This window comes from Euphorbia lathyris, chromosome 2 (assembly GCF_963576675.1).
Source record: "Euphorbia lathyris chromosome 2, ddEupLath1.1, whole genome shotgun sequence".
Lineage (NCBI taxonomy): Eukaryota > Viridiplantae > Streptophyta > Magnoliopsida > Malpighiales > Euphorbiaceae > Euphorbia > Euphorbia lathyris.
In genome coordinates, this window is record NC_088911.1 from 37,287,233 (window position 1) to 37,353,551 (window position 66,319).

A 66,319-nucleotide genomic window follows, 5' to 3' on the forward strand; every position below is an offset into this window, starting at 1 on the left:
TCATAGATCTACTATAATAATATATTCTGTTTTGGTTTCCTAATTACTAGTAGTAGTACGCATAATTGACCAAATCTAAACTAAGAATATTTTTCCAATCTCAAACTCCATGTACATCGACACAATCCATATCCATCATCAGATCTAATTGTAAATCTAATAATAATATTTTTGTTTACTGAGAAATTGTGTAGTATCAAACTTAAGAAAAAGAAGTTCACCTTAGTAAGAGGCTCCAGCCGTCGAGGGTGGTTCTGCTCCGAAGGAATTTGCAAATTGGTGTTATTCCATTCTCTCTTCTCTCTATTATCTCCTTCCTTTTTCTACACCGAATATATGTATCCTCTTTCTTCTGTTGTTTTTCTGCGACGCCATTTGAGAAACTCTCCCTTTGTTTTTCCTTAAATTCTGGATTCCCTTTCCCTTGTTCCTTTAGATAGGGCAGTGGGATGCATTTGGGTTTGGGAGTTATGTCAGATTAGTTTCATTTGGGTTTCGCTTTTTGGGATTTCAAGAGATAAAAGTTAGGCGAAATGAGAGGTGCCAAAATGACACACTATACAATTACACAATCCGAACATGACACGGATTTATAGTGTTAGTGTTGAGTTTAATAGGTAATGAGTCATTTTTTAGTTGACACGAAACTGACACGCTAATTTTTGGGTTGGGTTAGTGTTGATATGTGAACCCGAAAATGACATGAAATGACACGGATATTGAAAATTATTATTATATTCTCTCGTGTTTTTTTGTGTCACTTTATTAATAAAGATAATAAAATTATAATTATTAATTGTAAATATTGATTTGAATTTCCTAAATTGTTATAAACACATTACATGACCCTCTAACATGATATTATCGAACTTTTCGATAATTATTGTTAACATACTAATCTAAAAATGATATAAAATGTTTAAAACAGTACCATACCTTCTTATATTTTTAAGAGTTATTATTAATATATATGCATAACAAAATTACATGTAACCCGAAAACACGACATCAAATCGACACTAACTCGAACAGGTTAACACGACTTTGACAGGAAAGTTTTTGGGTTGGGTTTGGGTTTACTCTTTTTGACACGAACCCGAAATGACACGTCACGAACACGACTCGAACACGATAATTGTCAGGTCTAGGCGAAATCCATGTATTACCTCTCCTACTTTTTATTTTTATTTAATTGTATATAATAAATTTTTAGTATTATCGGATTGTATTTACTAATTTCAAATTTTCATGGGTTAAGATGCAAAAATACCCTTAGTGTTTTTTTATCAGAAGCAATTTTACCTCTAACGTCTAAAATTGTACAATTTTACTCATAACGTTGGAAGCCAATAGCAATTTTACTTATAACGTTAATAATTTGGGTCAATTTGAGAAATAATTCATCAAACTGTCTTCTCGGTCATGAATCTTGTCATCTACACTTCACACGTGCGTCATTTTATCAGTAACAAATCACAAACATAGGTTGAAATGTGAAAAAAAAAATATTGTCTTTCGTACGAATTGGACAAAAAAAATTCAAAAAATTCATCGAATTTATAAATATTACTCTCTCCATTTCTATTATTAAATTATAAAAAACATGAAATATTTTTTTAGAACTAACTGATATGCAATTGGTGCAGAATAAGAAACAAAATATACGTGTTTTATAATAGTGTCTGAAATTGACTCAAATTATCAACGTTAGGTGTAAAATTGCTTTTGACTACCAATGTTAAGAGTAAAATTGCACCATTTTAGACGTTAATAACTCTCTATTTTTATTTGAATCATCTATACAATAAGCATTTGTTCAATTATTTTTTGACACATAAAACTCTGTAATCTCTTAAATCCTTTTTAAGCTACCAACTAACGATTTACTTATTACGGTGTAATTGGGAATTGAATTAAAGAATGAGATTGGCTACGGAAAAAGCGAATAGCTCTTCTTCATACTTCTTTCGGTAGTTACGGTTTACTAACTGAGGTTCACTCGATTTGATTACCTAGAGTCAAGACTCTTGGACAAACCTTACACCGAGTAAGGATATGAAAGAAACTATATATATATAGTCAGTTTCTGTATAATAGTTCGAAGCTGGACACCATCTTTAAGTAAGAACTTTCAATTTTGTTACATGGACCTTTCTTTCTCTTATAAGAGTTCTCTTAGATAGAAAATGAAAATGATTAGCCCCACACTAGATTTGTGAATTACTGTATGCCTCATTCCTTTCCTTTCTCATTTCAGTGTTCGACGTGTATTCGAGAGTTTATAATTGGAGCACGATCCTAGACTACATGAATAGGTAAACCCCATCTTTCCAGTCATCGAGGAAGTTCGTTCACGCCAAGATAGCACATGGCTGATCTCCACCCATTTCCACTCGACCTTCGTTCTGTGTTGCTGAGACATGTGCCTAAGGAGAAAGTTTTTGTCGCGCTGGTTGTCCTAGTGATAGAGAATCGTGTGAAAGAACCACCCACTTGGTAGTGCAAACTCGATCATTAAACATAAGCGGAAGTATGTAATAGATCGACCTTGAGGGCCTTACCTAGAGTTTTACCCCAATCCTTTACCCTAATCAACCAATTCAAGGTAAAAAAAAAAACCTATTCCGGCGATAGGAGCCCTCGACTTGCGGTGCGGGTCTTCTAAATAAATGTTCTACTTTAAACTTCCGAGTGCTTGATCCATCCATTTCCTCCACTTTGCCGCTCGATGCCTATTCTCTTCCCATTCCCCCCCCCCCCCCCCTTCTCTTTCCAACTTGAGTAAGAGAATCGAGACGGGTAAGTTATAGTTTGTTCGTGAGAGAAAGCTAAAAGAGATTAACCTTTCTTTCATTGCCTACTCACTTCGCATCCTTCTTTGATGTGTTTGGTGTTAGCTAGGGTTTGCTGAAGATGGTGGGACCATGTATCGGTCGGTCTTACCCTGTAAGAAGTGGTTGTAGAAGGAATTTTTGTGACCTTATTTATAAGAGCACCACTAATGCATCTCACTCTCTTGTTACTTTCTGTATATTAGTAACAACGAAAAGCATGATGGAGCTTATAACCAAATTTTGTTTGTTAATAAATTTGGTTACATCCTCATTTTTATACTAAAAAGCAAGAAAGAGAGGAAGGTGTGAGGAAGGTCCGGTGCCTCAAAATTCCCATTCCAGTATTTTATAGCAAATCTTATATCCAGTGCCTCAAAATATTTTGTTCATGCAATCTGGACTATTTGCTTGATAAAATTGTTACTTTTTGGTGCTAGACTAAACTTAAGTCAAGAGTTTTTGAGGTAGCCAAAGAGGACGATGTTGTTGGACTGTCCCTCTCTGGGTAATTTTTTTACTTGGTCTAATGGTAGGGTTGGCTCTGCTAGAGTGGAGTCTCGTCTGGATAGGGTTTTAGTCTTGTCTGATTTCTCAGATTTTTGGAATTCGGTTAGTTGCATGACTTTGTTGAGGCATCATTCTGATCATTGCCCTTTGTTGTTTATTTTTTCTAGCGGGCCGCAGAAGTTTTCTCGCTTTCGTTTTCAAGCGATGTGGGTTCTTCATCCGGGTCTTAGGGATGTGGTTATGGATTATTGGAATGGTTCTCATCCTAATTTACCTCATATGCAAGGTTTGTGTGACAAGCTTAGGCGTCTTAGCCCGATTCTTAGAAATTGGAACATGGATGTTTTTGGTAATGTTGACATTGCTATATCTGAGTCTGAGGAGAAGTTGGCTAAAGTTCAGAATGATATCTTATTGTTTCATTTTTCTGATTCTCTTTATCTTGAGGAGATTGAGGTGCATTCTAATTTGGATACGGCTCTTCGTAGGAAAGAAGTTTTTTTACGTGAGAAGAGCAGGGTGGAATGGTTAAAAGATGGGGATAGGAATTCGGCATTCTTTTATGGAATGGCTTCTAATCGGGCTACTATGTCTGGTATTTCGGCTCTTAGGATTGATGATCAATTGATTACTAATACTTTGCTGATTAACTCTCATATTGAGGATTTTTACTCGAATTTGTTTAAAAATGATTTGGGTGGCCCTGGTAATTTTGATTTGGTTTATGAGGTAGTGTCGAGATTGGTTTCTGATGCTGAGAATGAATTGCTTACTCTTTGTCCGGATTTCTCTGAGGTTAGAAAGGCTGTTTTTGAAATGGATGGTTCTAGCTCTCCTGGTCCTGATGGGTTCACTGCGATTTTTTTTCAACATTTTTGGGATGTTGTTGGCAAGGATGTTTATGATGTCGTGAGGTCTTTTTTTATGAATGGGATGGTTTTGCCTGGATTATGTTCTAGTATTATGGCCTTAATTTCAAAAGTTGATGGTGCTATTACTCTTGATCAGTATAGGCCGATTGCTATGAGCTCTTTTTGTTATAAATTAATCTCCAAGATCTTGGCTGATAGGCTTGGTTTGATGCTTCCAATATTGTTTTTGTTAACCAGTTTGGCTATATTCCTAAACGTAGTATTCATCACTGCATTGCTATGGTTTCGGAGGGCACTAATATGCTTCGGAAAAAGTGTTTTGGAGGTAATATGGCTTTAAAGGTGGATATTAAGAAGGCGTTTGACACTTTGGATTGGAATTTCCTATTAGTGGGGTTGGATGCTTTTGGATTCTATTTTCAATTTCGAGATTGGATTTTGAATATTTTGTCTGCTTCTAGAATTTCTATTCTGAATAATGGAGTAATTAGTGGTTATTTTAAATGTTCAAGAGGGGTTAGGCAGGGAGATCCTCTTTCTCCTATTTTGTTTGGGATTGCTGAAGACTTTCTTAGTCGTTGGTTGCTTTATCTCAGGGATTCGGGGAGATTAGCTCCAATTCAATACACAGGTTTAAAGGCATTTCCTACTCATTTATTGTATGCAGATGATATCTTGCTTTTTTGTAAAGCTTTGTCTGTGAATTTGGAGTTGATTAGGGATGTTTTTATACGTATGGTTCTTTGTCGGGTCAAAGAGTTGATTAGAATAAGTCGGAGTTATTTTTGTGTAGCTCGATTGCATATCGACGTGGTATTCGCTTGGCGGCAATTATTGGTATTAGGTTTGGGGAGGTCCCTTTCCGTTATTTGGGTGTTCCTCTTTTCTTCAGGGCTCCTCGTAAACAGGTTTTGAAAAGTTTGAAGGATAAGGTTTTGGCTAGATTCTCCAAATGGAAGGGCCATTGTTTGTCTATGGTTGGTCGGGTGGCTTTGGTTAACTATGTTATTATTGGAAGTTTCATTCATTCATTTATTGTTTACAAATGGCCTATTTCTTTGCTTAGGAGTATGATGGGTTGTATGAGAAATTTGTTTGGTCTGGGTCGATTGACAATTAGAAATTAGTTTCAGTCACTTGGAAATTGTGTTGTGGTTCGATTGACTTTGGGGGGCTTAGGGTGAAGAATTTGATTTTTCTTAATCAAGCTTGTTGTGTAAGATGGCTTGGGGTTTGATTAAAGAGAAGTCATTATGTTTTGATTTACTTAGATCCTGTTTTCTTTCTAAGTCGGGTCAGTATAGGCCTTGGCTTCTCAATTCGTCCATCTGGGGTTCGGTTAGAGGGGTGTATTCTTTGGTTTTAGATAATTGTTGTTGGTGGATTGGGCGGAGATCTGATCTAAATTTTTTGGAATGGTAGATGGATTCGGCCAACTGTTGCTTTACAATTGGGTTTATCGATCGTGCAGCAAAGGCATGGCTTGGATATGGTGGATGATTTCTTGATCAATAATGATTGGGTTGGTTTGCCGATTATGCCGGTTGAGGTGGAAGAGGCTATCAAGCGGGTTTGTAGAAGTTGTGAAATAGAGGATTTGTGTATTTGGGAGCCTGAGACTAGTGGTATTTTTACTGTAAAATTGTTTTATGATGGGATGCGGTCTCTTAGGTTGAAATTGGATTGGTGTGGTTTTCTTTAGCGTCGGTTTATTCCTCCTACACATTCATTTATTTGTTGGAGGGTTTTTTGTGTGTTATCTTCCTACTCACGAGAATTTGAAGAGGCGTGGTTGCTTGATTATTTCTAGATGTCCGTTGTGTCTTTTTCATGAGGAGACGGCAGATCATATTTTGCTAACGTGTGTTTTTTTGCAGGAGGTTTGGCGAGAAGTTTCTGCTTTGTTTGGGAGGCATCTGGTTTTGGACAGTGATTTCCAAACTCTGATTTTGGAAGCTGTTAAACAGAGATTTAGTTCTCAAATTGCTGAACTTTGGTCTGTGGCAATTGTTAGCACTGTGTGGGCTCTTTGGTTAGTGAGGAACAATCAAATTTTTAACGATAAAAAACCGGTTATCTCTTCGACTTTTAGGCGTATTTGGAGCGCTATTCGTGAAGCGGCAAATCAGGGTCGTGGTTTCACATCACATTATGTCACCTTACATTATGTTACATTACGTTATGTCACGTTATGTCATGTCATGTCACGTTACGTCACGTCACGTTACGTTATGTTACTATTAGCATGAACTTTTTCGACCCTCGTGATGAAATTATAGTTATCTTTGCTCAACATATTACAGGTGGGGCCCACGTCTCGTCGTATGGGATCACGGTTTGGAACACGATGAGAAAAGCTAGAAACGGCTCCTGTCTCAGTAGTCTAAAAATGTGAAAAAACCGAACAAAGAAAACATACCGGTTTCAGACTCTCGTGAATTCAAAACACAAGCTCTTGATATCTATCATTTTTTTTATTAGCGTTTTCATGATTTACATCGTTTTTTTATATTATTATTATTATTATTAGTTTTTAGTTTACGTAATTCCATTACACTTATTATTACTTAGTTTTAAGTTAAAACAAGAAAATCAATAAAAGACAAAAATATGGAAGAAAGAGATGAGAGGACTTGAAAAGAGAAAAGGTAGAGACAAGAGATGAAAGTAATAAATACAGGGGGCAACACCATTAATTAGAAGACCAAAATCTCAAAAAAAAAAAGGTAAGAGATAGGGATGTGGAAAAAATGGGTATGATTTGTGAAGATAATAAACAAAAAAAAAAGAAAAAATTAAAAGAGGGATTGGATTAAATAAAATAAAAGAGATGTAGGACTTAAGGGGGGGATCTAGAGGAGAAGAAAACGGAAAAGGAAGAGAGGGTCTGAAAAAGAAAAAAATGAGCTAGTGAAGAAAAATAAATAAGAGAAAGAGGTAGAGTGATGATGTTTAAGAGAGGAAATTAGAAAAAAAGAAAAGAAAAAAGAGTTGAATGGAAAAAAAAAAGATAGAAAAATAGAGATAACCCCTATATAAATAATATTGTATTTGATTGTCATAAATAATGTTGTACATTTCCAATGTCAAGCTTTTCATGTTCCCAATTAATAAACATTTATTAAGAGAAATATATTTAATGCGTATAACATTGATTAGACGGATATAAAATTACTCAAAAAAAGACGTCTTCTTATGCAAAATAAAAACATCCGAAGAAAAAAAAATTATTTCTTGAAAGTTGGTTATATCTTGGGGAAAAAGAAAACGTTTTTAAAGCACAATATTCTAAGTTACAACTGACATGTCATCAGGTAAAACCCATTTTAATATTAAATCACAACTTAAATTATGGATCATTGGATTTTGATCTAATGACTATTAAACACTCACCATATATGAAGATAATTTAGTGCTTACCATTGAGAACAACCCCATATATATATAATTATAATTATTACTATATAGAGGCATAGTTTCTGATTCGGATTACCCCACTAAGGCCCAAAGGCGGCCCATCATGCGACCAAGTGGCAGATGGCCCCCAGGCCCAGGACTGTCCGATATAAATAACCCATTCAAGGAGGAAGGGGCGGGTAACTCTTTCTTACTTTCTCTACTTCATTCACACTAGCCTAGAAAGCTCTCTAAGAATAACTAACTGTCTTAATCTTCGGAGTATCCGCAGGGACCGATCCCCGCGCAGAGCCGGCCCACGAGAAGGCAATATCTCCCTAACGGAGCCCCGGATCACTATTCCGCATTCCCAGATTATTTGGTACGGTGAGCGTGGAATACAAGTGACTTCGGAGCTTCAAACAGAATGCAGACCCCCACTGAATCGGCCCCGACGATAGTACCCGAAACGGGAGCAACTAGCTCCATGACGCACGCCGAGCGTTCGACCCCGAACATTCCAATTTCCCCCAGAAACCTAGGACCGCTGATGGAGGAGGTGAGCCCTGAAGAAGAGGAGACCTACAACACCACTCAACTCCTCAGTGCAATCCAAGGTTTTCAGACGACCTAGGCGATACATACGGCGGCCCAGATGAAGATCATAGATCAACAAAGGAGTTTGCAGGAGGAAAACGCCAAAATCTGGCAATACCTCAAAGAGGCGGTGGAATTACAAAAAGAAGGAGCTCCGCCAGTGGAGGCCGCGGTGCCGTTGATCATCGCGGGAAGCGGAGCCGGGCCGGAGAAGGTAGAGCGTAGCGCGAGGAAACCTCAGCCGCGAGTAGCGAAGATTTGTTGGAGCTGAAAATCCAGCGCTTCCTTGTTAAAAGGGCCCTCGGGGGCATAATGGGAGGGAGCATCACGTCCAGCAAAACGCCGCTGGTGCAGAGGATCATCGAGATGAGGTTCTCGAGCCACTGGAAGGCTCCCCGACTGTCCCAATACACAGGGACCGAGGATCCAAACGATCACGTGGCCTCATTCATGAGCACCATCAACTTATACTCGAAGGACGAGGACATCATGTGCAAGGTCTTTCCGACCACGCTTTCGTCCAGTGCGCAAGAGTGGTATCGAGGACTTGCTCCAGAATCAATTGACTCTTTTGATCTCTTAAAAGATCTTTTCCTCTCCCGTTTTGCCGCGGCGGCAAAAGTTAGGAAGATCAGTTCAGACCTCAACGGGCTCAAGCAGCGAGCGACTGAGCCTCTGCGCAACTTCCTCTCGAGGTTTCACCATATGGCCTCGCAGGTTAAGGGCCTCAACCTGGAGGTGGCTCACGACGCCTTGGCAAAGGGGACCTCATGTGAGCCTCTGAAGCAAAAATGTTTCCGGAAGATGCCAAGATCATTCGAGGAGCTCATGACCATGGCACAGACTTTTGTTAGGTATGATGACTGCGACCGTCCTGCCGGGTACGAGGAGTCGGACAGAGACAAGGCCAGGGGAGACGCACCCAAGCAGGATAAGGGCAGACCGATTCCAGAGGTACGAGAGGACGCCAGAGCTCGCAAGGAAGCCCCAATGCCCTTTTCGGCCCGCGCCGAGTGGGCAAACTTAGAGCGAAGGGGAGATCGATCCCGCGGCAAGGAGGTGCATTACGCAGCTCAGAACCAGCCTCGCCGATTCACACAGTAAATCCCTTCCAGCGACAAGGTCAAGTCTCGAACGGAAAAAGAATACTGCAAATATCACAAATCCTCCGGACATTCCACGGAAAACTGCTATCAGCTGCAAAAGGAGATCGAGCGGATCACAGAGCAGGGCGCACCACCAAAAATGATCAGACAGAGGGAGTAGAGCCCGAAGCAGCGAGAAGCGGGCCGAGCAGAGGAGCCCAAGCGACCAAGGTACCATGGGGAGATACACGTCATAAGAGAAGGGGCACCAGCGCTCTCCGCACCGTTGGAGAGCTCCCGTAAGAGGAAGGCAGTCGGGCAGACCTTAACGGTACAGCCACCCCTCCGGACCAGCCATTCAGAAGCTCTGGTCGTAACCATCAACATCGCTGGTTTCAAAATGCACCGGGTGCTGGTTGACACGGGAAGTTCGGTGAACTTGCTCACATGGATGGCACTCCGCGCAATGAAGAGTACTCATACTGCCCTAAGAGCCGGATCTTTCCCTCTGGTCATCCTGTTGGAGATCGAAGTCCCGGTCAAGGGAGTTATCACATTGCCTACTATTTTCGCCGAAGGAGTCGAGGAAGCAGAGGAGACCGCTGAATGGGTGGTGGTCGATATTCCACTAGCCTACAACGCCATCATCGGGAGGCCCCTGCTGGCTGCCCTGAGAGCCACGATTGACATCTCCAGTTTATGCTTGACCTTGCCAAGTCAACACGGAAGGATCGCCATCTAGGGAGATCGCATGTTGGCTAAAAGATTGCAGTGGGAGGCAACTCAGCCCCGGACAGCGCTCTACCTAGAGGACGGTCTGATGGACATGAGAGGGTACAATCCCATGCCTATCGAGCCGGTCGACGACTGCGTCCTCGGGGAAAATCGGACTATAAAGATCGGGACCAGGCTCGCGTCCCTTTTGGCCAACGAAATCGGAGCTGTCCTATCGGAACACTCAGATGTGTTCGCTTGGTGCACTGAGGACATCACGGGGGTCTCACCTGATCAAGCAGTGCACAAGCTAAGCATCGACCCCTCCGTCGAACCCTTAAAGCAGAGGATGCGAGTGCAGGCAAGGGACAAGCAGGTCGCAGTAAAGGCAGAGATTGACAAACTCCTAGCTGTAAAATTTATTCGCGAAGTTAACTACCCGGACTGGCTTTCTAACGTTGTACTTGTAAAGAAAGCCAGCGGGAAGTACCGCATGTGTGTAGATTTTACGAATGTTAATAAAGCTTGCCCCAAGGATTCTTACCCGCTGCCTAATATAGATCAGCTCCTTGATCAGACTGCTGGTCGCAAGATTTTGTCTCAGTTCGATGCTATCGCTGGTTTCCAACAGATCCCTCTGGACCCTGCCGACGCCGAAAAAACCTCCTTCATTACGCATGAAGGCACGTATTGCTACAATGTCATACCATTTGGGTTAAAGAATACGGGAGCCACGTACCAGTGTTTGGTAGACAAGATGTTCGCACATCTCATTGGCAAGACTGTACAAGTGTATATCGATGACATGGTGGTTCTTAGCACCGAGGAAGGTGACCATCCGCAAGATTTGGCAGAGGTGTTTAAGATTTTCAGAGCCTATAACCTTAAGTTGAACCCGGAAAAATGTTTCTTCGGAATTCGTAGCGGTAAGTTCCTGGGCTGCGTGGTGTCGGAGAAGGGTATCGAGCCTAACCCCGCGAAGATCGAAGCGGTTTTGGCAATGGAGCCACCGCGTGACCTGTAGGGGGTTCAAAGACTAAACGGAAGGATCATCGCCTTGGGGCATTTTGTCTCTTGCTCGGCATAGCGGTGTTTGCCCTTTTACAAAGCAATCAAAAAGGAGCATCCCTTTAAGTGGTCGACGGACTGCCAGACTGCGTTCAGCGCTATCAAAAGTTTCCTCACCACACCTCCACTACTGTCGGTGCCAGTACCAAAGCGGGATATTCACCTATACTTCACCATCGTCGATGAAACGATAGGAGTCGTTTTAACCCAAGAACAGGGGACGGAGCTTTACCCAATCTATTTTCTAAGCAAAGTATTGAAGGGGGCCGAGGTCCGATACTCTGAGGTCGAAAAGGCTCTGTTTGCTATAACTCAAGCGTCAGAGCGTTTGAGACCGTACTTCCAAGCACATACGGTTGTTGTCAGAACCAATTACCCACTGAAAAAGGCCGTCCAGAAACCAGAGGTCTCCGAACGAATCACCAACTGGTCAGTTCGGCTATCCCAATTCGACGTACGTTTTGAGCCTCGCACGACGATCAAAGCTCAGGTACTATCCGACTTCATCGTCGAGTTCACCGGCTCATCGACCACCAACCCCAAGACAGCAACGGCTCGCACCAGCGACATCTGGACTATGAGCATAGATGGGTCCTGCGCTCCAAGACGGGCAGGCGCTGGCATAGCCATTCAAGGACCAAACAATCTCTGCATGTGGTATGTCGTCCGGCTCAATTTCCCAACCACAAATAATCAGGCAGAGTATGAGGCCTTGATCGCAGCTCTTAGATTATCAACAACCATAGTGAGAGGACAGCTGACAATATACTCGGACTCAAAGCTCGTCGTTAGCCACGTCAGCGGCACCTACAAGGCAAAAGATCTGACAATGTGCCAATACTTGGCCCTCGCCACATCCTTGATCAACGAACTCAAAATAAAAGGGATAACCCTCGACCTCATACTGGTACCCCCGTGAGGAGAACGAGGAAGCGGACGCTATCGCCGCTCTTGCAGTGGGCGAACAGACTAATGACCCGACCACCCTGATCGAGGTCGCTGGGGCCCCGGCTATTCGCGTAAAAAGCTCGCTACAGATCAACCCGGCTGATGCCGCGGCAGGGGGATGGAGAAGCCCAATCATCAGATATCTTCAGGACGGAACACTCCCCGAGGACCGGACGCAGGCGTCCCTCGTGGTTCGATGTTCGTGGCGTTATGCGCTGCATGATGACCTGCTTTATCAGAAATCTGCCACGCATCCCTGGTTGCGCTGTATATCTGAGGAGGAGGGCGATCACTGTCTGAAAGAAATTCACCAGGGCGTCTGTAGCTCGCATCAGGGCACCCGAACAATTGCAAAGAAGGCTCGGCTTCAGGGGCTCTACTGGCAAACCATGGATTCCGACGCAACACGTCTAGTTCGCAGTTGTCAGGCGTGTCAGCTACAGGCCAACACTCATCACGCCCCGGCGGCTCCATTCAAGGGCATTATCACACCTTGGCCATTCGCAGTATGGGGCATTGACCTGCTCGGCCCTTTCCCGATGGCTCTTGCGCAGAAGCGTTTCGTCGTAGTGGCGGTCGATCATTTTACCAAATGGATCGAGGCCGAAGCAATCGCCAAGATAACGACAGATAATGTAATCGGTTTTCTTAAACGAACAATCATATACCGATTCGGGATCCCTCACTCTTTTATCACGGATAATGGGAGGCAGTTCGACTGTGGTCAGTTCCGTGATTTCTGCGCAGAATGGGGTATCAGAGGACGATACACCTCGGTCGCGCACCCTCAGAGCAATGGCCTCACAGAGGTAAGCAACTGGACGCTCCTGTGAGGAATCAAAACGCGCCTCTCCGACCAAGGCAGGGCGTGGCCCGACCACATCGCGGCAATATTGTGGTCATACCGCACTACCCCTCACTCGGGGATAGGACGCACTCCTTTTTTTCTCGCATACGGAGCCGAAGCCATGGCGCCATCTGAAATCATCCTTCGCTCCCCCCGACTGACCAGTTTCGAAGAAGTCGACAATAACGCGGAGCTCGTAGAAGCTAGTGACCGACTGGAGGAAGAGCGCCTTAATGCTCTATTACACATCACGGCCCATAAGCAGAACATAGCGCGATATCACGACAGAAGAGTTCGCCCTCGCACTTTTCAAGTCGGGGACCTTGTGCTCAGAGACGCCACAGCTGCGCAGTCCCCTTTGGCTCAGGGCAAGCTCGGCCAATCATGGGAAGGACCATACAAGATCGACACCGTTCTCCATAATGGCGCTTACAAGATCGCCTCTTTAGACGGTTTGGTCTACGACAATAGCTGGAATATCCAGACATTGAAGAAGTATTATCAATAGCTTGTAAGGAAAGTTATCAATAAAAGTCTCTCGTTTCTTTACTTTGCGTGTTGTTCAAAAACTTTACCTTGACGAAGATCGCAAGCGAACTCCCTGGTTGAAGAGCATCTATATGCCATCCAAAGGCCTTGTCGAGCATCTCAATCGCTCACATAATCGATCAACAATCCCATATTGTTATCGATTGCTCTAAAGCGGGCACAACTATGCGCTTTCCGCTACCAGAGCATCTACATGCCATCCAAAGGCCTTGTCGAGCATCTCAATCGCTCACATAATCGATCAACAATCCCATATTGTTATCGATTGCTCTAAAGCGGGCACAACTATGTGCTTTCCGCTACCAGAGCATCTACATGCCATCCAAAGGCCTTATCGAGCATCTCAATCGCTCACATAACCGACCAACAATCCCATATTGTTATCGATTGCTCTAAAGCGGGCACAACTATGCGCTTTCCGCTACCAGAGCATCTACATGCCATCCAAAGGCCTTGTCGAGCATCTCAATCGCTCACATAATCGACCAACAATCCCATATTGTTATCGATTGCTCTAAAGCGGGCACAACTATGCGCATTTCGCAACTAGAGCAGCTACATGCCTTCCAAAGGCCTTATCACGCATCTCGAGCGGCTACATAATCGACCAGCAATCCCTTATTGTTATCAATTGCTCTAACGCGGGCACAACGCTACGCGTTCCGCTGTAAAAGCATCTAAAATGCTATCGACTACATCATCAGGCCCCGTTAGATAACACTAGACAAATACATTAACGCTCACTAAGGAAGAAGATTTAAGCCTATACACGAAGAAGCAAAATCACATAAGCTTATATTTGATACCAAAGCAAACATTACATAAATCCATAACAGAAGAAAGGCCCCAACAACGGCCAAAACACAAGAAACTACAGATCAAACACGTCACCATCATGCAAGGTTGGCACGGACACTGTTAGGGTTCGGAATGGCACCCGCATCCATAAGGGCTTGATGCACTGCTCGCCAGTCGATGCATTCGTCCGTATTATGCCCGGTCTGCCTATGATACAAGCATGCTTTCCCCACATGAGTCACTCGGTGTGCCGGGTCGGCCGGTATAGGCCCCAGAAATCCCTGCCTTGAGAATTCGAGAAAGACTACGCTGCGAGGTTTCACCGGATCGACAAACGTCGCCCCATGCGGACGGCTTGGCGAAGCATGGCGCCCTATAAAACGGTTTTCCAGCACAAGAGGAAGGTTCATAACTTGATCTAGTTCGTCGGCTAGCAGCCGCCTAACCCAGGCAGGATGAGGATTTGTCACGGGCACCACCGACTCGTCCGGGTTCAGGAACCCTATCCCATCTTGCGACCAGACTTTCTTCTCAGTAGAAGAAAAGGCGCTGACAACAACTTCGTATGAGTCAGTAGCGGATCCAGTATAGGGTGCGGAACTCTCACTCTCACTCTCCTCGTTTCGACTTCTCCGTGACAAACTCCGATTCATCCATACTGGAGACGCATATTGCACCTTTTTGTCTAGCTCGTGGTCATCCCTCGGGGGACAATACACATAGGGATGAAGCATCACCGATATAGCTTTCTGGACCTCGAGGACCTTAGCAGAATCCACGACATCTCGAAGTGACATCTCAACGGAGCTCGGAATAACAAAGGCAACTACGAAGTATGAACGTTTGAAAACAGTTGACCACATAAACGAAAACCGCAAGCAAAAATCGACTCCTATTTATAGCAAAGAACGACAAGACTTGAAAAACAGATCAGGAAAGCTCAAATCAAATCAGGATGCAAAGTGATGATCACATTACTGCCACAAAATCCAAAAAGATACCAATTGTACAGAAATCATTACAACTTTGAAAAAACAAGAAAGCAACAGATAAACAGTCTAAATCACTTCTTGAAACGAGCACAGGACTCTACATCTTTCTTTTGGGCCGTCTTATCATACACATTTGGAGAAAATATAACCTCCGGAGGCACGTCATACCCGGCAGAATGGGCAGCTGCGATCAGCATCATCCTATCCATTTTGATCAGCTTCTCCTCGCGCTGACCCGCAAGAGCGCGCAGCTCGCTGGCCTCATTTCGAGCAGCTTCAAGATCCCGCTTCAGTTTCTCGTTCTCTTCGGACAGCGCGTCGGCTTGCCTGGCTCTCTCGTCAATTTTTCCTTCAGTCGGCGAGTCCATAGGGTGGCGAACTTGAGCATAACTCTGTAAGAACGAATTTTCTCGACATCAAGTTTCAATTTTTTCGCCAGCTCCACCCTGCCTCCTGTCTCCACCTTCAGCTTCTCGGCCAGCACAGCTATCTCGCCCTCTCGACGCTCCAGCAGTTCCCCAAGGGCGGCGACCTTCCCATTCGCAGTTTCCAGATCTTTCACCGCGTTCCGCAGGCCTTGCTCCATGTCCCGGAACAGGTTCTCGTCGTTAACACACATGTCAAAGATCGTGTTCGCATTTTGAATGGCCTGTGTCAAAACAGCATAACTCAATACACAGTGGATGGAAACAAATTTACGTGAGCAAGTCAAGAGAGCTTACCACACCAAGCGCCGATAGGGTCTCCACGTCGAGATTCATCTTCGACACGCCGTCCATCCTGACAACTTCCCCGGGCACCTTAGCTACGCGAGCCATCGCCCGAGCTAGTTCAGATGTCGCCATATTCGAATGGACCGACAAGCCCATAACATACTCGCGAAACTTGGCAATCTTCACATCCATTCTCTTCATCATTTCAGGATGATTGCCTACGCGATCCATCATCCCGGCTCCTGCGTCGGACCCACCCTCAGTACACGCTCGCTTAGAGCTGTCAGTGTCTCCAGCCACATCATCTACAGCACGAACTTGGTCGCTCGTCATCCCAGCCACGGCTTTGCCCTTATCTTTCTTACGTTTCCAGGTAAGGGGCCCCTGGAGCTGCTTCTCAATCTGCTCCTCCTCAACAACCGTCACCTCGGCAGCTTGCTCGGCCTCCTGCCCCTCCATGGGCATCCCTTCCGGAATGTCTACATCAACTTCAAGGTCTTCGTGCACCGAGATCACGCCGCCCATGCTCTGAACCACCTGGTTCGCATCTTCAAGCGAGGAAAACGACGCCAGGGATCCGGAAGCAACAGCAAAATCCTCCGTGGTATCAAGGCCAACCCCAAACTCGTTTGGATCAAAGTCCATGCTGACGCGGGGATCTCCGGGACCTGCATGACAAAAAAGGACGACAAATTTAGACTACATAACAACAATAGCACATCGAGAAAAAGGAGCAAAACCTACAACCCTGACCCCTCACCTACAACAGCAACATTCACAGAAATTGCTTCTAGTTCCGCCAATTCTCCGGCTTTGAAGTTGTATCCGCGTTTCCACCTCTCAAAATCCGCCGCTGTCCATCCGGATATCTGAGCCATTCTCCATTGGTTCCAGATGTAGTACCCCGCGGCTAAGAAATGACGAACGAGCTCATCGACATCTTGCTTACGATCTTTATCTGCCGGAAGCCCTTTTAAGTAAGACACAAGCTGCACCTCAAAAGGCAACTTTTCTCGAGGCTTCAGCCAACGACTGGGATCCATAGGTTCCTCGTTCCACACTACTCGGAAAGGAAAATCGCCGTCCAACTTTCGCACTAGAAAGTAGCGATGCCTGTACTCATGAAGTTTATCCTTCAAACCGCCAATCACTTTGAACTTTTGGTGCGAGAAGGTAACGTGTTGCGAACGAGGGCCCTTATTCGGCCGAAAGAACTCGCGGAATACCAACCCAGTTGCCCGATATCCAGCTGACCGGCATAACGAATAGAAGGCCACCATCATCCTCCACCGTTCGGATGGATTTGACCAGGACACAAGTCATATTCCTTCAGAACCTCCACGAAGAAGGGCAGGAGGGGCAACCGCATCCCCGATTCAAGCTGCTCCTCATAAACGATAAGCTCGTTCGCGCCACCCGCATGATGAGCACGGATATCTTCCCCGAGCACGACCAGTTCGTAGGGCTTTCCCAATCGATACACCGCAGAAATAGTGGCCAAATCCTCGGCAACAATAATACTATGCGCATCTTCAACCGATAAAGATTCCGGCCTCTTTGGCCACTCGACTCCCTCGAATCGACGACCATCAATATTAGTAACCCCAGCGGCACGAGTCCATACCCTCTGGCGCATTTCCTCGTAGATCGAGGCCAGGGGGCGCTCTTCGGTAATCAAGCCCTCTGGTACCACCACCACTACCTCAAGAACTCCAGCGGCAACTCCCCCTAATGGCCGCTCAACGTTAGGCGGCACACGCTCTAGGATTTTCTTCCTCTTTATCGCCGCAGAGGCACTCTCCTCTCCTGCGTTCGGTCGCCTTTTCCGTTTTACGACCCGAGTTCGCGAAGCGGCCCAACAGCGTAAAGTCACCCGGCGTGACGGGCGGCAGTCTTTTTAGGGCTCCCCATGAAGAACCCTCTGACATACTCCCCTCCCCAGAATAAAACAAAGAAAAAGAGCTAAAGAAAGGAGAGTTTAGGGGTACAACTGACCTCGCAAACGGATACGAATAGCGTCGTAAGGAAGAGTCAGCAAAGCTCCGTCAACTAATATATCCGCTACCCAGGACGAGCAACTAGAATGAGAAACACCGACTTCAACCGTAGCACAGGGACGGTACAGAGGCAAAGAGCAAAACAATTTCTGGCAAAGTAAACCGAAAAAGAGGGTTCACCCCTGCATTTTATAGACAGCCAAAAGACGGAGGCGCCGGCAGGGCACGGTGTCCAAGGTATCTTTTACGGCGCATGCAGAGGCATTTAATGGGGAGGCAATTAATGATGCACTAGTACCCACAACGCATGCGCGGTTTTCTGAACGGTCTCAGGAAGATAAACGGGTACCTTGACACCCAGCTGTCCACCACTTGTTCAAAGAAGGCCAAAGTCCTTTCGAGCTACTACCTCCTCGCATACAATACTCGGCTGATTTGGCCGGGGGGGACTACTTGATTCGGATTACCACACTAAGGCCCAAGGGCGGCCCATCATGCGATCAAGTGGCAGATGGCCCCCAGGCCCAGGACTGTCCGATATAAATAACCCATTCAAGGAGGAAGGGACGGGTAACTCTTTCTTACTTTCTCTACTTCATTCACACTAGCCTAGAAAGCTCTCTAAGAATAACTAATTGTCTTAATCTTCGGAGTATCCGCATGGACCGATCCCCGCGCAGAGCCGGCCCACGAGAAGGCAATATCTCCCCGACGGAGCCCCGGATCACTATTCCGCATTCCCAGATTAGTTTCTAAAGATGAGACTTGAAAAGTGTATAACAAATAACGTTTGGGAGGTTATTCCTATTTTTAACTGGCCCAAATTGGGACTGAATTTTTTTTATAACAAAATAGAGGTTATTCCTATATAGAATATTCCTATATAGAGGTTTTACTGTATATATATAATCATTATAAACCGTAAATATTTGAAATATTGGATTAATTTTTTATGTCATTATCTAATTGTGAGAAAAACAAAGTAATGGCTACTTTATAAAAAAAAAACAAAGTAATCATAACTTGCACCTTCTATAAATATTATATAAAAATTATTTTATCATTTCAATATTCATAATGTTTGATTAATATTTAAATATTTAATAAAATAAAATTTAAAACTTTAAAAAATTCTATAATAACCATTTTATTTTACTTATATGTTAATAATAATACTAATTATTTAGTAGCTTCAAAAAAATACTAATTATTTAGTTTTTTTTTAAACAACTAATTATTTAGTTTTAAAAAATATGTATTTTATATTTTTTAGTTTTTATGTACATTGAATTATTATATTTTTAATTCATTAATTAATTTATAAATTTAATATTTTTAATTTTATTTATATAACTTTTATAAGTTAAAATGTGGATAAAATATTATTTTTCACATTATTTTTTTAATACCGGTTGAACCTCGATTGAACATCTAACCCTTAACCCTTTATCTTTTCCGATTATTTGACCGGTGCGGCTTCGATAACATGATAATATTTGTATATAATTACTTTACATTAACAAATTATTTAAAAAGTGAATGTAGAATACGTGCATTGCACTGAGTTTCAAGTGCGGATTATCTATTTCAATTAGATTTGATATAGATAAAATAATCAAGTGACCAAAAATAACATGTTATCCTATTAAACTTGTCGCTGAAGAAAATCGCAATTGAACAAAACAAAATCAAACGAATTCTTATTTATTGGTATATGTACATAGGAGATCAAGTTGATCCTGAAATTAATCTACCCTCTAACTGATTATAAGTTGATTTGGAATAAACTAATAGTACAAAAGAAAGGAGGGAAGCTAGCTAGCCTAACGAATTACCTAAACAAATCAGGCAGGGGCCTTGAAATCAGGGATGAGCACAGGCAGGAGCCTTGAAATCAGGGATGACAGCATATACAACGGAATAAGGAGGAACAGAAATAGGTGACCATGGATCAACCAGCTGTGGATTCATCTGCGGAATCTCAAGTGATCTGGTGAGTCTCAAGATTCTTCCGTTGAGTAGCATCACATCGCTCTGAATATTCCCTCGCAGTGGTGTTAAATGGTACTCTTGCCTTGGTTTGGTCCCTGCATTGCTGTACCCAAAACTGTAGCTGCCTGTGTTTGGATTATCATCCTCCTTTACTGTTACCGTGAAGGTGGTCTGGTTCGACATGTTTATCAGAAGCACTGCTATTCCAGGCTGCATTAAATTTCCACATTCCACAGACAAGCACAATATCCTAATTAGCATTTGAAATTGGAGGCCATATATATACACACACAATGGGTTAGACAGGCATACCTTCTTCTTAGAGCAATGGGAATATGCTCTTAGATAGGGAGAAGTATTGTGAGTGGTTGCTAACACCTCTTTCCCCATTAGCCGATGCCATAGAAGTGCACTGTTTCATCAATTAATCAATACTCATTTACTAAAATTAAACATGGATTAGACCTGTATTAGTATTAGAATTTACCTGTAATAGTCTGGATTAGGCAGGAATGTAGTGGTATTAAGGAGACCATAGTTTCCACCAATAAGTGTTTGTCTGCAATAAACCTTATGGTTGAATGCTGCTGTCATCCCCAATTGGTCCAAGTACCTTTATTTTCACCCATCAATATCAATATCATTAATTGTTCCAAATAGCTTTCTTTAATTAAATTTCATTTAGGAAGAAGAAAAGAAAGAATACCAAAAACCATTAGCAAAGGTATGGGAAACATCTTTGCCACCACTGTTATAAGCACCACCAGATTCCCCAACCCAAGGAGAAGTCCATGCTGCAAACTTATTTACACTGTTTGACACATCTCTGAATGTTTGTGCTACTTGATCCAATATGTATGGGTCCTGAATCTTCTTTATCAGATTCTTATCCCTACCTGCCCCAAGATTGTAAATATGGTGGGTGACCCCATTAAGAACATTTGGTCCAGTCGCCTCAAGGAACGCATTGAACCATCTTTTGTTGTAAAACCCAGCCGGACCCAATACTCCTGGTGTTGAATTTGAATTTCCATACAGATGGGAGACTAATTTCTTTAGTTCCATTATGTCTTTCGCATAATCAACCGCCTCTATTTTTGCCGATACTCCAGTTCCACATAACTCATTCCCTACAGTATATATAGTATTTACATTAACATGCATGCTTAATCAAAATTAACTCTGAATATACGGATTAATTAATTACCTAGTTCATAGGAATCAATATTGTATCCCTTTGAAATAGTATACCGCATGAGGTTGCGAGCATTATTTGGGTTCCATCTGCCTACCCACAACATTGAATCATATTTCGACTTTCTCTTCCCGTATAGAGCATTCAAACTGAAAGTAATTTTAGCTCTGCATGCCATATACGAAAACAAATTAACGTTATCCTACTAAAAGAATACTCAAACAGAAAAAATGAATAAATGCATATATAGTATAGTATACCCTGTTTTATTAAAGAATGTATTAAGTTGATCCCATCTGTCCATCGTAAGAGTTCCTCTGGTAAACCCAAACAAAAACCCATTTTTATTTCTTCTTTTGAAGTGAGGGAATTTCTTGATGGAACTATTCCCTACTTTATACAGCACTTGATCTTGCAAAGACCCTCCAACTCTCAGTCTCAACGGATTAAATGCTGCCAAACCCAACAACGTACTTGTTAAGTAAATATTAAATTACAAAATTGTATTTAGAATAAGTAAAAAACGTACCCTTGATTGCATTAGCTAAGATCTTGTTTTGCAAATCCAAATTAAGAATGCCAGAAAGACCCCATGGACACTGTCCGTAATCACATTTAGCACTTGGCCACCAATCCAAAGTTGCGCATATGAAATTATCATCTGTGTTTGAGATTGAAGTCAGCCCTCTTACGGTAACTATCGTATCCTCCGCACTTGTTTTATAAGCACAATAACTACACACTATTAGAACCATCAAAACAAAGTTCTCTCGTAACCTCAACTGATTCGCCATTGCTAACTATGAATCTGATTTGATATGATTCGATTTTAGAGTGATCTGTAGATACTCCCTCTGGCTCTATATATACAACTACTATAATTTTATCTATTATCTTCTGTTTTAGTTTACTACTACTAGAGTATGCGTAATTGACCAAATCTAAACTAAGAATATTTTACCCGTCACCAAATCTAATTGTTAATCCATAATCAAATCTAATTGTTAATAATATCTGAAGTAATTAAGATAGTGCTCAACTGCTCATCCATATTGATCTCCAACCCTAGCTCAACTAGGATATAATCCTAAATCTTCTGTTTTAGGGATAATTGACCAAATCTAAACAGACTAACTAAGAATATTTTGTTTAAAACTACCCAATCTCCCATATCATCTCAACTAAGATACAATCCATGATAGGATAAAATCTCAATTTATCTCCTAAAAATCTAGTGTATTTCAATGACTAGTAAGAAAAAAATCGAATAACAATATAATGTTTACTCAGAACTAGTAAACATGCCGAAAAAGAATAAAACACTGTTGACTATATCAAACGTAAGAAAAAGAAAGTTACCTCAACAAGAGAGTCCAGCCCCGGTATATATATATATATATATATATATATATATATATGGTGTCACTCAGAGGCGGAGGCAAGGGGGCTTGGAGTTCCGGAGCACCCCCAGCAAGACGGAGAAGGCCCATCGCTGCGGCAACTTAATTGGTTTTGGATTTGAGGGTGAGATCTGGCATGAAGAGAAATTAAATCAGAGAGAATCCAGATGTTAGGTGGGGGAAATATCAATATGGGAAGAAGAAGATGGGATGGGATAGGATAGGATTCAAAGAGAGAGGGAGAGTGAGGAAATGGCACGTGAGATTTTGAATAATAAAAGAGGGTTGGAAATGTCACGTGAGATTTCGAATAATAAAACTCAGAAAAACTGAATACCAAAAATAATGAATTGGAAATTCGAATACAGCACATTCAGTATGTTCAATTTCATCAAACCATACAATTTTCATTTACATGGTGGATATCCTCAAAAGTGATTTTATTAAAACAAATTATAAATCTAACTATAAATGATGCATGCTGCAATATTGCGGTAGAGAATTTGACGCAATAAAAATAGTGTTATGCGTTATATTTATGAAAATATTATTATTGTCAGTGGTGGCCGAATTTAAACGTGGTGCGTAAAAAAAAATCAGTATATATATATATACGTGTTATAATTAAGCTATATGCAACTTTTCAAAAAAAAAAAATTTGTGTCTAATAGAAAAAAACGGATTTAGAAACAACCTAATAGGCAAAAAAAAAAGAAATTTTAGAATTTTGGATTTAGATATTGACCTAATAGACAAACAAAAAAATTGAAATTTTAGATTTAGAGATGACGCCGATTTTTTTTAGAATTTTGGATTTAGAGAGAGCTAAACAGGACCTAGACCAATTTTGGGTGCTAATTCAACACCCGATAATTATTTTTTGGAAACAGGGGACCGGAACCACCACAACCTCAAATTTTGTGGAGACAGAGGGGCCGAAATTACTCATGGTCATGGTGGTTCTGGCGGCCAAAGAGGCCCGAGGCCTCTGGCTCCCTGTCTCCGCCCCTGATTATTGTGTTAAAACGTTCCGCCAAAAATCAATATCCTAATTCTAATTATTTTATTTATGTAAAATGAAATTTCATAAAATTGTGATAAAATTTTGTAAACATACACATCTATCGTAACATAACTTTATATCAATCTATCAGATATAAAAATAAGATTGACTACATCACGAGTCCCCTTAACTTGATAAAAAAAATATGATTAGTGACATCAAATTCCCCTTTTGTTTAACGTGTGTAGATATCCATTTTAAATTTTACATATCCATTTTTTTTCAGGACAAATGTTAAATTTTACTTATCTTTTGTTTTTCAGGACAAATGTTAAATTTTACATATCCTCTTAATGTAAAACGATTCGAGTACTCTTAAGCCCAATTTATTATATTGGGATATGTATGTTAATAATATTGAGTTGTATTCAAAATGTGAGTTACTAGAATTAAGATATAATTGTTTCAAAAAAAAAATTAAGATATAATTCTAAATTATTGTGAATTTTATTTGATATATGTTTATGTTATTTCAAGTAAAAACGAATTCGATTTGATTCAAATTATAATTTGTTAATCCAATTTGAACGTTATTTCATCGGATTAATATTTCAGTTTTTAAAACTAATTCGTTCTAAACTATGTTTAGAAGTGGTTATAATCTAAGTTGTTGTAAATTATAATATAAAATTTAACTTCAATTGAAATTGATATATATTATACTTTACATTTAGAATATGATTATGCTTTCTAAAAGCGTTAATTTATAACAAATAATTTGAAATTTGAAACATAAATGATTAAATAATAACCGACCACTTAAATTTGAACTTTTTATTAATACTAAATAACACATTTTCAAGTAAATATTTTTGTTTTGATGATTATGGGCGGACGGCAACAACATCGATTTGGTGGAATGTTGTTTCAGATTTTTGTGGATCGGTCTTTTTTCATGATCGTGTAGGACGTTGCGTTTATCGCTTTTCCTAATTCTTTGGCTTCATTTTATTCTTTATTCTTTTTATATTATGATATTTATTTACTCTTTTAATAAATTTGGTCCGGGGCTTTTTTAGGTCTGTGGTGGGATGCCATCATAGCTGGAATGTTCGCCGCTAACCAATCTTTAATATAAAAAAAAGTAAATATTTTTGTTTTGATAGCAGAAAAATAAAGGTTTTAGTTGTGCCGGGAGGAAAAACTGTTTACTGTTTGACGTTCTGAATCCTTCGCTAAGACGATAACCGACGCTTGCCCCTTCCAAAAAGCTGGCTCAAGGTTCACATTTGATCCAGAAGTCTTAGCAAATAGGTAACATTTTCAGTTTTATTGGGTCCAATTAACACCAGGCCCATCAGCCCAAATAGATTCAAAGTTCAACATAGATCGATACCATTTCAACTTGGGTGAAAACTCATCCCACATTTGGTCAAACAATTTGGATTTGGGTCGATATCTCAAAGCATGTCAAAATCAATTTCAGTTCAGGTCTGGATCCACATCTCAAAGCGGGTCAAAATCCATTTCAAATGGGGTCTAGGTCTACATCTCAAAAGGGTTAGAATCCATTTCAATTCGGATCAAAGGTCCACAAGTCAAACGGGTTAGAACGACCATATGAAAATGGGTCAGACCAACCCATTTTCACCTTAATTGTTCAAAGAAAACAGCTGTGAACTTAGCAAAATATCAAACACACCACATCAACAAAAAAGACCTTTTTTTATCTTTTTAGTTTACTATAACGGGGTGTTTGTTAGAGGGGATAAAGACACGGGGTTTGGGATACTAAGACGAGTTATCATATATTTGTTTTATAGATAAGTTAGGGAGATAAGAGAGGGATATGACTCTTATCCCTCAAATCCTATACCCAATAGGGGGTGGTATAAGGAGGTGGGATAATCTTCTGCGATTTATTTGGATGAAAAAGTTCATCTTATCCCTCAAATTAATGTTATATAGTTTAAATAAGGTTAAAATAGTAAAATGTATTATTTTATCTATATCCTTATCCCACATATCAAACATTTAATAATTCTCAACTGTCATATTTTTATACTTATCCTAACCATTTGTCCTTATCCCTAACCTAATATTTATCCTTATCCCTATCCCAATAGAATACCAAATGCCCCGTAAATACAAATAGATTAGAGGGGTCAACAAAAGAAATAAGAGAAGAAAGGCTCGATACACGGAGATCAAAAAGAGAGAGAAAAACTTCTGTAAAAGATTCAGAGATAGTCCAAGATAGCATTGATATAGGAGTCTGTTTGGTTCAGATTTCGGAATCGGAATTGGAATCGGAATCGGAATGCATCAGAATCAGAATCAATGTTTATTTCTTTTGTTTGGTTCATTCTGGAATCGGAATCTGTTTCTCTTTGAAGAGTTTGCTTCACTAATGATCGGAATTGGAATCAATACCAAATTTAATAAATATTTTTTTTAATTAATCACTAATTATTATAATTCATTCAATAATAAAAGAATAAGTTCGTTTAATCATCTTAAATGGAGATGTTGAAGAAACAAGAAGGAAAAAAAAAAATAAATACAAAATGTTTTGTAAAAGTAATTTTCATCATTGTTAAATTTGTTTGTTACTGAAAATTAAGAATTAATTAGAAGACTTGTCATATGAGGCTTAGAAACCTTTGAATTTTGTTGATTTATGCATAAAGAATGATTGATGATTGTTCTTGTTTTAGTTGAAAATCTTGTCTTTTTCGTGAAACCCATAGCAAAAGTAAGAAAAAAACCATATTCCCATTTATGTGAGAGATGAAATTGCAACAGATCAAGGAGAGATCAATGAGAGAACGTGAAAATGGTGAGAGAACGGGACAATTTCATTCCACTTAGGAATCAAAGTGATTAACAAAGGTTAAAGGGGTAATCACTAATTCCTCATTTATGGGAATGGGATTCCAATTCCATATGTTATTTAATTTAACCAAACAACTGCAAGTGCAATGGTAATATCCTCATTCCCATTCCGATTCCCAGATACATTTTATTCAACCAAACACCCCTTGGGTTTAACGTTTAAAAAATGTATCAATTTAGACATCAATAACGGATTGGACACGTCATTCTTATTACTCCGTTAAGTTCTTATTTCTCCCTCCACATACAATTGAAATAACTTAACGGAGTAATATGAATGACGTGTCTCGTTCCGTTATTGAGGTCTAAATTGGTACATTTTTTAAACGTAAAGTCTACATTGATGTTATTTTGTACGTGGAGCCTAAATTGATACTTCCTATAAACCTATTTTGTTACTTTATCCCGTATTTATTATACCAACCATATATGTATCTCATTTATTGTCTGTAAAACTATTTTTAGTTTTAGAGATTTTTCTAAGCTCATAAATGAAATCTTAAATCAAAACAAGATTAATTTTCACAAAACACAAAGTTCCAATTCATATTTTTTATACTAAAATGTCATCGCACATCCAGAAAAATAGAATCGGTTGCATTAAAAAGTTTAAAAGCAAGATAAAAAAGCATCCGTATAAAGCAAAATAGGTACGAATCTTTATTTTTAGTTTCAAAAGGTCATGCTTTCCATCATTGCCTCAAAATAAAAATCTTTTACTAACATTCCAGATTAGGGGTTCTAAATGATCTAAGTTTTAAATTGATTGAGATGGAACCTCAAAACCCGAGAATTTTTATGTAGATCGGGTGTAATGGACCCAATCAATGAAAATGAGAAGTATGCTACTCAATGGAAGTTGATTGATGTAAAACAAAGTGTACAATTGTCATGTTTCTATTAACCAGGTCCATAGTAGAATTTCCTTCAAAACCCATAAATAGACTATAAAGCAAAAAAAAGGGACTTATTCTTTTGTTTTTCTATTTTCATTTTAAAAAAATACAACAAGCATGTCAACATATCCACGACTCTCAAGCAAAAACAACGTTCACAAGGACCCAAATAGAAGTCCATTTACAATAAAATACCCACAAAATTAGCATCTCTAGAACCTCCAAAATTCCAACCAAAAAGAAAAAAATTATCATCCGAAAGAGTTTTCCTCTCAAAAGGAAAAACATGCAAATCACCAAAGAGAGATTCCTCGAAACTCTCTGGTTATCAAAATTCTTGAATTAAGAACACATGAAAATCCAAATAATAAGGATCAATTTAAGAATTGGAAAGAGTATCTAACAACTTACTTTACACAACATAACAGATCTATTATTTATAACAAATAAAATAATCATTGATTAAATATAAAAAAAAAATATCTAAAACTACTACCAACTAAACTAACTACCCTTATCTTTATAAACTTTACATAATTATATAAATATATATAGATATTATCCGGTATTCCCCTTTAAGCTTGCGAGTACAAAGTAAACAATCCTAAATTATGCAGTAAATCCTAAAAATGAGGTTTTACTATAGGTTTAAGAATGTCAGCCAACTACGTGTAATAACTAGTAAGAGATGAACCACTCCTCCTTTGACTTTATCTCAGATAAAATGGCAATCTAACTCTATGTGTTTTCTCCTTTCATAAAAATAAGGATTTCGTGTTATGTAAATAGTATATTGATTGTCACAATAGAGAGAAACTGCTCATTTATATGTGATACCAATGAAATCAAACATAAATAGAAACATTGCACTTCACATGTTGTCAATGCCAAAGCTCGACAGTCTGCCTCATCAAAACTTCTTGCAACAGTTTATCGTCTCTTACTCCTCCAAGATATTAATGAACTTTCAAGGAACACAGTAAAGGCTGTAACTGACCTTCTTGTGTCTATACAACTATCCCAATCAGAATTAGTAAAAGCGCTGAATTGCAGTTGAGAATCGTTAGGATAAAACAGACCCTGAGCAAGCATTTTCTTTAAGTATCGCAGAATCCTATCAATGCATGCTCATGGATATTTGTTGGTGAGTTAAGAAATTGACTTAAACAATTAACTGAAAAGGATATAGTTGGCCTTGTGTTTGCTAAGCAGATAAACCTTCCCAAAAGCCTTTTGTAGGTTTACAATATATTTTACTGACTGGTCCATTGGTGTATCAGTAGGTTTGCAACTTAAAAAACTTGTTTCAGTAAGTAAATCTTTGTATATATTTCCTTTGACAAAGAGAAATACCTTTGGTACTTTTAGCAATTTCTAAACCAAGAAATTTTTTTAAAGTACAAAGATCCTTGATCATAAACTTGCCATCCAAATATTGCTTAATGATATCGATCTCATGCATATCATTACCAGTTAATATAATATCATCTACATATATTAATAACAAAGTTAAAGAGTTTTCTATTCGTTTAATATATAAAGAATAATCAAAAGGACATTTTATATACTAACAATCAGTTAAAGCCTTTGCAAGTTTAGAGGAGCATTCTTTACTTGTTTGCCTTAACTCACACAGAGATTTAGTTAGTCTACATGCTTGATTAGGCTTATCTATTTGGAATCCTTGTGGCAGCTTTATATAGACCTCTTCATGCAAGTCACCAAGCAAAATGCATTATTTACATCTAATTGATAAAGAGCCCAATTTTTAATACTAGTTAAAGCTAAAACCGACATTACAGTTGACATTTTGACAACATGGGAGAAGGTATCTAAATAATTAATACCTTCATGTTGAGTGTAAGCCTTTGCTACTAATCGAGCTTTAAACCTTTCTACAGTTCCATCAGCTTTATACTTTATTCTAAAAACCCATCTACAATCTATAATTTGTTTTCATTCAGGTAAATTAGAGCGTCTCCAGTGGTCCATACTCACAACCACTCAATATACATGCCACATCATCTATTTAATAAACTTCATCTTATTAAACTATCTAACTCTAATAGTTAAACTTTATAACCACTCAATCATAATGGATCCACCAATTAATTAAACATATCAAATTATTTTAAAAATATATAAAAATAATCAAAAGCTTAATAAAACATTGAGTGGTTGATAAGTGCTCAATATATTAAACTCACTCCAATGGGAGAGAGTTTAATAAAAGAGTATAATGAGTGGTTCATTATACTCCATTAGAGATGCTCTTAGTTATCTGCCAATTGATTTCAATATCACAGCATCATGCCAACTTTTATCTTTAGTAGCTTCCTTAAAACTCTTAGGTTTTGTTTCCAAAGTAGTATTTGAAACATAAATCCTATGTGCAGGTGCAAGATTGTCATATCCTAAAATTGCAGATAAAGGATGCCTAATATTAGGATGGGGTAATATTTCTTCAAAATTATAAGTAGTACTCGATTGATTACAATGAAATTCCTTTAGATACTCGGGAGCTTTTTCATGCCTTAATCCCCTAGTAAATTCAGACCATTGAACTTGCAAAATTGGCATTGTAGATTCTCAAGGGGATTTTATAGGAGGGTCCGGGAGTTCCACCTCACTTAAAGGACCCTCCATTTAGGTTCTGACATCCGTCAATTTAAAGACCCATTTAATTCTTTTAATACCCAGCAGCAGGACACAAACACCTCATCATTACCGTCGTTCTTCCTTCATTGCCGCCCCTGATATCCATGCTGATCCAGTGTTTCCACTTATAGATTAGCAGTTCTGAAGGTGGAGATGTAAATATTTGGGTTTATTTAGAGAACTAGAAATACCATATTCTGTGATTAAATACCCATTCTTGGAAGATCCTAAAAGTCCCGAATCTTAGAAACCTCTCAGCGGATCCTTAATGCTTTGATTTGAATAGATTTTTTGGTTGTTATATTTTATGGAATATTGTAATTTTTGTTTTGGATCTTTTGAAATCAAATTCAATGTAAAATTTTCATCTTTTTCTTTTTCCTGCTAGAGATCGGCGGCATGAATTGAGCAAAAGTGAATTAAAGTTTTCCTAATTTAAGTATAGATTGATATAGTAATCAATACAAACACTTGGGTTTTAAATATACTGAAAATATAGAAAAAAAAATTCAGGTGAAAATAAAAATAAAAAGAACACAGCAAAAATCAAAATCAGAATGAAGATGATTCTAAATGATTGAGTCATTTAATTTGGTTTCTCAATGTAATCAAAATCAGGAATCATATTACCAAGACTACTTTGATGTCGAGGCTAAAAAATTCTTCCTTTATCCCCTTCACCATTGCAACTCATTGTTCGTTTCAGGTACCTGCAATCTAGACAGCAAGGCGGTGGAAATTGGCAGTGATGATAGGTGGAGAACGGGATTCTGTCTGCCTCTCTTTTGTTATGCAAAAGTGTTGTAAATTACGATGTTAATTGAATTTTTAATTAAAAGGTAGATTACAGGTGTTAGAAGATGAATGGAGGGTCCTTTAAGTGAGTTGGAACTCCCGGGCCCTACTATAAAATCTCATTCTCAAGACTAGGTGGAACACTAGGAGGAGCAGAATTGTGTAAAACTAGAGGAACATTGGTTGTTGGAACAATGAAACTAGACTCGATAACAGAACCACATGTTTGTTCAACTAGACAAGCATGAACATAAGACTGAAAATCAATATTAAGCATAATAGACGAGAAAGAATGATGTTTTTGCAAATATGGAAAAGTAAATTCATGAAGATACATCACAAGAAACAATGTACTTCCTATAAGTTAAATCATACCACCTGTAGCCATTTGTATTTGTAGTAAATCCTATAAAAACACATGGATTAGAATTTGCATCAACTTTAGTTTGTTTTCATGCTGAAACTGTAGCAAAACTCAAGCAACCAAAAACTCTTAAAACACACTATAATCAGGTTGTCTATTATATAATTTTTGAAAAGGTGTTACCTTATCTAGTAAAGGAGTTGAGATAAGATTTATTAAATGCACAACATGAACAACACAGTCTGTCCAAAAATACAAAGGCAAATCAACTTGTAATTTTAATGATCTAACACATTAAGAATGCATTGATGCTTTCTCCAACAGTACTATTCTGTTGAGATGTATAAGGGCAACTTGTTTGATGAACTATGCTATTTTCATGATATAAATCATACAAGTGAGTATCACTTCTTATGGTTTTAACAAAAGCATTAAAATGTTGTTTTACATAAACCTCTAATGCCAAATGTTGCTTCAAACTCTACTTTAAGTTAAAACATCCATGTATATTGAATAAAGTCATTGACCATAGTTAAGAAGTACTTAAATCTTGTTTAATAAGTCTACATAGATCAACATGTACTAAATCAAAATAAGCTTTAAAAATATTTGTACTAACAGAAGAAAAATGGGATCTATTTGTTGAAACACCTTTCCACATGATTTTGATTTGACAAAATTATTTAAGTAATTAATAAAAAATATTCTAACACATTAAATTTAAATGCTTTGATTTATTCATACTAATTTGTTTGTTCAATGTTGAGTTTATTGATCTATAAGACATTAAGATTAAAAGTCTAAAAGCCCATAAGTGGAAGTCAAGCCCAAGTCAACACATCAAGACCTCACGGCCCAAGATTTCAAAACGCGGTCGTTTTGTACAAAGCACAAGCTCAGCTTGAAGAAGGATCAAGAAGCCTTCTCTCAATTGCTTCAAGATGAAGCTGCTGAGTGGAACGACAAGAAGTACAAGACAGCGACAGACAAGAACCAACTTCTAGATAAAGTATTTCTACTTTGGGTAAAGTTCAGAAGGCGCAGGAAGCTGTCTGGAAGACTTTGCCAAAAATGTCGAAACATTCTGTTTACTGGACGAAAAGCTGCCGAGCACTGCCACGGACAGAAGATGCAAGAATCTCATTGGCCAACGACACTGAGCATGTACTGAGTGACAACGACAGGAAGCCGTTTCCCTCCAACGGTTATTTCAAAATTCAAAATTACCGGTGCCTCAAGTGTCACTATAAATAGGCCTCTCATTTGCTTCATTCGATGCAGATCTTCAATTAGCCGAAACGCTGTCTAAATTCATACTTGAAGTTCTGTGAGAAAAGCAAAGCAAAAACCTTACACCAATTTCCAATTATTGTGTAAAAGTCTAGAGTGATTTTCAATCATCTAAAGTGTTTTAGCAATTGTTGTTTAGGACAAACACTTTATCATTTCTAGAAGAATAGAAAGGAGAGGCTGAGTACTCGGTTATAGTACTCAGCGGTAGATATAGGAGTGAGTAGAGGTATAGAGGAATGTACTCTTGTATACCCAGCTTCTATTGTAAAAGGTTTTGTGCTCTACCTTTAAAGAGCTCACTAGAGAATTCAAAAAGCTTGGACGAGTTCCGGGGACTGGACGTAGGCGGAGAGGCCGAACCAGGATATGTCTGCTAAGTAACATATTTATAACCCTTAAACTCCTTTATATATTGCTTGCTATAAAACTGACTAAGTAACGAACTCACGCTGAGTTGAGTGCGCTAAGAAGCTGAGTTCAGGAATAGACTCTAATAGCTATCTCTTGACTCAAGGAAAGAAACAGACTTAGTCACAAGGTGACTAAGCTTGTGTCTTAAAATTACTTAGCGCCGCTGTGTAAACCTTTTCTTAAGAAAAGAAGTCAGCCTAAACGGATAAAATTTTGAATAGTTCCTATCCCCCCCCCCTTTGGAACTAAACTTGTCACGTTATAAGGGACCAACAAGTGGTATCAGAGCTTAACAGCTCACTGAGCAAGATATAACTATCTTGAGCTGATCCCCACAATGGCTGAGAACAGCACTCGTTTCCTCCCAGGAAATCAGACAACTCAGATTTTACCTGAGGGACTGTCCATTACTCGGCCTCCTCTGTTCTTCGGGTCTAACTATACCTTTTGGAAGAACAGAATGAAAAATTTCATTCAGGCAACAAATATGAGTGCATGGCTTTCTATAGTCCAAGGCCCATTTGTTCCTGTTGAAACTATTGACGGCCAAACGGTTGTTAAAGCTGAGACTAAATGGACAGAGGATGATCTCAAGAAGCTACAAAATCAAGCTTCGGCTATAAACATGCTTCACTATGTGTTAGATGTTGTAGAGTACAACAAAATTTCAGGTTGTGAGTCAGCGCAGGAGATCTGGAAGAAACTGGAGGTCACCTACGAAGGAACCAACAAAGTTAAGGAGTCCAAGGTGAACCAGCACATGAGGTTGTACGAGCTGTTTAAAATTAATGATGATGAAGGAACCTCTGAGATGAGCGCAAGGTTCACAAACATTATCAACGAGCTCAAGAGACTTGGCAAGATCTTTACTGAGGAAGAGCAAGTCAAGAAGATACTGAGGAGTCTTCCTAAAAGCTGGTAAGCCAAGAAAACTGCTGTTGAGAAAGCTCAAGACTTAACCACCTACAAGTATGATGAACTCATTAGCTCGCTGCTGACCCATGAGATCTCGATGAAGAACTTTGAGGTGAAAGAAAAGTCTGAAGACAAGAAGCAAAAGTCTCTTGTCATGAAAGCTGACTCCACTGACGGGAGCTCAACAGACGATGAAGAGATGGCAATGTTCACTAGAAAGATGAAGAGGTTGTTCAGAAAGAATGATAAATATTCCAAGAAGCCTTACAAGAAGTTTGATAAGTACAAAGTTGAGTCCAACGACAGCAAGTACAAGAAGGACAGCTCAAAGCCAATCACATGCTTTGAATGTCATCAAACTGGCCATATCAAATCAAGCTGTCCTACCTTAAGGAAGGAAAAGAAGAACAGTAAGAAGGCAATGGTGGCAACCTAGAGTGATAGTGATGAGTCATCATCATCAGGAGACGATGCCACTGAGTCAGCAAAGATCTGCTTCATGGCAGATGAGCTTGCTGAGCCATGTGTTTCTGAGCATGTTGACCCCTCCGTTGCATCTGACGATGAGGCACACTCAACTGAGGTAATATCACTACACTTACTCAGAAATGAAATTATAAATTCCCTGAGTGACCTTTACACACTTGTCAAAAAGTGTAACAAGAAGGTTAGAGCACTCAGCAGGCGATGTGACGGGATTGAAGAGGTCAAACTGAGTGACCTTCGATATCTTCTCCAAGACAACTCAACTTTGCATAGTAACGTAGAAATTATGCAAAAGTTTGTCTCCGAGGTCCAATCTGATTCTAAGAAACTGAAAAAGGATGTCACATCTATTCAGAACCAACTCAAGGTTCCGAATAAAAGAAATATTCCTCTGAACACTCAGTATCGAAGTACTAGTCAGCAGAGATGGAATCCTCAGTGGAATGTCCAGTGTGACTTCTGTGGGAAGAAAGGACACACCACAAAGGTGTGCTGGCACGCTCAGCACTGGGGTGCTAACCAGTCAGTGAGATATCCTAAACGGAAGGTCAGCTGTGACTTCTGTGGTAAAAATGGACACACTGTCCAAGTGTGTCGTCATAAGATGAAATATGATGCTTTACCTGCTGAGCCTAACAAACAAGGACCCAAAAAGACTTGGGTACCTAAAGATAACTAGCTATATTGTAGGTGAGCCTGAGGTGTGCTGAGAAGTCAAAGATGTGGTATATTGACAGCGCATGCTCGAGGCATATGACTGGTGATGAAACTCAGTTCATCACATTTGTGCGTAAACGAGGTGGAAGTGTAAGTTTTGGAGACAATAAAAAGGGTAAGATAGTAGGGTCAGGAACCGTTGGTGGTAATCCTACTATTGAGTCAGTCTCCCTAGTCAGCGGACTCAAATATAACTTACTCAGCGTAGCTCAGCTATGTGACAATGGGAGAAAAGTTATATTTGATGACACTAGATGTAAAATATTCGAGGGTAAAACAAATGAGTTGATTTTAACTGCCTCTCGTATTGATAATGTCTTTATGCTGAACTTAGAAAAGAAGTTTTCAAAAACTGTATGCTTAGTGTCAAAGGAAGAAAATTCCTGGCTATGGTACAGGAGAATTGGTCATGTAAGCATGGACCTCCTGGCCAAATTAGCAAGAAAGCAATTAGTTGAGGGACTGCCAGAACTTAAGTTTGAAAAAGATCAATTATGCCACGCTTGTCAAGCTGGAAAACAAACCAAACAATCTTTTCATAGTAAAAACATTGTCTCAACTAAGCGTCCATTAGAGTTGCTACACTTGGATCTCTTCGGTCCAGTCCAGCCTCTGAGCTTGGGTGGTAGAAGATTTTCCTTGGTCATTGTAGATGACTTTTCTCGGTACACTTGGATCATCTTGCTGAGTAGCAAGGATGAAACCTTTGAGACGTTTTCAAATTTAGTAAGAAAACTTGAAAATGATAAAGACCTTAAGTTAGCTCACATCCGAAGTGATAATAGTGGAGAATTTAAGAACCAACAGTTTGTTGAATTCTGTGAAGCCAACGGCATTGACCATAACTTTTCTGCTCCTAGAACGCCTCAACAGAATGGGGTTGTTGAAAGGAAAAACAGAACCTTGGTTGAAATAGCCAGGACAATACTGAGTGAGCATAGGCTTCCGAAGTACTTTTGGGGAGAAGCTGTCAACACAGCATGCTACATACTTAACATGGCTCTAGTTAGACCCATATTAAAGAAGACCCCTTACGAACTTTGGAAAGGACGAAAGCCCAACATTGGATACTTTCGTGCCTTTGGTTGTAAATGTTTTATTCTAAATACCAAAGACAGCCTGGCTAAGTTTGACTCAAAAGATGATGAAGCTATCTTTTTAGGCTACTCAACAAACAGTAAAGCATACAGAGTTTTCAATAAACGAACTCAGGTCTTAGAAGAGTCAGTACACGTTGAGTTCGATGAAACTAACCCTGCAGTAAAAGATAAGCAGCTGTCTGAGGATGATCCTTACTCAGCACCAGCTGACCAAGAAACAGCCGCTGAGTCACTACCTCAAGGGCTGACCAAAGGTAAAAGCGAAACTCAAATTGTTTTCACTGACCAATCTACACCTGCAGAGATTGTTGAAACACAACCAGCTTAAGACATCAATCTTCCAAAAGAGATCAGAATACCAAGAGGACACTCAGAAAGTGCCATTCTTGATGCTGCTGAAAACACCCTGATGACAAGAAATCAACTCAGGAGATATCTCAGCAACGTAGCATTCGTCTCAATTCAGGAACCAAAGAACTTCGCTGAGGCTGAGTATGATGAGTTCTGGATGAATGCAATGCAAGAAGAACTTGATCAGTTCAGAAGAAATGAAGTATGTGACTTAGTGCCAAAACCAAAAAGCCAGAAGACCATAGGAACAAGATGGGTCTTTTGCAACAAGATGGATGAACAAGGGAACATGGTCAGGAACAAAGCAAGACTTGTAGCTCAGGGCTACAGTCAGTAAGAAGGTATTGACTACGGTGAGACCTTCGCCCCAGTGGCAAGGCTAGAGGCTATAAGAATTTTATGTGCTTATGCAAGTTATATGAACTTTAAATTGTTTCAAATGGATGTTAAGAGTGCATTCCTTAATGGAGTTATAAACGAGGAAATATATGTTAATCAGCCTCCAGGGTTTGAGGATCCCAAGTTCCCAAACCACGTTTATAAACTCAAAAAGGCTCTGTATGGTCTCAAGCAAGCACCACATGCTTGGTATGAGAGGCTGGCCAGTTTCCTGCTGACTAGAAATTATGTCAGAGCTAAATCTGATACAACCTTATTCATTAAGAGAAAGGGTAAAGATACCCTATTGGCTCAGAGATATGTTGATGACATTATTTTTGCTGCCACTAACGAGTCAATGTGCAAGGAATTTAGTAAGCGGATGCAGACTGAGTTTGAAATGTTAATGATGGGAGAACTCACCTTCTTCCTTGGACTTCAAATCAAACAAGGGAAAAATGGCATCTTCATCAATCAAACTAAGTATGCTAAGGAGATATTGAATAAGTATGAACTTGAAAATTGCAAGCCAATATCTACCCCTATGGGCACTGACACTGTCCTCTGCACTGACGAAAGTGGTAAGTCAGTAGACAGCAGATTATACCGAGGTATGATTGGTTCTCTACTTTACTTAACTGCTAGTAGGCCGGACATTCAGTTCTCAGTATGTTATTGTGCTAGATATCAATCTAACCCTAAGGAATCTCATTACATAGCTGTAAAAAGAATCCTTAGATATTTGCAAGGCTCAGTGAATGCAGGTTTGTGGTATCCCAATACTCATGATTTCACACTCATTAGATACACTGACGCTGACTACGGACGAGACAAGCTTGAACGAAAAAGCACCTCGGGAGGATGCCACTTCTTTGGAAGCTGTCTTGTGTCCTGGTTCAGTAAGAAGCAGGCGTCAGTAGCCCTGTCAACCACTGAAGCTGAGTACATTGCTGTTGGAAGCTGTGTTGCTCAAGTCCTATCGATTAAGCAACAGCTTGAAGATTATGGTGTTCAGACTAAAACAATTGAAGTCAAATGTGACAACAAGAGTGTCATTGACTTATCAAAGAACCCAATCCAGCACAGTAGGATGAAGCATGTCAGCATAAGACACCACTTCATCAGAGATCATGTACTCAAGAAAGAGATCAAGCTGACCTATGTCCCAACGGATGAGCAGCTTGCTGATATCTTCACAGAGCCACTAGCTCGTGAGCAATTCAACATACTTAGAGAAGCCATTTGTATGTTTAATCCTCTTCAATAAATTCCAAGTATAATATGTGATATATGCATGCTGAGTGAATTACCATGCTGAATGATTTATGCTAAATCAATGACTATCACATGCTGAGTAGATATACATGCTGAGTGTTTATCTTAAGCTGAGCTACTAAGCATAAGAATTATTCCTTTGCGTAACACTGACTGCTTAGAACTTTAAGCGTTTGAAATTCTTAACACTGAGTAAAAATCCATTGCAAAACTTAATGCAAAACACGCGAATTAAATAGCCACCTAGGATGACGTAAGCGCAATAATTAGAATATACATGCACCGAATGTGTCATAAATACCAGAATCCTTGTCGATTGAGTATCTCGAGGTCAAACGGACACCTCAACGCTTAGGATCAATTCGACACCTCTATAAATAGTGGATGATTTCCCACTTTTATCTCTTTACGCTTAGAAATTTCTGGTATTCAAATACTCTTCTCTAAGAATCATGGCAAAAGATTCTCAGAATGCCTCCGGTGCCGGTTACACCGATAATCGCTCCGATGAAAGCCCTCAAGTCCCTGCTCAGCAGGAACATAGAGAGACTCCCACTAAGTCTCAAGAACCAAGTTAGCGTGACCATTCAAAGGTCACTACCCCAAGGACGAAAACCCAGGCTGACCAAGCCGCCTCTTCGAGAGGAAAGCAAAAGCAAGATAAGGCAAAGAAACCCGTTGAACGCACCTACTCTTCGGTCTACGAGAGTGTGAGGGGGTATAAGGTTGACCACTCTAGATGGTTTTGAAAGGGTTTTGTGGAAGCTGAGCAACCCTTCTGTGAGTGGATCAAAAACAACGGCTGGACAGAGCTGTTCTCAGTTCGCGAATATACCTATCCTGAGTTAGTGAAGGAATTCTACGTTAACCTAAAAGTTGCGAATGATAATCGGGACTACATGGTCACCCATGTTCGAGGGAAGGATATCTTCATCAACCCCGCTTATCTTGCCTCACTACTCAAGCTGAAAAACGAAGGAGAAATACTTCGTAAATCTGGTGACCAAGATAAAACCAACTACTCCGTTGAGTTCTGCAAACCTCCTGGTCATGTAGGGGAAATTTCAAGTACCTCCATGGGTCAACATCATAAGATGGCCCACTACATACTGACCAATTTCATCTTTCCCAAGATCAACTGCACCAACTCAGCGACAAACTTTGAGCAGTGCTTCATCTGGCACATGCTGACCTACACACCGATAAACATGACTGTCTTCATAATCGGTGGGTTTCAAAGAAGCACTGGAACCCTTAGGTTAGGCTCCATAATTACCAGAATCCTCAAAGATCACAAGGTGAGCCTAGTTGAGGAAATCCACACAATAGGAACAAAGATAACTGCAGCTGCACTGTTTGGTCTATTCTACGATCAACATATTGTGCCCATGAAAGGGAAAGGGGCTGTTGTCCAGGAAACTGAGGGGTTGGTGACTCGAAAGGGAAGGACGGAAAGAAAGAGGAAAGTTGTTCAAAGAACCTCTAAAGAAGTTGTTTCTCCACCAAAGAAGCTTAAGTTTGTATCCAGAGGAACTAAGCCTCAAACTCAATAAGGCCAGGATGGACCTAGTTTAGCTGAGAAGAGACCAAGGCAAACTGAGCCTGAGGTAGAAGAACGAGAGGATATTGATGAGCAACCATTAAGAAAGAAGAAGAAGATCTCTTCTGAATTAAGTCCTATCGATGCCCTTCCAACTGACGTCGTCATTCCTCCTAACTCACATTATGTACGGAGTCAAGACATTGACACTGAACAACAGTCAAATGAAGAGGAAGAACAAGACCAATTGGGTGGTCAGTTTGAAGAAGAAGAAGAACTGGATGGTCAGGTTGACACTGAGGAGACAGCTGATGATGAGCAATATGAACCAACCAACACTGAGCTGGTTAACGAAGAAGACGATGAGCCAACGGCAAATCATCCCACTGTTCAAAGGGACACTTCACCTACTGACTCTATTGAGTCCATTCCTGCTGACCCTACTCCTCCAAAGATAAAGAGACTAAGAAGACTTAAGAAGAAGGCATATCGATCCCACGTCATTGACCTCATGGGTGACTCACCTCTGAGGGATGAGATCACTGACCTAACAGATATACACCTTAAGTTCTTCTCTAACCCTATTGAGTATCCACCAGAGCAACAAGAAAAGCAAGCCTCTATTTCTCAGCCGAAGGAACATGCCAACTTAACTGCTTCCCCCAGCTAAAATGATACTAAGCAAGTGCTCGAAGATCCTGCTCCTCAATATGTTGAGCAAGCTAAGGAAATACCTGCTCAGGTCAGTACTGAACCTTCTCAGCTTCCCAAATCCAGTCAGTTTCAGCCTGACTCTGAGCAAGTAACACATTCTGCCGATCATCCTCTTCCACAAATCCAAGTGCAGAATCTAATCCAGTCAGCCTCAACTGGAAATGTGAATTCAAGACCAGCCGCTGATCATGCTGGCACTTCCAATATTGAGCAGAACCAAACACCGCCTCCATTCGGTTCTACTCCTCTTTCGGCATCCGGGCCAACAAATGATGGATCCTTCAGTTATCTTACTGCCTCTGAGTCTGGTCGAAGAATCATTGACTCAGCTCAAGCCCTTCTCCAGGACCTCCATCAATCAAACAACGATGCCGCTGGGTCAGTTCCTGTTGAGCCAACTCAGCTTTCGTCTGTCACTCAGCTTCTGAGATCAAAGGTCTGAAGGATCTTCTGAGTGTCATGACTTCATTACAGTCTCAACAGCCCAGGTAGGAATCAATAACGAAGCTGGCTGAACTCCAGCTGACCACGGTTAATCACATGAACTCCCTACAGGGTCAAATTCATCAACTGTCAGCTGCGAACACAATGTATGTAACTTCTGCCGAAGTTCATCAACTCTTCAACCAGCTTCACACTGAGCAAGAGAAAACCAATCACCAACTCTCTTCCTCCTCCCAATGCTCCATTGAGCAAATTAGTGAGGCTGTACGTCTGCTGAACTTAAGCAAGGAAGAGATGGAAACTGGCCAACTTAAGACAAACGAAATCCTGAAGTACTCTCGAGTTACTTTCAACCACGTGCGCCACTCAAATGCTCAACGTCAGTATTTTGACACGTCATTGCTGAAGATGTTTAATCAAGCATTTGCCATGCTTACTGACAGTATACACTGGGTTGGAAAGTCTCAAGCATATATCCTGAGTATGCTCAGTGCCGCAGCTATCAGGATTCCTCGTGCTATTTTCGATGATGGTGTTCCAATTTTTGACGGTATAAATGAAAGCACACGAAAGCTAAAGGCATTCTCTAAACGCCTAACTCATGCTGCCATTGAAGACACTTTCATTCCTCCTCCTGCCGATGGTGGCAAAATGGGGGAGAAAGAACAAGCTCAAAGAACTCAGCAATCAGAGGAAGCTTCAGGAAGTCAGCAAAAATTCAAGGGAAAGGGTAAAGCTAAAGAGCATGAAGCCCAACTCAACTACAAGAAGAAATAGCTTGACTAGGATTGTCTAGATTCAACTTTGTTAAACTTGTAGTCTTTCCCTTATGCATTTTTTTTGTGCTGACCTGAATACAAAACTATGCATGCATCTATCTTTTCAACACTGACCAATCTTATGTGATGCTTACTTATGTTTTGTGCTGAATAGTTAACGCATCTTCACTAAATCAACTGTGCTATTTGTCTACATTGCTTTATGATTGTATGCTGTGTTGATCTATAAGTTGACCTCTTTTACATGTCTTCTTAAAACACATTGAACAAAGAAATACTCAGCGCTCTCTGATATCTAAACCTTCCGCATAAACTGAGTTAAAAAGAATATGTTCCATGAGATGACCTATTTCTGAAAACTGACCTTAGACTTACTTGATTAAACCTTGAAATGTTTAAAGTAAAACTAAGTCAGTGGCTCAACCCTTACGGGGGAGTATACTGAGTAATATAAGGTCAACTATCATGGGGGAGCTCAACACTGAGTTCTTCAACTGAATATTTTTGCCAACATCAAAATAGGGGAGTTTGTTGAAACACCTTTCCACATGATTTTGATTTGATAAAATTATTTAAGTAATTAATAAAAAATATTCTAACACATTAAATTTAAATGCTTTGATTTATTCATACTAATGTGTTTGTTCAATGTTGAGTTTATTGATCTATAAGACATTAAGATTAAAAGTCTAAAAGCCCATAAGTGAAAGTCAAGCCCAAGTCAACATATCAAGACCTCACGGCCCAAGATTTCAAAACGCGGTCGTTTTGTACAAAGCACAAGCTCAGCTTGAAGAAGGATCGAGAAGCCTTCTCTCAATTGCTTCAAGATGAAGCTGCTGAGTGGAACGACAAGAAGTACAAGACAGCGGCAGACAAGAACCAACTTCTAGACAAAGTATTTCTACTTTGGGTAAAGTTCAGAAGGCGTAGGAAGCTGTCTGGAAGACTTTGCCAAAACTGTCGAAACATTCTGTTTACTGGATGAAAAGCTGCCGAGCACTGCCACGGACAGAAGATGCAAGAATCTCATTGGCCAACGACACTAAGCACGTACTGAGTGACAACGACAGGAAGCCGTTTTCCTCCAACGGTTATTTTGAAATTCGAAATTACCGGTGCCTCAAGTGTCACTATAAACAGGCCTCTCATTTGCTTCATTCGATGTAGATCTTCAATTAGCCGAAACGCTGTCCAAATTCATACTTGAAGTTCTGTGAGAAAAGCAAAGCAAAAACCTTACACCAATTTCCAATTATTGTGTAAAAGTCTAGAGTGATTTTCAATCATCTAAAGTGTTTTAGCAATTGTTGTTTAGGACAAACACTTTATCATTTCTAGAAGAATAGAAAGGAGAGGCTGAGTACTCGGTTATAGTACTCAGCGGTAGATATAGGAGTGAGTAGAGGTATAGAGGAAGGTACTCTTGTATACTCAGCTTCTATTGTAAAAGGTTTCGTGCTCTACCTTTAAAGAGCTCAGTAGAGAATTCAAAAAGCTCGGACGAGTTCCGGGGACTGGACGTAGGCGGAGAGGCCGAACCAGGATATGTCTACTGAGTAACATATTTCTAACACTTAAACTCCTTTATATATTGCTTGCTATAAAACTGACTAAGTAACGAACTCACGCTGAGTTGAGTGCACTAAGAAGCTGAGTTCAGGAATAGACTCTAAGTGCTATCTCCTGACTCAAGGAAAGAAACAGACTTAGTCACAAGGTGACTAAGCTTGTGTCTTAGAATTACTTAGCGCCGCTGTGTAAACCTTTTCTTAAGAAAAGAAGTCAGCCTAAACGGACAACATTTTAAATAGTTCCTATCCCCCCCTTGGAACTAAACTTGTCACGTTATAAGGGACCAACACTATTTTGTTTAGCCATAGAACAAAATTCTTGTACGTTTACCAACATTATCAATACTAGTTGACAAAATTTGTAATTGTTGATGAGATAAATATTCTAATCTATAATGCCATAATGAGAACCTGATGTAAATTAAGTCGATGTGAACGGTTTTAATCGTAAACCGATAAAGACTACAATCTTCTCAAGCTTAACTTGAACGTTGAATAAACCCAAATGATGAAATCCTTGCTCCAATGGAGGCTCAAAAGTTTAATATATCAAAAGTTGAGTTTCAATACAAACAGAGAGGTTTTTATACCTTCTCCAATTTAGGGAATAAAGACTAAAAGCCCATATTAGGGTTATAAGTCTAGTAATACTTCTAGGGGTAAAATAGGGGTAAGGAATAAATAATGGCAACATTGTAATTAAGGGGTAGTGACAAAACAGTAAATCAGAGGCAGCAGCCCTTGTCCCTCTCCTGAAGAACTCGGAGGAGAAGTATTCTTCAATCCAAGCACGCTCCGCGTGTGGTGTTCCACGCTCCGCGTGGGTGAGCTCCTGAACTTTGCTCATCTCGGTTGGTCTCTCCACGCTCCACGTGGTTAAGTTTCTGGTCTTGGCTCTCCTTGGCTGGATCTCCCTCGCCTTCACGAGCTTTGAACCCACACTTCGCGTGTCCCGTTCCACACTCTGTGTGACTCTGCTCCTGGTCACTCGAGTGGACAATGCCCTCATCAGAACCGAAAAATAAAATGAACATAAGCACGTATAAATCATGTTCCAATTTAGCTAATTCAATCTTCGTCCTAAATTTTTTTTGCAAAAATTGCTTTTCAATTTTGTTGGGCCAACAATTTACTAACATATAGTAAATTAAATTTGAACGGAGTATAAAAATAAATTTTAGATATAATATATCATATACAGTTAAACTTCGATAAATGAATATTCGATAAAGTAATAACCTCGATTATATAATAAATTTTTCCGGTCTCGACTTGGGCCAATGGACTAAAGTAATAACCTCGCTAAATGCATTAAGTAATAAAAAATATTTAAATCCCTAAGGGTCCAATGAAAATATAAAGTAATAATTATTAAATTATATATATATATATATATATATATATATATATATATATATATATACCAAAACCTTTTAATTAATTAATCAACTAGAAGTCATTTCTTCTGAAAAAATGCATCTATAGTTGATTGTTTTTTCTTTCCACCTAAACCAAAATGAACATCATTCTTAACTTTTTGTAGTGCAAACACAACTTCTGATATATTTTGCTCATGTTGTAACAAGTAGTTGTTTAAGATGACCATTGCTTGAAAGGCTTCTTTTGACGATACATTTGCGACAACACAACTATTATCTGGCTCTCGATCATTTCTATCATCATTGTTCATTATTGACTGGATAATTTTTTCGTCCGTAAGCGATTCCATAACTGCATCATTCTCGCTAGCATAGTTCAAAAGATGTTCAACATCACATCACTTAATCCTTGGATATCTTCATCTAATTGACTACCTTCTGGTTCAGGAACATTAACATCATCTTCTGAACGAATCTTGCAATTATTTGATGGCAAAAAGCATATTTAAGCCCCTGAACTATATCTGTTTTAAGGATCAAGCCCCTGATCAATTATTTTTCCACATTGAGCCCCTGAACATTGATTTTGTTATGGTTTTGGCCCTTATTTAACTTTTTTGTCGAGTTTAGGAGATGAGAATATCGATTTGGCAATTCTAATGTTGAAAATCACAAAATGGGAGAGAAGAAAATCGAGTTTGGAAGAATATACTGAAAATTAATTTCTATAATTTCGTTTTAATTTTTAATTTTTATCTCTCCTAGTCAAAGAAATCTTTTTTTTTAATTTGTCCATGTCAACAAGCTGAATCGCCCTAACGATGTATGCAGTCCAAACTCGACAGAAAAGTTAAATAAGGGCCAAATCCATAACAAAATCAATGATCGGGAGTTCAATGTGGAAAAATAATTGATCAGGGGCTTGATCCTTAAAACAGGTAAAGTTCAGGGGCTTAAATATGTTTTTTACCTTATTTGATTGATTTGTAATTACGCTAATGTGATAATTACAAATCAATCAAATAATATATTTCATAAACAAGATAATTATATATCTAATGAATATTTATCGACAAATGAATAATTTATTAATTTATCGATAAATGAATAATTTATTCATTTATCGATAAATAAATAATCTCGCTTAATGAATATTTTTTTCTGTTCCCAAAAATATAGAGTACTGTGAATTAATCATGCCAACTCTTTATTCAAACTATAGGACTATAGAAATTATTTGGGGGTGGGAAGAGAGATCCATGAACTTTTTCCTCATCCCCAATCTACGAGGAATATAAATGGAACTTTTTTTATTCTCCTTACAATGAATTCTCATCGGAACAGATAATCTCTGCCTCGTTACTGATATTAGGGTCTAAACTGTTGGGATGCTAACCGTTCGAATTGGAAATGGCTTTGGCCACTTGGTTGACCGAGAAAGCAAGAAGATACACATATATTTTTATCAGTGGTAAGGAACCCAATTGACGCAGTAGCTTGATGCGCATTTCCGGGGAATCAAGCATCATGCCCATTGATCTATTATGTCAGCAACAAGAAGCATCAGCAGTAGATGTCTTCTGCTCTTGGAGAAATGCAAGAGCATGAATCAACTCAAGCAAGCTCACGCCCAATCAATTACATGCGGACTCCGCAATAATTCCTATACTTTAAGCAGACTCTTAGCTTTCTGCTCACACCCAATTCATGGAAGCCTTAACCACGCATTCAAAATCTTTCAACAGATTCACCAACCCACCATCTGCATATGCAACACCATGATTAAAGCTTTTCTCCTCAAAGGTGAATTCACCAATGTTTTTCATTTATATAGTTCTATGTTATCCAATGCGATCTCTCCTGATGCTTATACCTTGCCTTATGTGTTAAAAGCTTGTATAAAGTTGGAGTCTTGTTTTCTTGGCGAGCTATTACATGGGCACTGTTCAAAATTAGGGTTTGTGATTAATAATGTGGTGGGTAATTCTTTGATTTTGATGTATTGGGGGTTTGGTAAAATGGAAGCTGCACGCTATGTGTTTGATGAAATGCCTAATCCATGTGTTGTGTCATGGACGTTGATGATTTCCGGGTATGCTAAAGGAGGTGATGTTGAAACTGCAAAATGCTTCTTTGATAGAGCTAGAAATAAGGATAGAGGAATTTGGGGTGCTATGATTTCTGGGTATGTGCAAAACAATTGTTTCAAGGAGTGTTTACATATGTTTAGGCTGATGCAATTGACTGATATAATGCCTGATGAGGGTATTTTTTCAAGCATTCTTTGTGCTTGTGCTCAGTTAGGTGCTTTAGATACTGGGATTTGGGTTCATAGATATTTGGACAGACTAGGATTGCCCTTGAGTACCCGTTTGAGCACGGGTCTCATCGATATGTACTCAAAATGCGGGAATCTGAATTTAGCGAAGATATTGTTCGACGAAATGCCTGAAAGAGACACAGTCTGTTGGAACGTTATGATTTCTGGTTTGGCAATGCACGGAGACGGAAGGGGTGCAGTTAGGCTGTTTCTAGGGATGGAGGAGGCCGGATTCAGACCTGATGATGTGACATTCATAGCTATTTTATCTGCTTGTAGCTATTCTGGTTTGGCATATGAAGGTCTTAGAGTTTTAGATAGAATGTGTAATGTGTATGAAATCGAACCTAAGAGCGAACATTACGGGTGTATGGTTGATCTTCTTAGCAGAGCAGGACTCCTTCAAGAAGCTAGACGTATAATCCAAAGAATGCCTGTTTCTTCAACTTCCAATGAAGAAGCCATAGCTTGGAGAGCATTGCTTAGTGCCTGTTGCAATCAGGGACAAGCCCGACTTGCCGAGGTTGCAGCCGAGAGACTTGTGCAAGTAGAACAACTTCATAGCGGGGTTTATGTTCTGCTTTCGAATATGTATGCAGCGAACGGGAAACATGATGATGCGAAACGGATAAAGAAGATGATGAGAAAGAGAGGGGTATGTAAAGAACCTGGTTGCAGTTCTATTAAGATTGATGGCATAATTTATGAGTTTGTTGCAGGAGAGAAAACACATAAACAATTAGAAGAAATAGAATCTGTTTTGGAGAAAATGACCAAACAATTGTATTATCATGGCTATAATCCCCATTCTTTTCTGTCTCATCACACATGATATTCAGTTTTGTTGCAAAATTACTTTGTTTATGTCAATAATTTATTCTTTCAACAATTTTTTTAATACTGAACTTGTTTATGTCACTAGATTTTTTTTATTTTTTGAAAAATAACTCATATTTAAGATAACAGTGCAAGTCCAGTTCAACTTTCGGACCGGTGCGCGGTTTTTAAAACATTAGATAACACTCAATTGCATCAACTTCAAAGCTTCTCAAGTCTATAGTACACCTCGAGTTTTAGAAATAGGAGTTTTAGAAATAGGAGGTTGGGGGTTCAAATTCATCCTCATATATATATATATATATATATATATATATATATATATATATATATATATATATAAAGCTTTCCAAGTCGCAACTATTACGAGCTTAATGCATGAAAGTGTGTAAAGTAAAAAAGTGTGCAATTGTGCGAAAGTTAATTTTCCAAATTTTGCAGACTTTTGAACACGATTATTAGTAATTCTTTTACATCGAAAACGACAACAAGAACGGATCCTAATTGGAAGTATTTGCAAAAAGTCAAGGCAATGAATTCAAGTTATGATGTTTGATGATATGTTATTAGGACTAAAAGTTTTATTTTGTTTTACAACTTTAGAAGTTAAACTAATCAATTTGAGTTACGGTTTTATTTTTTGTGTTTTTCTAATTTCTTTGAAGCCTCATGTGCGAGAGGCGGTCGCCTCGGCTTGAGGGATATTTTATGAAGTTGTTTGCTAAAAAGTAGTCTTGCATCCAAAATAAGCACTCAGATAAAGGCAGTGTAAGCAACTGGTTTCAGCAAAAGAAAAGAAAAATGCATTACTCTATAGATCTATTCAATCTAGTAGCAAGCACTAGCACATATGAGACCTCTTCATTCTTCATAGCCTTCAGTTCAGACAAATTGAAATATAACCTCTGATTCCTTTTAAAAACTTACAACATGAATTAATCCTTGCCTACAAAAACTCAAAAACAATTTACCTAAAACCAAACGTGTAGCAGGGTAGCAGCATCTGGCACCTTTGGTACCTCTAGTAACACACCTGTATATCTTACCTCAGTTAAATGTTTCGACACATTTTCAGCTCTATGCTCATTTTTTTCAGCCCGAGTGAACAGAAGGATGCTTAGCTCATTGGCTCCAAAACTTCTTGCAGAGAGATACTTGATCTTCTATTATTCACATATCCGTAAAAAGCACTGGCAAATATGATCTTAGTGTCTACACAATTAAAGAATAACTTGGTGCCTACTAAACTAAGAAATCTGCATCTGAGACTTCAAGTACTTTGTGAAGACCTATTGGGTTTACACCAGGTTTAAATGCGTTTCCTTCTATGAACCTGTACATAGCAACCAAGCAATCATAATGTCGCTACAGTAACAAAATACCAAAATTGTTAACTTTTCAGATTCAAGTGGAAGAATAAACTTACATTTCTTTCAAGAATGGATGTTTATAGAAGGCATCTGGAATTCTCCCTGAAAACTGATTGTGATCCAAGTACCTGGAGTAGCATTGAGATGAACTTGAACACATTCTTAAGAAACAAAACTGATGCATAACAATGACATTGATAACAACATCCAACATCAACAGCAAGCATATAAAACAACTATGTATGCATTGTCATATTTTCCAGCAGAGAAGGGGGAGGGGCGGGAAAACAATTCAAGAACTTGCTAGCATGGCAAGCATATTTATTTTATGCTCCCTAAACGGCCATGAACAGCTTAATAACCACACATAGGGTTGAGTACAAATGACTGAACAATTAGAAAATAAAAGAACAAAGAATTCAAACACAGACTAACTTTAGAGAATATAATAACAGTGCCACAGACCATGCAATGCAATAAAGCATATGAATAGCAAGAATGACAAACTTAAATATTTATTTGTGATGAATTATCCCCTAAGCTAGGTAGCTTAGGGAGATACAACAACAACAACGCCTTAGTCCCGAAAGTTTTTGTTAAGATCATGCATTGTCTTCATAAAAATACCACAAGATGTTAAGTGACCAAAAAATACACCTTTCAGAGTGTAAATAGCTTCCAACTTAAATTGCTCAAGAAAAAAGATTGATCCACCTCAAACCAACAAATGTTGAAACAAAATTTTAAAAGAAACAAGCTTACAAGTGAGTCAATCTAGGAATATGAGCAAGACCGGCAGGTATAATTCCTGACATCTTATTGTAAGATAGGTGCCTGTAGCCAATAAAACAATCAGATTCATAAATATTAACAAATGCACATGTTTATAAATGATAATGCAGTAACATTTAAAAAGACACTACTTCACTCCAATGGAGAAGAAAGAAAAAACAATATGTAAACATTGATAAATAAAGGGAACTTACACTATTTCTAAATTGGTCAAGTTTGCAAGTTGTGAAGGAACTCCTCCAGTGAGATAATTATTGTTTAGATAACTACATAACATGGTCACATAGAGTTAGTTCCATTAGATGGTTGACCTTAATGAAACAATTGCAAATATGGAGAATAAAACGAACTTACAGGTTGCGAAGTGCAGGGAAGCAACCTTCAAAACGTATCAATTCTCTAATGGTACCCACCAAATGGTTGTTGCCAACATCCCTATGTAGATGGTTTCACAGTTAGATACATTAGCAATATAATGCTTTATATTACTCCAAAATGAAGATATTGCAGAGAGAAAATAGAATGTTACAAGTGCCGAAGATTTTGCAAAGTCCCCAACTCTGCAGGAATTCGCCCAGCAAACCGATTCTCATGTAGATAGAGGTACCGAAGCAGAGGAAGATTAGCTAGCTCCTTAGGAATTTCACCTTTGAAACTATTGAAGCTCAAATATCTGCAAAGTTCTCTCTTGAGTTATAATCAGAAGAAAATGCAGTGATCAAATTATCTCTGAAATAAAAAGATCCAATCTACTCACAGATGGGTTAGACTCTTGAGCTCGCCAATTTCAGAAGGAATGACATCTTGCAGTTTATTCCACCTCAAATTACTGCAAGGACCAGCAAAAGAAACAAAACAGAATAATGGATCAAACTTTGCAACAGCAAAACCAAATTATCTAAAGCTTAAAAATTGGAAGCACATAGTAATTTAATTACGACAAGGAGCAAAGGAACTACTATACAGTATCTTAAGACGCCTCAAGCGCCCGATTTGGGGAGGAATAGGCCCTGTCAATTTGTTGTTATGAAGATCCCTGTTATGTGAAAAAAATTCCTATACATTAACTAAAAGCAAACATAAATCAAACGGAATCACAAACTCAAGCATAAATCGAAACAAAACTCTTACAATCTAGTAAGATCCAAGAGATTAGTAACAGCAGTAGGAAACGGCCCTACAATTGACACTGCATACACTTCCCTGCAACCAATAAACATTAAATCCCCTTTCCATTTTCAGTTTAAGGAAAAACAATTTAACAAATTCGAAGAATCCGAGGAAAGTAATTTACAATTCAGTGACAACTCTATAATCTCCTTGAGTAGAACAAGTGACGCCGGACCAAGGCGGGAGATCACCATCACCGCAAGGATCGTCCCCGACCCAAGCGTAAACCACTCTCCACCCAAGAGATGCCTTAATCTCATTTAAAGCCTTGACTGCAAAAAGTTAGCAGAATAAGGATAGAGTAGAGTGGTATGGAATCGAAAGAGAAAGAGAAAGAGAAAGATCCGGAGATTTACCGTCGCGCTTAAGGGTTTTGGAGAAAGCAAGCAGAGGGAAAATCAAAATGACAAACATCCAAATTGATCCGCGCCCCATCCTTGCTGAATCGGAGATCGGAGCGCAGAATTAATGAGTATAATTTAAAGCAGAAATTGGGAAGTGGAGATGAGATATGTAGATTTTGGTGATAAAGGATTAACAGAGTAATAAATGGTTTTTGGTAATTGCAGTCAGTTGTTCATTCTCAGCATCCGATTACGCGGAAATGTTCCAAAGGGTGGATGGGTCTAGCTTGGCTTGGTCGGTGCTTATTTTTGTATTCTATAAAACTGTAGACTGCACTGGCACTGCACACTTTTTAGTGTGGAATGAAGAAATTCAAAACGATGTGTTTCAACTTACTGTACATGTTTCCAGCACAAGTTCATGGGCCGTTTCAAGACTCATATATAGAAGTCATGGGTCTGGATGAGCTGGATGAGCAGGTCTAATGGGCTTTTATCTAAAAAAAATACGATTTTAGCCAGGTCCAATTCTACGCACTATAATTTAGTGTCCAACCCAACACACCTTATTTTAAAAATTACATAGAAATTCATTTTTTAAAAACTATTTACAACTATATCAAGTCATAATTTTGAATTTTTTTTTAAATTTGCGCACAATGCGATTCGAATCCATGACCTCCCTAGTCATAGATAAGCTCTCAACCACTAGACTAAAAGTTTCACCACTAGTAAAATCAGTACTTTTAATAATATTTAAAAGTCATAATTTTGGTGATATAACTTAATTATAATTTTGTACTTAATAATGATATTTATGGGTTGGACTTAGGCATTAAAACTACGGCTTTTTATATAAATATCATAATTGACTATAAAATTACAACTAAATCATATTATCAACTTAATTCTCAACATATTACTATTTTTGCACATAACAAATAAAATATATTTTTAAATATTAATTTAAAATTTCTAAATCTCAATTCATATATTCTAAACTCTAGACGATATATCCTAAATATTTAATTAATTTATAAACTCTAATTTTAAAATATATTAAAAAATAATAATTTAATATAATTTAAAATTATGACTTGACGTAATTATAGATAGTTTTTCAAATATGAATTTATATGTAAATTTCTAATTAAATTTCAACCTAATCCAAATAAGCTCACTTAATTTTTTTTTTGGTAGAAATAGGAAAAGAAAGACAACAAGAAAACAAACTAGCCTGGGATCAGCCTAGAAAAGCTAACCCCAATCCTGTCCTCTAAAAGGAGAGACGAAAGATACATAGGAGGGTCAGAAAGGGTGGTAACACCTAACAATCCCTCATGCCCAGCAGCCGCCAAGCGATCCGCAATCCGGTTTTGTTCTCTGAAGATGTGGCTGAACTCTAAGGACTCAAAGGAGGAGCCAAGACGTCTGATGGCTTTAATAAGGTTCTGGCTACTAAGACAAATAGCGTGATTATTAGAGATCATACTAATTGCCTCCTTATTATCAGACTCCACAGCAAGTCGTTTTATGCCCAGATTTCTGGCAAGCTTGACACTAGAAAGAATACCCCAAAGCTCCGCTGAAAAGGAAGAGCTCAATCCCAAGTTATGGGTAAACCCAGACAACCAGGCACCCCCCGCATCTCTGAGGACACCTCCAGCCGCGACTCTACCATTGTTGAGGCAAGAGCCATCCGTGTTCAACTTCACCATCCCATCCTTCGGTCTGCACCAACCAACAAGGTGGACCTCTTTATTCTGGGTAGACTTGGCAAGGGAATCCCCTTTGAAGCTTTCAGTAATAGTAAGGAGCTTTTTCGAGAAGAATTCAGGTAAGTTTTGAATAAACACAGTCTTCTCACCAAAGATCTCCTCGTTTCTCCATTTCCAGAGTTGGTGGCACACAATAGCAAAGAAAATGTCTCCCTGCTCATTATTAGCCAGTAACTTTCCATTAACTCCATTAGAGAACCAGTCCCTCTCAGAGTGGGCAAAGAAGGAAAGGAGACAGTGGTGCGGGAGAACTTTCTGCCAAACCTCCTTGCTTTTAGGGCAGTCCCTAAGGGCATGGCATAAGGTTTCAACTTGGCCTCTGCATCTACTGCAAGTTCCAGAATCCGCCAGATGTCGTCTATGCCTATCCAAATTAGTAAGCAACCTATCCTTAACTCCTAGCCACAAGAAGCTCCTCAATCGGTAAGGGATTTTCAGAGCCCAAATGGATTTCCAAATATCCGAGAGAGGATCGGATCTGTCGAGAGTAAAGGCTTCAAAGGCAGACTTGCAAGAATAAGCACCATTGTTAGTCAGGGCCCAGCAATGCCTATCTTTGTCCTCCTCATGATTACTGATCTTAACACCCCTGATTCTGAGGAGAGTATCCAGGCTCAAGAAGGTTTCAAATCTAGACCAAATCCAATCCCCATCAGATTCCACCACATCAGCAATCCTCCAGTTGCGGATGTTGCTAGGTGGGGGAGAGCTACAAATATCAATAAGTGGTTTATCTCCGATCCATGTGTCATACCAGAAGCTAATGGACTTACCATTATCCACCTCCAGGCCAACCCCTGAGCAGAACTCAGCAAACACAACACTGAGCCCTTTCCAAAGGAAAGAACAATTGACCACTCTCTCCTTAGGGCCCCCAAAGATTTTGTCCTTTCGATACTTGCCACAAAGGAGACGAACCCAGAGAGAAGAAGGGTTTTGCCATATTCTCCAGAGGAGCTTCATTAATAAAACCTTGTTATTGTCCTTAGCTTGCCTAATGCCTAGACCCCCCCTACTTTTAGGCTGGCAGATCTCCTTCCAAGGGACGAGGTGAATCTTCCTTCCCTCTCTAGACTCACCCCAAAGGAAACGTCGGTTAATTTTGTCAAGGTCATTGAGAATCGGCTCAGGCAACTTACAGGCTTGCATGATATGATTAGGAGCCGCGCAGTTGACAGACTGGATTAAGGTTAGACGGCCTGCCAATGAGAGGGAATTAGCCTTCCAACTAGCACACAACCCATTAGTTTTATCCAGAGTCTCTTTAAAGGAGGCTTTGGAAACTCTGTCGTTGTGGAGGGGAACCCCAAGATACTTGCCCAAAGAGTGAGTAAGATGGATACCAGAAAGAGAGCTAAGTTTATTACAAATGCTCCTATCCATGTTCTTAGAGCAAAGCATCCTAGACTTGTGGACATTGATCTTCTGGCCGGAAGCGGCGCAAAAGCAGTTAAGGATGTCCATAACCACACCTACTTGCTCCTCATTCCCTTCCACAAAGATCAACACATCGTCAGCGAAGAACAGATGGGAAATAGGAGGGCAAAACTTGTTAATGGACACGGGATGGAGAGTCCCCTTGCTCACAGCCTCTTGAATTAGGTGAGCCAGCCGTTCCATAGCTATCACAAAAAGGAAAGGGCTCATAGGATCTCCTTGACGGATACCCCTAGAATGAGAGAACTCATCAGACATATCTCCATTTATCAAAACCTGGAAAACAGGAGAAGAAACACAACCCTCAATCAATCTCCTCCAGTTCTCAGGAATACCAGCTCTCCTTAAGCTATCCATAAGAAAACTCCAGTTTAAGCGGTCATACGCTTTCTCCAAATCAAGTTTGAGAGCCACTATCCCTTTCTTACCTTTCCTAATTTTCATGGAATGAACCATTTCCTGGGCAATAACCACATTGTCCATCATAAGCTCACCTAATTAATATATATATATATATATATATATATATATATATATATATATATATATATATTAATAATAAAAATTAAAATTTATACTTAAAATAAATAAATAGTCCCTCAAAAATAAAATAAAATAAATAGTTAAGATATAAATATAAATTTCATAATAGTATGAACTCACTCAATTGACCTATCATATTTTTATAAAATTTAAGTCCGTTATAAATATAAGTGGGCTTTGATAAACTTGGATCTGACAAATTTTAAAGTTTTTTTTAGGTCAAATACATGAATATCATAATTAAGTACAAAATTACAACTAAATCATATCATTAAACTTAATTCTTAATATATCATTATTTTCTATATATTATGATTTTACACTGTAATTAAAAAATTCTAAACCCCAATTCATAAATCATAAACCCTAGAAAATATATTCTAGACTTCTAATTTATAAATTCTAATCCTTAAAATATATTAAAAGTACTGATTTTAGTAGTTTGACATAATTCAAAATCATTACTTGACATAATTGTAAATAGTTTTTTTAAAGTAAATTTATATGTAAATTTCCCTTTTTTTCAAACCTAACTTATTGAATGTGATCCTAGATAGATCGAGCTAAACAAATCTACTCATTACTAAAGTTACAAATTGGAAAAAAAAAAGCATAATTAAGTCCCTGAACTACAACTGTTTTAAGGATCAAGCCTCTGATCAATTATTTTTCCATATTAAGCCCATGATCATTGATACTAGTTAAGTTTGGGCAGCACTCTTCGTTAGGGTGATTCGGCTTATTGGCGTGAACAAATAAAAATAAGAGTTTTATTGACTATGATAGATAGAGAGTAAAAAGTAACAAAAAATTACAGAAATTAATTTCCAGTAGGTTCTTCCAAACTCGATCTCCTCCTCTCCCATTTTGTGATTTTCAGCATTAGAATCGACAAATCAATCTTATCCCCTCCCAAACTCCACGAAAAAGTTAAATAAAGGTCAAATCCATAACAAAATCAATGATAAATGACTCAATGTGAAAAAATAATTGATCAGGGGCTTGACCTTAAAATAGGTAAAGTTTAGGGGCTTAATTATGTTTTTTGCCTTAAAAATCTATGTGAGGAAGTTTCTAAGTTGGATCCTGAAAATACAATAATTGAATCGAGAATAAGAAAAAATGTTAATTTCAAATAAAACTCATGTGGTTTCACATTTTTTGCATATCACTATCTGCGGGAGATTTTTTTTTTTTTTGTTACAAAACAAAACCTATGGCTTGCCTTGTTGGTAGAATCAAAGCAAATGACTTAACCTTGTTAAAAGACATAGGTATTTTGGGAAAAAGTAATTTTTTTTTTACTTTTTGACTTTGAAAAGTCAAAATCAATATTAAAATATATTTTTCTCTCTCTCCTCTCTCCTCTCTCATCTCTCTTATTCTTGATTTTCTTCTTCGTTTTCTTCGCCTCTTTATATTTTTCTGCTATAATTTGCAGAAACGCTAGAATTCCAATATTGCTAGATTTTCTGGAATTCATTGAAATTCCAAGAATTCCAGCAACATTTGTAGGATTCCAGCATTGGAATCCTAGCAGAATTCTGGAATTCCAACACTGTAATTCCAACGTTTGATTCCAATGCTAGAATTCTAGTGTTGGAATTCTAGTTTCTGCAAAATTCCAGAAGAAGGAGAAGACTTTTCAAAGTCAAATCCCCCCCCCCCCTAAAATACCCTCATATCGTATCATTGTCTTGATTTTGCTAACGGTGCACACCATAGGGTTTGTTTTGTAACAAAAAAAACCACAAGTATTGATCTGCAAAAACGTGAAACCATATGGGCTTTACTTGAAATTAACCCTAAGAAAAATCATAGTTAACGGGTTGCATTTTGAATTTAAAACGCTTGTCACGATAATATGTGGATGGACTAAAGAGCTAAATTTAAATATATTAGAAAATATATTGGCTAGTCAAGAGGATCTAGACAAACAAATATCTAAAGTCTTAGTCAAGAAAAAAGACAAAGCTCTTTTTAGCAATAAAAACAACAAGAATCTAAACACTGCGAGATCGAGAAATGGAAGAAAATTCAAACAACAAGGATGGAAAAAAGGCAATAAAGAGGGAGTTCAAAAAAATGAGAAGGCCACCACAACCATAATTAAGTGGGCAAGAAGGCATGCCGGTGCAAGAACAATCAAGTCTATATTTGTGATAAAAAAAAAAAAGGTTATTATGCTCCAGATTATCGATAGTAGACTTCATAACATCCACACACTCCCACTATGAAAGCGAAGAAGATTGGAATTTCCAGACTTCATGTGTTATTGCAGCTCTAGTGTCATATGATTTACCTATGACCTCTAGAGATGGTGAAAAGCAAGATTAAACACTTCTTATTAAGCAACAATACAAGGAGGGACCAATAAGGTGAGTAGGTTCCCTTTAGGTCCTCAACTCTATAAGGGTCATTAAAGATTTAGGTGGTGATGATCAATCAATTGCGGGGCTTCCAAGAAATAATAGGACAATAAGGTTTCCAAAAAACACCATCAGCTTCGTGTGAGATGCTACCACACATGGTAATGTTGTCTTCCTCAATGATAATGTGAATGATAGTTGGTTGTAAACTAGTTCCAAAATGGGAAACTACTTTATTATTACCTCTCGGTACCAAGTCATTAATCTATATAGCAAGGAGAGAAGGTCTGATTAGTGGATGGTATTGTGGAAGTTAAAAGTTCCACATAGGGATGTAAATGGGACGGGCGGTGTGGAGATTATATTCATCATCCCTGCTCGCTGACCGATTAGAGATTCCCCGTCCCCAAAACCTAAACAAGAATTTTTTTGTCCTCATCCCCGTCCGCAAGGATCCCCATTCCCAATTTTATTATATTTTTTAATATATATATATATAATTTTTTTATTCTTTTTCTCTGTCTTCTTGTCATTTTTCATAGTACAACGGTAAATAATAAGATCAAATTTGAGTTGAGTAGTGGAAAGAAAGAATAAAATGACCTAACCGATTAACTCTAAAAAGAATCATAAAAATATCTATATAAAAAATGAAAAATAAATGTGAAACAAGGAATTAATCAAGGAATCCACGGGGATCCTCGTGTGGACATATTAGGGATAAGTACAGAGTAAGGATACCTATCCACATCCCAGCTTCATCCCAATGAGAAAAATCTACATCCTTGCCCCGTAAGGATTCTAATCGGGGATTCCCCATCCCCGTTTACATCCCTAGTTCTAGAGTGGATTAGACATGCCATGATGGATGGATGCCCTTGTTGTTCTCTCTCTCTCCCTCTCTCTCTTTTTGAAACAACACAACACCTCTTTCAAGACTGTTTGCATGGTAAAAGAAGTTGGGTGTAGATCATTCCTTTGTTACTTCATTTGGAGTTTTTCTCAGATAAATTATTTTAACTAGTTGGATGTTAACCTTCAAGTATCTAATTGCGATGGGCTAGAGTGGCTAGTGTTGTTTACCACCTCCCTCAGGTGGTTGTGGCATTTGCACAATGAAAAATTATTTGAGGAGACTAACATATATTGCTATAATAAGGCGAGCTTTCTTCGCTCCCAAGTTAAGGAGTTATCTCTTGCTTCCTTGCTTGAAGGAAATAATTTCCACAGCTAAATTTCGCACATCTTTATTCATTGGCATCCCCCGAACCATCCTCAGGTCAAATTGAATATGGATGGTGCTAGCAAGTAGGACATCGATTTAGCTTCGGGAAATGGCATAATTCATGATTATCAGAAGAATTAGCTTAGGGGGTTTATGTTGAATATCAGTATTTATTCGGCCTTTATGGCTGAATTATGAGGCTTAAACCATGAGTTGTTTCTTGCTTGGAGTAATGGTCATTGACATGTCATTATCGAAATGGATTCGCAAGTTACTCCGCATGTTTCATGAAATCGAATTTTTAGGTCAATCTTTCATATTTGTAGTTAATCTTGTAGTGTAAACAAATTTTCGATACAGAGATCGCAATATTTACTTTGTTCATTCTTTCAAGGAAATTAACACAACATCTAACTAAGATCTTTTCTGTTGTTCACGAGTATACTTTTTGTAACCATCTAGAATATTCTTCTAGAAATCAAATTTATGTAACTTTAATAGAGCTTCTTTTTTTTTTGAAAGGAACACAAAATCTATTACTAAATAGGAGCTTGCTCCTTACAAATAACATCGACAAGCCAATCAGGTAGACTTGTTGACACAAACCCATTAGTATTGGATCGAGAGCGCCTTGCAACTAAGTGGGCGGCCTCGTTCGCTAAACGAGAAACAAAAAGGACAGAATAGTCCCTATAAAATTTTAGAATACTTTTACAATCCTCAACAATAGCTCCAAAATCTGACAAGTCTAAACATCAAGAATTAATACTATCAACTACTACCTTTGCATCCGATTCAAATTGAACCTTTTGCTCTCCTTACCGACTCATCCAGTCCAGACTGTCCCGTAGTGCGATTGCTTCCACCAGCTTTGGCTCCAGATAACCATTGTACTTACTGCTTCTATATCTGCAGAATCGACCCCTTTCGTCCCTAACTACAGCTCCGGAGCCGCTTTCATTTGATTCCCGAAAAACCGCACCATCTACGTTGCACTTGAGGAAGCTAGCTCGTGGTTTCTGCCACCGCTGTATCTGTCGATTCTCCTCTCGTGCACCTCTTTCCCTTTTCCTCGCGTAATCTCTCCAGTCTGCGAGATCCCGCCTAGTTAGTTGGAGACTAACTTCTACAGTAACCCGTCTCCCGTTCCACAATAAATTATTGCGCTGAAACCACACAGTCAGCAATACCCAAACCACCTTCAACACGTCCTCCAAGCCGGCGTTTTGACAGAACAACATAAACCATCCTATGAAGTTGTGAACAGCTGCCTCCGGTGGTCGAATACCCTCCATCCGCCAACAGTCCCCAGCGTAATCGCACCCTACAAACAGATGCCCTTCATCTTCCTCATGTTGACCACAAAATACACATTCGGGGTTAATCGGAATTCTCCGGGACACAAGCCGAGTCCTCGTCGGTAGATAGCCGGAACAGAGCTTCCACAAGAAATTCTTCGTCTTTGGCGGGATTGGTAGCGCCCAGAGTCTCTCCCACCCAAGCTGATCAGTCCCGTCATGTTCAACCTGTGATAAAGCACGGTAACCTGTCTTTGAAGTGTAACGGCCATCCGTCGAGAAGTGCCAAATAATCTCATCATTGCATTCTCTAATTGGCAATATAATCTTGCAGACCTGTTCAGCCTCCAACTCGATTAAACAGCCAGCAATTCTCCCCTGGTCCCATCTCCTTGTCTCTGGTTCGATTAGATCTGACACCTTCAGTTCTTCCATGCCTGCAACACAAAAAGAATTAATGGTGAAATTTGGCAGCCATGGCACCCAGGGATCCTTCCAAATTCTGATCTGGCTACCATCTCCCACTCTCCACCTAACCCCCATCTTGAGCAGATCAACCGATCCCCATACACTCCTCCAGACATAACTGGGATTATTGCCCAATCTAGAAGACAAGAAAGTCATATTAGCATAATATTTAGCTTTGAAGATTCTGCTAACCAATGTATACGGTTGATGAATTAATTTCCACCCCTCCTTGCCAAGTAGTGATAAATTGAACCTTCTTAGGTCCCGGAAGCCCAGCCCTCCTTGGTTCTTATCCCGACATAACTTTGCCCAATCAAACCAGTGAATGTTTTTCTTCCCCCCTTATTTAGAACCCCACCAGAAGGAGTTCATCATCCTCTGCAGCTCATCACAAATGGATCGAGGGAGGAGGAATGTGCTCATACAGAATGTTAGTAGCGCTTGAGCAACCGATTTCAGCAGCACTTCTCTTCCTGCTGTGGAGAGGAACCGGAAGCCCCAACATCCAAACTTTTTCCTCAGTCTGTCAATCAAGAAATTAAATATCCTTCTCTTCGATTTGCCAATCAATGATGGGAGCCCCAGATATCTTCCGGTATCCAGCGGGGAAGCAACCTGCAACAGAGAGCTAATTTCCTGTCTCACATCAGCCTGTACGTTTTTACTAAAAAAGATGCCAGATTTTTGCATATTTATGGCCTGTCCAGATGCCAATTCGTATTCTTTCAGTATATGCTTAACTTCCGATGCCTCTGCTACTGAAGCCCCAAAGAAAACGAAGCTGTCATCTGCAAATAGCAGATGAGTGACCGGTGGTGCTCCCGTACAAACTCGACACCCTCTAATCAAGCCTTCTGCTTCTGCTTTTCTGATTAACTGTGACAGCACCTCTGCGCATAGCAGGAAAAGATATGGAGATAAAGGATCCCCTTGTCTCAAGCCCCTCTCCGGATTGATTGGACCCACCAGGTCCCCATTGACTGACACTGAATAGGAGACCGTAGTGACACACAACATAATCCAGTCAATCCATTTACTGTTAAACCCCATTCTAACCATTACTGCTTTCAGAAAGCCCCAATCCACTCTATCATAGGCTTTACTAATGTCAATTTTAAGCGCCACCTGCCCTTCGCTTTTCCTGTTATTCCTGTTCATCATGTGAATTATTTCGAAAGCTACCTGAACATTGTCAATTATAGACCTTCCAGGGACAAAGGCTGATTGGCTCTCATTGATAATGTCAGGTAGAATAACTTTCAGCCGGTTCGCCAGTACCTTAGCAATGATCTTATATAAAACATTACAGAGGGAAATTGGGCGAAGATCTTGCATCGTCCTTGGCGATTCGCACTTAGGTATCAGAATTATAATTGTGTCGTTCAGATTAGCTGGGAGCTCGCATCTATCCAACCAACCGCTGCAAATTTCGAGCACTTCTCTACCGATTTCCTCCCAAAAATGCTGGTAAAATCCCGGGCTTAACCCGTCCGGGCCCGGGGATTTATCAGCCTACATAGACCAGACCGCTTCTTTGAACTCTTCGTACCTGAATGGGGCCACTAAGTCTGCATTTTGCGCAGCTGTAATTAGAGGAGTAATTACATTCGCGGTCGTGGATTGTGCCGTATGCCCCTGCGAGAACAGCAAACGGAAGTAATCACGAGCATGCGTGCCCAGATCCTCCTGTTTTGTGAATATCAGACCATTCCCGTCCTCCAGACGCTCGATCCTATTCTGCCTCCTTCGAATCTGAAGACAAGCGTGGAAGAAACGCGTGTTTAAGTCTCCATGTTTCAACCAAAAAACTTTTGAACGTTGACGCCAGAAGGATTCCTCCTGCTCCAACATATTATTTAGTCGAATCTGTGTTTCCAAGTACCGCTGAACTGATCTGTTGTCGGTTTTATCTCTTAATCTTTCCAGCTCTTTACGGTATTAGCAATTCTGGTGGAAAACCGGCCTTGGAAACCTCTACCCCAACTCTGCCTTTTAATAGAGCTTCTTAATTAAGTTTTTTACATTACTAAAGTCAATATTTATTGTGAGGTGTTACAAACAATTAAATTATAAACGGCTGATATTGATTATAATTAATATTACTGAGTTGTTAAAAAAAAAAAAAAAAATTAAACGGCTCATATTCATAAATTGGTAATTATTAAGTTCTTACTTTGTGCACCTACAAATATTCGTGACTAATTTGATGAAGCTAGTTTTGCCGACTTTAAACTATATAAACTCGTGGCCCCCTTTTGCCTATTTCATGGGTCTCTTGTTTTGCATTTAAACCCTCTCTATTCTATCACCATCTTCTCTTTTTTTTTTTCTCTTCTCCAAACCAACAATCGCTCTCAATTTCCTCCTCCTCCCCCCGCCGGCCACCATGCATCTCCGCCGCTGCCTTTTACTACTCTTCATGCTGTTGTTCTCCGTCGTATCATCCGCCGCTAGACTCCCAAACCCTACTTATAATTCACTCGATAAGACGACGACGACTACTGCTCTTTCAAGAAACCACCAGTTGTACCGCCGCCATTTCATCAACCGGCGAACTCCTCCTCATGTTTCATGCGGTTCTTTCCCTAAAAAGATGTGCATTTACTTCGATAGAATGAGGCCAACAAAAGCGTCAATGTCATCACCGCCCGGTGAGATTGATCCAAGATACGGCGTCGAGAAAAGATTAGTCCCTTCTGGACCTAATCCTCTTCACAATTGAAATTCTTCCGTTAAAATTAAGTAACCAGTGTGAATACCATACCATCTTTGTTCCTCCATTAATTTTTCTGAGCTGTGGTGAAGTTTCGTCGTCCTCGTCGTTCGTCATGCTTTCTTCAGCATCTTCAATGGAGGGAGAGAGAGACTTACATCAATCTTGAGTCTAGATTACCTTTTTTTTTTTTTTATTTCTTAATATGTGTTTGTTTTGTAGTAGAAGCAAGATCATAAAATTGCTATTTCCATGCTTGTTTTTGATGATCTGAATTAAATCTTAAACAACCATGGAAATGGCTTATTTGGTGGTTTGGATTGGATTAAATTTCTGTGAGTTTCAAGAGAAATCCATGAGTTCCATTAATTTTTAGAAAGGGAAATGCCATGTAAGGGCAATATGGTCTTTGTAGTAGTGTTTATCCCCTTTTGTGGGTCTGTTTGCAGTTATTGTGTTCATGCATAGCTCACAGATAGCTTGTGTCAAATTCTATTAGAGGGGATTAATTAATACTATAATTAATTAAAAGACTTCTTCTTATTTATCTTGTGTTTTTGGATGGAATTATATTTACTTTAAATAAACTAATTGAGATTTATATTTTGATAGAGTAATTACCGTTTTATAGGTAACGGGAAGCTGTTACTTAATCCGTATAATTAAGAAATTGTTAATCTGATGCTTAATTTACAAAATTACTTTTGCTAGCTATATTATATAGTTAGTTTGTGTGGTTTTGTTTCACATCACCACCAACACTTAGTTCTCAATTAAGCCCTAATCAAATATATCCAAGTTGAATTTACTTTTGTTTACGTATTCAAAACTCAATCTATCCATTATATATTTAAGTCTGGAGTTGATAAATAATCATAAATATATACCAAATTTTTCCAACAATCACATTAATGAAATTGATAAACGAAAAGTCGATATTGTGATAACACTCTACAATCGATATTTGCATAAGATAGGAAAATGTATTAACCCTTGCAACTTACCTTCTGAAAGTATATTTATGTTAGGTTAATTACAAAAAACTATCCTATGGTTTAACCGATTTACAGAATCTTACCTGTGATATTTTTTTTTGTTTTGCAAATACAATCTTGAGGTTGTCACCGTTACCAATATCAACACAAATAGATAGAATTAGTTAAATGAAATTTTTGATTTTTTTTACTTTTTTTTTTTATTTTTCTTTCTCTCTCTCCTCCTTCCTTCTCATTCTTCTTCTATTCTTCTTCGTCCATTCTTCTTCATCCTCCTCCTTCCTTTTTTCTTCTTCTTATCTTTTTCTTTTTATTCTGGAATTTCCAGAATTACGCTAGAATTTTCCAGCATTATGCTGGCTGGAATTTTTCCAGAAGAAAAAGAGGAAAAGAAGAACTCAAATCCTCCCAGAAGGATTGTAAATAACCAGACCTCCTCCGTTCTTTAGATTGAGCTATACATTCTGGAAAACAGAATGAAAAACTTCATCCAAGATCAAAACATGAGTGTTTGGTTGGCAATAGTGAAAGCCCCATATGAACCTTATGAAATAGTTGGAGTTAAAACTCCAAAAACTAAAGATAAATGGTCAAATGATGACTTGAAGAAGCTCCAGAATAACGCTTCAGCTATCAATATGCTTCATTGTGCTATAGATGCTGCAGAGTACAATAAAATTTCAAGATGCGCGTCAACATAGGAGATATGGAACAAGCTGGAAGTCGCCTATGAGGGAACCAGTAAGGTCAATGAGTCAAAGGTCAATCAGAATATGAGACTCTGTGAGCTCTTTGAGATGAATGCTAGATTCACCAACATCATAAATAAGCTCAAGAGACTTGGAAAAGTCTTCTCAAAGGATGAGCAAGTCAAAAAGATTCTCAAAAGCCTTTCGAAAGGTTGGCAGGCAAAGAAGATGGCTATTGAGGAAGCTCAAGACTTAACGAAATATAAGTATGATGAGCTTATTGGATCCCTTGTGACTCACGAAATATCAATGAAGAATTTTGAAGCCAAAGAGAAGTCAGAAGATAAGAAACATAAATCAATAGTGCTTAAAGTTGATTCTTCAGAAGAAAGCACTACTGACGGTGAAGAGATGTCAATGTTCACTCGTAAGATGAAGTGGATGTTTCGGAAGAGTGATCAGTATAAGAAGCCATATAGAAAGTCTGAGAGACCAAGAAGAGAACAGGGTGAAAGCAAATCTCAAAAGGACTCTTTTAAACCCATCACCTGTTTTGAATGCCACCAACCTGGACACATTAAGTCTACCTGTCCAGTACTGAAAAAGGACAAGAAGTCTGGGAAGAAGACAATGGTAGCTACTTGGAGTGATATCGATGAGTCTTCATCCTCAGAAGCTGATGTTGTTGAGACATCTCATGTTTGCTTTATGGTTGCAGGGACAGAAGAGCAGAGTGCTGACGAAGTAGAAGCATCAATTCCATCTGAAAATGAAGATTAAAACCTAGAGGTAACATCTCTTCATGTCTTTAGAAAAGAAATGATAAATTCAGTCTGTGATATTTATACACTTGTTAAAAAGTGCAATAAGAAGATCACGGCACTCAGTAGAAGATGTGATGAGATTGAGGAAGTCAAACTCTCTGACATCCGACATCTCCTTCAGGATAATATTAGGCAAGATGAGAATTTAAAAATCATGCATAAGTTTGTCTCTGAGGTTCAAAAGGAATCTAAAAGCCTTCGAAAGGATATCACATCTACTCATAGTCATTTGACTCCAAATCAAAATAGCCACCATCGTCATTACACTGGAAGTTCCAATAGGAAATGATAGAATCCACATAGGAATGTCCAATGTGACTTTTGTGGAAAATATGACCACACCATTAAGGATTGTTGGCATAGAAATGGCTATACTAAACATGAAAATATTAAACATATCGAAACTAACCACAAAGGACCCAAAAAGACTTGGGTACTTAAGAAACCTTGATATTGATACAGGTTGGCCTGAGATGTGCACAACAGTCGAAAATGTGGTATATTGACAGCGCATGCTCAAGGCATATGACTAGTGATGAAAGTCAATTCATCATACTTGAACGTAAAAGAGGTGGTACTGTAAGTTTTGGAAATGACAAGAAATGAAGAATAGTAGGCTCTAGATCCATCAAAACCAACCCCGCTATTGATGAAGTCTCCCTAGTCAGAGGCCTAA

The 66,319-nt window shown here is 39.0% G+C and overlaps 3 protein-coding genes across 3 annotated transcripts; 1 reads left to right on the plus strand and 2 right to left on the minus strand.

The window, feature by feature from the left end:
* Nucleotides 1–19,556: 19,556 nt before the first annotated feature.
* On the minus strand, nt 19,557–22,376 carry LOC136217807 (heparanase-like protein 1). The gene is made up of 7 exons (XM_066004469.1): nt 21,634–22,376; nt 21,365–21,557; nt 21,117–21,271; nt 20,616–21,039; nt 20,397–20,522; nt 20,222–20,321; nt 19,557–20,119 (listed from the first exon to the last, which is right to left on the minus strand). Exons 1-7 carry the CDS (start codon nt 21,896–21,898, stop codon nt 19,781–19,783), a joined length of 1,602 nt encoding a protein of 533 aa, XP_065860541.1. The 5' UTR covers nt 21,899–22,376; the 3' UTR covers nt 19,557–19,780.
* A 23,326-nt stretch (nt 22,377–45,702) lies between these two features.
* LOC136217808 (pentatricopeptide repeat-containing protein At2g20540-like) lies at nt 45,703–47,671 on the plus strand. The gene has a single exon (XM_066004470.1). It carries the CDS (start codon nt 46,016–46,018, stop codon nt 47,621–47,623), a length of 1,608 nt encoding a protein of 535 aa, XP_065860542.1. The 5' UTR covers nt 45,703–46,015; the 3' UTR covers nt 47,624–47,671.
* A 749-nt stretch (nt 47,672–48,420) lies between these two features.
* Nucleotides 48,421–51,640, minus strand: LOC136217809 (probable leucine-rich repeat receptor-like protein kinase At1g35710). The gene is made up of 11 exons (XM_066004471.1): nt 51,317–51,640; nt 51,085–51,232; nt 50,922–50,993; nt 50,755–50,826; nt 50,548–50,619; nt 50,320–50,463; nt 50,145–50,225; nt 49,985–50,056; nt 49,761–49,832; nt 49,055–49,126; nt 48,421–48,961 (listed from the first exon to the last, which is right to left on the minus strand). Exons 1-11 carry the CDS (start codon nt 51,393–51,395, stop codon nt 48,871–48,873), a joined length of 975 nt encoding a protein of 324 aa, XP_065860543.1. The 5' UTR covers nt 51,396–51,640; the 3' UTR covers nt 48,421–48,870.
* Nucleotides 51,641–66,319: the final 14,679 nt, after the last annotated feature.

Bases quoted from the DNA above. Each gene is read 5' to 3' on its own strand.
- LOC136217807 (XM_066004469.1), bottom strand. From the start codon at position 21,898: ATGGCGAATCAGTTGAGGTTACGAGAGAACTTTGTTTTGATGGTTCTA. The intron at 21,040-21,116 runs GTAATTAATTAA...TATATACTGTAG, and splicing joins TATTGATTCCTATGAACTAG to GGAATGAGTTATGTGGAACT. The intron at 20,322-20,396 runs GTAAATTCTAAT...TTGATGAAACAG, and splicing joins CCTAATCCAGACTATTACAG to TGCACTTCTATGGCATCGGC.
- LOC136217808 (XM_066004470.1), top strand. From the start codon at position 46,016: ATGTCAGCAACAAGAAGCATCAGCAGTAGATGTCTTCTGCTCTTGGAG.
- LOC136217809 (XM_066004471.1), bottom strand. From the start codon at position 51,395: ATGGGGCGCGGATCAATTTGGATGTTTGTCATTTTGATTTTCCCTCTG. The intron at 50,827-50,921 runs GTAAGAGTTTTG...TTCACATAACAG, and splicing joins CTCTTGGATCTTACTAGATT to GGATCTTCATAACAACAAAT. The intron at 50,057-50,144 runs GTAAGTTCGTTT...CATGTTATGTAG, and splicing joins TTCCCTGCACTTCGCAACCT to TTATCTAAACAATAATTATC.